The 72089-nt window shown below is 37.9% G+C and overlaps 1 protein-coding gene and 2 pseudogenes across 1 annotated transcript; 1 reads left to right on the forward strand and 2 right to left on the reverse strand.

The window, feature by feature from the left end:
- Nucleotides 1-2017: 2017 nt before the first annotated feature.
- On the forward strand, nucleotides 2018-3075 carry LOC126954404 (40S ribosomal protein S12-like; annotated as a pseudogene).
- A 34084-nt stretch (nucleotides 3076-37159) lies between these two features.
- On the reverse strand, nucleotides 37160-37956 carry LOC126954405 (tubulin beta 8B-like; annotated as a pseudogene).
- Nucleotides 37957-49207: 11251 nt separating this feature from the next.
- On the reverse strand, nucleotides 49208-51081 carry LOC126955111 (coatomer subunit zeta-1-like). Its single transcript, XM_050791336.1, has one exon. The coding sequence runs from the start codon at nucleotides 51059-51061 to the stop codon at nucleotides 50528-50530; it is 534 nt and encodes a 177-aa protein (XP_050647293.1). The 5' UTR covers nucleotides 51062-51081; the 3' UTR covers nucleotides 49208-50527.
- Nucleotides 51082-72089: the final 21008 nt, after the last annotated feature.

Raw genomic sequence — 72089 nt, forward strand, 5'->3', positions numbered from 1 at the left:
AACAAGGAACGAACTCCTCATAGTCACCACAGTCCCTTCAGTGGGTTTTCTGGATTAGTGATAGTGATACCACAGTTATAAAATAGTCTCCATTTTCTGCTCCAGAGAATGATTTTATTTTCATTTTCATTCTTTGTAGAGCTTATTTATGTGTTTTTATAATCTGTTGACTCGGTTTTTTAAAAAACTAATTTTCATTTCATTTTCATGTAAAGGATCAGTGATATTTTTCTTGGTAATCTGCAAATTCCTCCAAAGCAGGTGTCCTCTTCTCTTCTCTTCTCTTCTCTTCTCTTCTCTTCTCTTCTCTTCTCTTCTCTTCTCTTCTCTTCTCTTCTCTCCTCTCCTCTCCTCTCCTCTCTCTCCTCTCCTCTCCTCTCCTCTCCTCCCCTCTCCTTTCCTCTCCCCTCCCTTCCCCTCCCCTCCCCTCCTTTTGTCTCTCCCTTCCTTCTCCTTTCCTTTCCCTTCCCTTCCCTCTTCCTTTCCCCCTTCCCCCTTCCCCCTTCCCCCTTCCCCCTTCCCCCTTCCCCCTTCCCCCTTCCCCCTTCCCCCTTCCCCCTTTCCCTTCCCTTCCCTTCCCTTCCCTTCCCTTCCCTTCCCTTCCCTTCCCTTCCCTTCCCTTCCCTTCCCTTCCTTTCCTTCTTCTTTCATTTCTCTTTAAGACTTTTTACTACCAGTTCAATCATGGATTTTTAGTAGTATGCTAAAGCTGGTTCTTTCTGGCTCTCTAGGGTCAATAGCTAAATATTCAGAAAGTTTTTGAGTTGGTTTTAAACCATTAGTGCCTTAAAATTGTCCCTGGGGGAGTATTTATACCATGGAAATTGGAAATGCTACAAATCAGGACTTTTCTTCCTCAGCCAATTAGCTGTAAACCACTAATCCCGTGTCAAAACATATTATAATAAAATGCTTTTCCTGTGTTATAGTTCATCCTCTAGGAAGTAAATTGTAATTCCAGTTTCCATTTTCTGTCTGTATTGTGTTTAAATATTTAAAAACATAAAATTATTAGGAGATTAAGTACAATTTTTCAAATAATATTGAGTCCATTATATATTTTTTTTCTGATTTCAAAACCTGAGAGTCTTAAAAAATAAAAAGACAAGCCACAAATTGGAAGAACATATTTGCAAGTAATACATCTGGTAAACTATTTCCATCCAGACTACATAAGGGATACCTATAACTCAATAAATGGAAGACAAACTATCCAACTAAAAAATAGGGAAAAGAGCTGGGTGTGGTAGCTCATGCTTGTAATCCCAGCACTTTGGGAGGCTAGGGTGGGAGAATTGCTTGGGCCCAGGAGTTTCAGATCACCCTGGATAACATAGCGAGACCTCATCTCTCTAAAAAAAACCCAAAAAAACAAAAACAAAACAAAACAAATATATATATATATATATAGGCAAAATGTGTTTTTTTTTTTTTTCTCTTTTTCTTTTTTTTTTTTTCTTTTTTTTTTTTTTTTTTATGTATAGACTTTTTTTTTTTTTTTCTGAAACAGAGTCTTACTCTGTTGCCCAGTCTGGAGTGCGGTGGCACAATCTCAGCTCACAGCAACCTGTGCCTCCTAGGTTCAAGCGATTCTCCTGCCTCAGCCTCCAGAGCAGCTGGGATTATAGGCATGTGCCACCACACCTGGCTAATTTTTGTATTTTTTAGTAGAGATGAGGTTTCACTATGTTAGCCAGGCTGATCTGAAATTCCTGAGCTCAGGTGATCCACCCACCTTGGCCTCCCAAAGTGTTGGGATTACAGGCATGGACCACCACACCCAATCTGAATAAACATTTAACAAAGAAAATACAAAATGGCTAATAATCTCATGAAGAAAAGCTTAACACCATTAATCATTAGGGAAATGCAAAATAAAACTACATGCTATTATTACATACCTACTAAAATGGCTATAATAAAAAAGACTGACAATATCAAGTTTTTGCTAAGATGTGTGTAGAAATTGGAAATCTCATACATTGCTGGTCAGGAATGCAAAAACAGTGCAACTTCTATGGAAAACAGTTTGGCAGTTCTTCAAAAAGGTAAATATAGAATCTTTAATCTAGAAATTCCACTCCTAGATATATACCCAAGAGAGTTGGAAACATGTACCCACACAAAATTTGCACATGAATGTTCATAACAGCATTATGTGTAATAGCCAGATGGAAACAATCCAGATGTTCATAAACTAATGAGTGGATACATAAAAAGTGACATATTATCTACACAGTGGAGTACTATTCAGCAATAAAAAGGAATGGCTATTGATACATGATACAACATGAATGAATCCTAAAACATTATGTTAAGTGAAAGAAGCCAGACACAGAAGACTGTCTTGTATAATTTCATTTACAAGAAACCTTAAGAAAAAGGCAAATCTTATAGTGACCAAAAAAAAAAAAAAAAATCAATTGTTGCCTGGACCTGAGAGTAGGAATGTAAGTGATTGCAAATAGGCACCAGGGACTTTTTTGGAGTGATGAAAATATTTTTAAGTGAACAGTGGTTGCTACACGACTCCATAAATTTACAAGAAATCATTGTACACTTATGTTGAACAAATTTAAAGATATGTAAATTATGCCATTCCTTACCCTGCCAACACCTAGTTGCATGAAGTGGAGGCTTGGGTACATTCAAGATTCAGCTTCACAGTAAGCCACTGCCATAGCCGAGGAAGGCATTACTGCTGGAGGTTTAATGGATGTTAATACTGCTTTACAAGAGGTGCTGAAGACTGCCCTCATCCATGATGGCCTAGCATGTGGAATTCTCGAAGCTGCCAAAGCCTTAGACAAGTGCCAAGCCCATCTTTGTGTGCTTGCATCCAACTCTGATGAGCCTGTGTATGTCAAGTTGGTGGAGGCCTTTTGTGCTAAACACCAAATCAACCGACTTAAGGTTGATGACAAGAAACTGGAGGAATAAGTAGGCCTCTGTGAAACTGACAGAGAGGGGAAGTCCTGTAAAGTGGTTAGTGGCAGTTGTGTAGAAGTTAAGGACGCTGGCAAGGAGTGTCAGGCCAAGGATGTCATCAAAGAGTACTTCAAATGCAAGAAATGAACACATAAAACTTTGGTGCATACCAACATGCACACGCACCCAGTCACACACACAAATTATGGCTCTGTAATAAAGCTGTTTCAAACAGCCTGAAAGTCACAAATTCACTTATGTATTTCTCATTAATAAGTAAAAGTAATAAGCCTTCAGGGGTTTAACCTTTTCAGCTTGTTTCATCCGCACTCTTCAAACTTTGATGAGTGACTCAGAAACATTGAATATGCATACTTTTCCAAGGAACAAGATATTTAATCTTTTCCTTGGTTTTAGAATCTAACCTACTGAATGAAAATATTTTAGAGTTATGTTATAATTTGATGACTGCTTATGTGGAAATTAACTATCACAAAGAAAATTGGGAGACATTTCCAGTCATACGCTTGTCAAAGTGAAAAAAGTTTTAATGATATAAAAACATAACTAAATAAAAACACATGGAAATGCATGCACACACACACAAAGTAAGAAATTTATGATTAAGGATGACTTTGGATTTTTAAAATATAATCTTATTCTATGTACTTTATCCAGGTAGATTGTTATTTACCTTTTCACAGTATTTTCAACTGCGGCACATTATAATTTTTTCTGGGCATTGCTTTTATTATTTGATTGTTCTGATAATCAGGAAGTCATTCTTCATGCAATTTGAATTAACTCCTCTCTCCTTACAATCTACCTTGTGATTAAAAATGGGGAAAGATTTGGCTGTGTTCTGAAAATGTGCTGTGGCTGACCCGGCAGCCATAATTTCAAAGTTTATTCTGGCTCTTCAACTCTGTACTGGGAGGCCTTGAGAAGAGTTTGAAGAAGGTTGCAGTGATTTCAATCTTTCTGTGTAAGAAAACTGGACTTTTTAAGAGGCCCCAGGTGTGGTACTCATGCCTATAATTCCAGCCTTTGGGAGGCCAAGGTGAACAGATCATTTGAGGCCAGGAGTTCAAGACCAGCCTGGCCAACATGGTGAAACCCCATCTCTACTAAAAATACAAAAATTAACTGGGCGTGGTGGCAAGTGCCTGTAGTCCCAGGTACTAGGGAGGCTGAGGCACGAGAATTGCTTGAACCTGGGAGGCAGAGGTTGCACTGAGCCAAAATAATGCCACTGCACTCCAGCCTGGGTGACAGAGCCAGACTCTGTCTCAAAAAAAAAAAAAAGAAAGAAAGAAAGAAAAAGAAAATATGACTTTTTTTATTGTATGAGGGATGGAGCCCCGGAGGCAGAACAGCTAGACAACTGAACAGCAGGGCAGGAGTTTGTCGGCCAAGTTACAGAAATGCTTACAAGACTTTGTAGAAACAGCAATTAAAATGTTATTTTATAGATATTTCTGTTTCTCTGAAGTAAATTCTCTCCATCGTCCCCAAACTTCAGCAAAGTCAGCTTTTCTGGAAAGCTTGTGTAAAAAGATGTTCATCAATCTTTCTCACTGTGGTTAAGAGGTAGATGGAGAATGCCAGAACAGGAGATGAGCCTCTTGTGTGGATCTATTCAGGCTAACGAGAGTTAGCAAATGCTAAATGGTCGTTAGTAGAAGCAGAGCCAAAAGTAATCACAGAGACTTAGGCTTCCTGATACTTCTTAGAAATTTGGGACAGAGTTAGACTGCCTGTATATATGGTTTTAAAAGAAAGCATCAAAATGTTCTGTTTGTATTAATACATACCGATTGTTTTTGGAGGTCAGTGAAAGGCTTGAATATACTTCTTCCTTAGGCTGTACTAATACTATAAACCTAACACAAGAAAAACTTTTCTTTATTTTGAGATAGGATCTTGCTCTGTTGCCCAGGCTGGTGTACAGTGGTGCAATCACAGCTCACAGCAGCCTAAACTCTAGGGCTCAAGAGATCCTCCCACCTCAGCCTACCAAGTAGCTGGGACCACAGGTGCACACCAACATGCTTAGCTAATTTTTTTGTTTTGTTGTAGAGATGGGAATCTCCCTACCTTGCCCAGGCTGATCTTGAACTACTGGGCTAAAAGGATCCTCCTGCCTTAGCCTCCTAAAATGTTGGGATTATAGGCGTGAGCCCCCGTGCAAGGCCCAAGAAGAGCTTTTGAAGAAGAGAATTGGCATATGTATGTGTGTTTAAAACTACCCTCTGGTAATATTATTCTTAATCTTACAACAATAAGATTACATTGATGAGGTCAGATTCAAGTTATTTTTTTAGGATATCTGCAGTATAATTTATAAGTTACTTTAACTTCTATTTATTCCCAGACCCGCTTTCCAAGGTTTATCACCCCCACTCTGCTAGCTAATGTTCCTGAAATTCTAGATTTCTAAATAATGTCCTCATATTGCAACTTCTTAATCTGTCATTTGGGACTTAGCTTTTTTTCCCCTGTATTAGTCTGTGTTTAATTTGGGGAAATGCAACCACTCTAGTAATTTAGTACAGGGAATTACCAATTCAGTGCACTGATTACCAAATTGCTGGGAGTAGGGGATGGGGTAGGGAAAAACTGAGTGGGAGGCAAAGGCTATTGCAGGACTATTGGGTTCAGCGGCATACCATGGCGAGTAGGGTTGATACAGAGGTCAGGTGGCTGCTGTTGTCACCTCTGCTAATGCCCCACATCCATGAAGTCCTAAAGAGACATTGGGATGTGAAGTCTGCCTACTGCAAACATTCTTTTTCTTCTTTTCTTTTCTTTGAAGACAGCGTCTTGCTCTGCCACCCAGACTGGAGTGCAATGATGGGATCTCAGCTCACTACAACCTCTGCCTCCTGGGTTCAAGCGATTCTCCTGCTTCAGCCTCCTGAGTAGCTGGGATTACAGGCACCTACCACCACAGCTGGCTAATTTTGTATTTTTAGTAGTAGAGATGGGGTTTCATTATGTTGGCCAAGCTCATCTCAAACTCCTGAGCTCAGGTGATCCACCTACCTCTCAAAGTGCTGGGATTACAGGCGTGAGCCACTGTGCCCGGCCTACTGCAAACATTCTTATCTGTCTAATCTTGTTTACCAGCTGCCTCAGCCACAAGGAAATGGCCTTTGCCTCACTTCTGCCTTCCAAATCTCAAATGAGTGCGTCTTATGACAGAACTTAAATTGCATCCAGAACTGTGGCTGCAGGACCTTTTGGGAAATGTGGTCATTTTTAGCTTCCCAGCCTTCATAATTAAGGGGGTATGCTGAAAGTGTGCAAATGTATATTGAAGGCCAAATGATAATAAGTTTCCTTCCCCTACCCCTGATGTAGTTACACTAGCAGTTTTGGCTAAAGCAATACTCAGTGTTTACATTATCATGACTGAGCAAATGTTATGCAATGTTTAGCCATGCTGTGCACTACGCCACACCTCTTTCGCGTGTAATACTTTTCCCTGCAGTTAACAATCCTCCCCTTTCATTTGCCAAATTTGCTAAGATATTCTTGCCGATTTACCAGATCTTATGATATCTCTGTCACATGCTTCTCAATAATCCTTTCAATGTATTTAAATATGAATTGGGGATGGAGGGGCAAATGTGACAGAGTTGGTGTGTAAGTCTGGCTGCTATTGTTCTGAATGTAGAGTAGAAAAAGCAGCTGAAAGTCTCAGTTTTCAGCATCCAGATTTTCACTTAATCCCTCACTTCCTGTTTTCAGTCTTTCATCCCCCCACACTATGTTTGGTTTCAGGAGTTCAGGGTTTCTCTGAGCGAAAAATTCTGGTCCTTGATGGGTGAAGTGAAGTGGGAAAGGGACCTAGACTTCCAGTTGCTTCATAAACAAACAAACTGTACAGTCTTTCAACTAGGCCCTGGTTTCAGCTTGAGCCTCACTGCTACTTCCCATAGGAACTCTGCTGTCCTAGCCTCAAGCCTCCAGATAACACATTGGCTGGCTTTACTAGTTTCTCACTCTGTGGACCCTGAGGTTACACTGCTAAATTAGTTACTTCTGCTCTATCTTCTTTTCCACTAAATTTGTTGAGATATTTCTCACCTGCTATTGTCCATTTATCTTTTTTTTTCATGTACTTTACTGCCTTTTAACTCTTCTCTTTTTTTTCTCCATTTTTGTGGGATTTGTGAAAACAGAAGAAATAGGTGTTTGATCTGGTTTGGCTGTGTCCCCACCCAAAACTCACCTTGAACTGTAACAGTCTGCACATGTCATGGGAACGAACTGGTGGGATGTAATTGAATCATGGGGGTGGTTTCCCCTGTGCTGTTCTCGTGACAGTGAGTGAGTTCTCACGAGATCTGATGGTTTTATAAGCGTCTGGCATTTCCCCTCCCGGCGCTCATTCTCTCTCTTGCCACCCTCTGAAGAGGTGCCTTCCACCATGATTGTAGGTTTCCTGAGACCTCCCCAGCCATGCAGACCTGTGAGTCAGTTAAACCTCTTTTCTTTATAAATTACTCAGTCTCAGGAAGTTCTTTATAGCAGCATGAGAACGGACTAATACAATGTTCAATTAACTGTGCTAACTAGAATTGTCTGTGCCTTTCCCACCACAACCTGTATTTTCTCCACAAGGTTTTTTTGATTTTCCTGTGGTGATTGTGACATTTTAGAAATGCTTTACTGCATTTTTATATATAAAGAAATTGAGGCTTAGAAAGATTAGCTAATGTATTCAAGATCAAATAGTTAGAAAGTAGCAGAGTCAGAACTGAAAATTTGGTCTCATTAAGTTCCAGGGAAGCATTAGGACCTGGAGAGTGACTGGTATTGTAGACACCCTGAAATATCTATTGAATGAATAAATAATTTTCACAGATTCTCATGCAGTCTTTGTGTGAACTACCCCATCATGTGCACTGGTAATATTCTGCATCTTGATCTGGCTTCCTATTTTACAGGTGTGTTCAGTTTGTGAACATTCTATTCTGGAAGGTTTTTTTTTTTTTTTTTTTTTTTTTTTAATCTCATGAGAGGGCAGGACCTGGAAGATCAGGAAGGGCCAGGACTTGGAAACGGTCATAGGGAAGATATTGAATGGACGACCCTTCAGGAAAATGCTGTGGGAAAATCTGGCCTGCAATCAGATCATGGTATCCAGGAGGAATTGTCATAGGAAAAACAGAAACAAAAAAACAAACAACAAAAAACCCCAAAAAACAGTCCAGTCCAGTATGGAAACACTGTGGAAAAATCTGGCCTGCAATGAGATTATGGTATCCAGAATGAATTGCCATAGAAAAAAATAAAAACAACAAACAAACCTCCAAACAGTCCAGTACAATAGAGCGAATGCATCTGGGAGACTGAAGACGTACCGAGTACAGTCAAGCAGGTGGAATATGGGAAAAGAATATGAAAAGCTAAAATTAAAGTGGATAAAAAGCATACTGTAGATTTTTAGTAGATATTAGGGCCTATATTCTGAAAGGGAAGATAGGAGTCAAGAACTAAAGCGTTGACAGGTTTTCAAGAATAAATTTACGATTTATTTCTTAAATTATCTCCAGTTTTCTCATATCCTTATAAAACTGTGGTGATACAACTAGCTTGGGTGCACTACAGGTTTGACATGTTTTAGTTGGCACATTATAGTTTATAAAAGAAATGACATGAGTATAAAAACAAATGTGATGCACTAAGTAAAAGAGTGCTAAGAGAAAGTACTGTGCTTATTTTTGTGTAATATTTTATTTTTAAACCATTTTAATTTTTAAAAACATAAATTACTCATGATTCTTTCACTTTTTTGAATATATAAAAATGTTTTTATGACATAAAGAGAGTTACTGTCAATGTCCAGTTTGACCGCAAACATTAGTTTACAACTTATAGCTGCATTATTGTTTAAATATTTTTTAGTAGTATGATAAATGGACAGAAAATCAAATTATACTTGCAAAACTGAATGAATTTTCACAAACTGAACACTTCTGTGTCATGAAAGCCAGACCAAGACAAAGAATATTATCAGCATTGCAGAAGCCCTCTTTGTGCACTGAAGCCTCCCACCTTCCCCAAGAAGAGTAACAGTCTTGACTTCTAAACATTGTACATCAGTTTTACCTGTTTTTATATTTTATATTAAGAAAATCATACATTATATACTGTTTTTGTGTTTGACTTCTTTTCACTCATCGTTGTTTATGACAGTTATCCATGTCATTAGGCATAGTAGATCATTTATTCTCATTTATGTATATTATTCCACATTGAGAATATTTTATACTTTATTCTACTGTTGATGGGCTATAAACATGCCAATTATTTTAAAGGAAAAAAATTATTATAAAGAATTGGTCAAATAGGTGTTGGAGGACTGAAAGGGGAAAAGGAAACACTAAGATAATACAAAGACAATTAACTGCAGGAAGCACCTGTCAGACTTGTGGACAAAGGGGAAAGTTAAGATCATTAGAACCTAGAAGTTGAGAGGAGAAGTTCTATGGAGATGGAATCAAGATCTCTGAAGAGGGGTTGTGGCTCAGGGGGTGCTGATGCCTTGGGACCTTGTAAAAGGGGTCCCCAAGGATCCCAGATGGTACAGATTCCTCTGAGGGGGATGAGGAGACTGGCTCTGAGAGTGTGGGAAAAACTGAACACCGCAACCAATTGCCAATGCCGGAGTGAAGAACCATTGTTGTAATGATGCTGACAGAAGCAGAAAGCAAAACAGGAAGGAATCTAGTTCCTTCTCCCTCGGCAAGCCTTCCAGTCTCTCTTTAGCACTTCCCTTGGTAGAACCCAACATAGATTTATCTGGCAAAGTAGAAAAACGTTTGCAGAATTCCAGCCTCGACGTTACAAAGCAGAGTACAGAATGATAGTTTTGGAGCTGAGAAATAATAACTGGAAAACCAGTTATATGTAGTTTCCAGGTATTAGCTCTCACTGATTGTCTTAGTCCCTTTGGGCTGCTATAACAGAATACCGTGGACTGTGTAATTTATAAACAATAGAAATGCATGACTCGCAGTTCTGGAGGCTGGAAAGTCTAAGATCAAGGTGCCAGCAGATTTGATGTCTGGCGAGGGCCTGTTTCTCATAGATGGTGCTTCCTTTGTGTCCTCACATGGTGGAAGGGGCAAACAAGCTCTCACAGGCATCTTTTACAAGGGCATTAATTCCATTTACTGCCCTCCTGACTTAGTGACCTCCCAAAGGCCCTACCTCGTTTTTTTTTTTTTTTTTTTTTTTGAGACGGAGTCTTGCTCTGTTGCCCAGGCTGGAGTGCAGTGGCTGGATCTCAGCTGACTGCAAGCTCCGCCTCCCGGGTTCACGCCATTCTCCTGCCTCAGTCTGCCAAGTAGCTGGGATTACAGGTGCCCACCACCTCGCCCAGCTAATTTTTTTTTTGTATTTTTAGTAGAGACGGGGTTTCACCGTGTTAGCCAGGATGGTCTCGATCTCCTGGCCTCGTGATCCGCCCGTCTCGGCCTCCCAAAGTGCTGGGATTACAGGCTTGAGCCACCGCGCCAGGCCAGGCCCTACCTCTTAATATCAACACATTGTGGATGAGGTTTCAGTATATACATTTTTGAGAGACACAAACATTCAGACATTGGCATCAATAGTGCTACTGTGAATACTCTAGTATATGTTCTTTGCTAAATATATGTTTACAGTTCTCTTGGGTTTATATACAGGAGTGGAACTGTTGAGTCACAGCCTATGTATATATGCAATTTTAGTAGAAATTGCTAAAGAGTTTTAAAAGTTATACCAATTTATACTGTCACCAGCAGTATATGAAAGTCTCAGGTGTGTGGGTGTGCAGTAACACCTCATTGTGATTTTATTTGTATTTCTTTGACAAGTAATGAACTTCAGCCCCCAAAATTAATTGGCCATCTTGATATTCTCTTCTGTAAAATGCCTATTCAGGCCATTTGTTCGTCTTTCTACTGGGGTGTCTGATTTTTTTCTTACTAATTTGTAGGAGTTCCCTATATATTCGGGATATTAGTACTTTGCCAGATACATACATTGTGAGTATCTTATCTCACTCCATGAATTGTATTTTCACTCTTAAAAGTTACTAGTTACTAGTGTCTTTTGAGAGAGAAAAATTATTAATTTTAAGATAATCCAATATTTGAAAAATTTCCTTCATAGTTTTCCTTTACATTCATAACTTGACTGACTGCCTGGTAGAGAGACCTAGCTTTCCCCTCATCTCAGCTTTTGACATGCCTTCCTCGCTAAGCTTAATCATTTCTAGCTTTGATTTAGAGTACGAAATGTGTGATCTTCCTTTCCTTGAACACTTAGAGGCCACTGTAGGTTTTTTAATTGGCCAATTTCAATATTGTTGTGTCTCAGGGAACAGGGAGGCCAGGGGGGGAGAGAGAGAGAGAGACCGCTGGTTGGTGGAGTAGTGGGGACACACACAACATTTACCAATTAAATTTGCTGTCTTATATGGGCATGGTGCAGGGTGTCCCCAGTTACAATAGTAACGTAAAAGATCACTGATCACAGATCGCCATAATAGATATATTAGTAATGAAAAAGCTTGAAATATTGTGAGAGTTTCCAAATGTGACTCAGAGACATGAAGTGAGCACATGCTTTTGGGAAAATGGCACTGATAGACTTGCTATCTGCAGGGTTGCCAGAAGCCTGCAATCTGTAAAAATCACAATATTTGTGAACTGCAAATAAAATGAAGTGTAACAAAACAAAGTAGGCCTGTAGATAATGGCAGTACTTTCCCAAAACTGATGAAACACATCAAAGATAGATATTGCTAAATTGCCTTTCAAAAATTTTGCAACAATGTATTGTTTCATTAATTGTGTATGAACTCATGACATCATTGGGTTTTATCAAATTAAAAAAAGGAATGCTAATCTGATAAGTATGCAATTTTGTCATTTTTATTTCCATTTTTAAAATAAAAAAAAATTTTTTAATGTTTGCCACTTATTTTAATTTCTGTGAATGGTCTGTTTGTGTCCTGTTGCCAACGGTTTAGTTTAGTTAGTTTATCGTCATGCGGAGGGTTTACAATTTTATAAGGTTAGATTTATAAGTTTACGTTTATGGCTTTTGTGGTTTTGGATTATGCTTATGAAGGCATTTTCCCTTTTAAGATTAAAAAATATTTCCTCTTTTTTGTGGACATTTTATTTTTTTTAATGTAAATATTTGATGTTAAACCTAAATTTATTTTGGGGTACGGAGTGAAGCCACTCTTTGGGGAATTGTATAAAGTTGCAAAAGTGCCCTTCACTGCTTTTAAGCAACTCTTTTTCCCTCACCTCCACCCCTGCTCTTCTCTAGGGTATTTTCAAAGTGTAAAGAGCACGTAAATTGGAAGGTGCCCCTAACTCCAGAGTAAAAACAAGATTGTGGTTGCAATGTTGGTCCATTGAGGGGATAATATTCTGTATTTGCTCTTTTGATAGCAACTGTCATAGGTCAAGCTCCTTATGAACTCTATGATTAGAATAAAACAACTTTGGATGCAGGCACAGAGAGTCTTCAGAATTCCTAGTCTGTAGACAAGTTTTCTTGCTCAGCAGCATTGCCAAAGAAAATAGCAGGGAGATGGACAGCTGGGAAATGCAACCAAGTTGTGCATTGGGTCAGGCACAGAAAACCTTCTTTTGGCCTTTTTATTATTTATTCAAGAATAAAATCGTTGTTCAAATAGATTATACTAAAAGGAACCATATTTCAGATTGACCTGTAGACAGGTTTGTATGAACATGTCATAGGGCTAACCACATGAAAGAAATCTTCCTATGAGCTTTCTTATTTCAATATTCATATAAAGAATCAGGCAGGTACATCTAATTTCATAAAATGCTTTTTAAGAAATATTTTCATGAGCATCTGTACCCATAGGATTAAGTAAATACCTAGCTTATCTAAGTGGAAGGTAAGTGAGATGCTATGATAAACAACTAGCTTGTTTCTTATTCAGAATGCTCTTATTTTTTTTCCTGCAGGTGTCCTCTTCTGTGAAGGCTTACTAAAATATACCATTATTGCAGTTTTTATTGTGTGCCCCTTTTGTCCTTCATCTATTATGTAGTTCATAAGAGAATATAACTGAGTCTCAGGTGTCTACATTTTTATAAGATCATGTAACAGACAGGTGTCTTTAGGGACAACCAGCATAATCTCTTCTTTGATTTAGTAATTTCTCTATAGCATCCTTGAATGAGTCTTCAAAACTCTTTTCAGTAACAGTAAAATCACCACCTTAGAAAGTAGCCAATGGTAGTGCTAGACAGTTTTTTTTTTGGGATGGAGTCTCACTCTGTCGCCCAGGCTGGAGTATAGTGGCATGATCTTGGCTCACTGCAACCTCCCCCTCCCAGGTTCAAACGATTCTCATGCCTCAGCCTCCCCAATAGCTGGGACTACAGGTATGCGCCACCATGCCTGGCTAAGTTTTGTATTTTTAGTAGAGATGGGATTTCACCATATTGGTCAGGCTGATCTCAAACTCCTGACCTCAGATGATCCACACACCTCGGCCTCCCGTAATGCTGGGATTACAGGCATAAGCCACGTGCTTGGCCTAGACAGTTTTTATTATAGCACATTTATTTCTTGTTTTGGCATAAATGGACTCAAATTCAGAAAAGAATAAGCTTGGTGGTGAAAGGACATGGGATCACATCATTTAAGGAATGTTTGCAAGAGCCTGAGCATGATTCTTTTGCTAAATACTCAGGAGAAACAGACAGCTTTTTGAGAATATAAAGTGACTAACCTATGTGAAGTAGATTAAGCCAGTGTGTTTGATCCCAAACATGATTTTGACTTACTAAATGAGTTGCTAACAGAGCTGGTTAAGGATAGAATGGCTGCTTTAGTAAGATCCTGACTATAGCAGGAATAAGCAGCAGACCACTTGGTGGAATTACACTGTAGATGATACTCACACATTGATCCAGTTCCAACAATAGATTATGACACTCTATAATATTTGCTTCCTTCTAACTTCCATCTGTTTCTGGCCCCTGAGACTCCTCCTTGCCTGCTGGCCCTAGCTTGGATGCTAAATTAGTTTTCTCGGGATGCTGAAACAAAGTACCACAAAGTGGTTGCTTAAATATGTAAATTTATTGCATCCGGTTCTGAAGGCAGTAAGTCTAAAGTTAAGGTGTTGGCAGGGTTGGTTCCTTCTGAGGGCTGTCAGTGAAGGAACTGTCCAGGACTTTTCTTGGCTTGTAGATGGCTATCTTGATGATCAATGGCTTTCTGTTTGCAAATTTCTACCTTGTATAAGGATATCAGTTATATCGGATTATGGACCACCCCAATGAACTCATTTTGACTTATTACCTCTGGAAAGACTTTATCTCCAAGGCTGGGTATGGTGGGTCACTCCTGTAATCCCAGCACTTTGGGAGGCCAAAGCAGGTGGATCAGCTGAGGTCAGGAGTTCGAGACCAGCCTTATTAATATGGTGAAACCCCGTCTCTACTAAAAATAAAAAAATAAGCCAGGTGTGGTGGTGGTATATGCCTATAATCCCAGCTACTTGGGAGGCTGAGACAGGAGAATCGCTTGCACCCAGGGGGTGAGGAGGTTGCAGTGAGCCAAGATAGCACCATTGCATGCACTCCAGCCTGGGTAACAAGAGTGAAATTCCATCCCCCACCCCCCAAAAAAAAGAAAAAAAAAAAAGACCTTATCACCAAATAAGGTCACATTTTGAAGTACTAGGGGTTAAGACTTTATATGAATTGGGGGGGGGGGACACAATTCAACCCACAAAAGATATATATGGGAAAATTTGACCTGTAGGATAAAGAGACTGGTAGAGCTTATGAATTCTAGGAATTAGCCAGGCCAGTCAATATTTTGCCAAATTTCTATTGTCTTAGAATTAGCAGCTTATCATAAACACTTTACTATGCCCATGGGTTCTGTGGATCAGGAATTTGGAGAAGGCCTAGTTCAACTGGCTCATCTCTGCTCATAGTCTGGGGTCTCAGTTGAGAAGATCTGCAGGCTGGGGGTGACTCAAGGGGTGGGTGCTGGAGTCATCTGGAAGTATCTTCATTCACTTATGTGGTGGTTAATGTTATTTGTCAGCTGGGACATTAGTAGAAGTGTCAATTGAAATACTTACATATGGCCTCTTATCGTTGCCTGGGCTTCCTCAAAGTATGGCAACCTCAGGGGAGCCAGGGCTCCAAAAGTGATTATCTCAGTATTTAAAATGGAAGCTGCATTGTCTTTTCTGACCTTACTGGGAAGTCATGAAATGCCACTTGTGCTGCCTTCTGTTGGTTAAAGGTGAGTCGCAAACCCACCCAGATTTTGAGGAGGGGATATAGGTCTTATATCTCTCTTGATAAGAGAATTTCTGACCATTAAAAAAAACAAAACAAAACAAAACACTATCTCTTTAGAAGGGATTTAGGCTGGGTGCAGTGGTTCATACCTGTAATCCTAGCACTCGGGAGGCCGAGGTGAGAGGATCACTTGAGCCAAGGAGTTCAAGACCAGCCTGGGCAATGTAGCAAGACCCTGTCTCTACAAAAAAATAAAAGAAAAACAAAAAACCAGCCAGGTGTGGTGGTGCGTGCCTGTGGTCCCAGCTACTTGGGAGGCTGAGGTAGGAGGATCACTTGAACCTGGGAAGTCGAGGCTACAGTGACCCGTGATTCCACTACTGCACTCTAGCCTGGGTGACAGAGTGAGACACTATCTCAAAAAGAGACGTACATATTTTGAAAAACAAAATGAAGAAGATTTAAATTATAAAATGTATTGTAAAGGACCTTCTAAAAGATAGACAAGTTTTCCTTGTCCTGCTTTTGGGAAGCAATAGAAAATAGACTGTACATAGAAAAAATAAGGCTTGTAGAGCTTAGTCGGGCTTACTGGACACGCACGGCCACTTCATATACTGGTCATGTGTGTCTTTCCACAACATAGAATAACTTTTGCTTTTAAAGTTAATCTCATACTCTGCAGGATCTGCTGAGGCTTTTAGAAACTACAAAAGCAAAAACTAAAAAAAAAAAAGTTATAATTCTGTTAAGTTTTAAACAGAAAAGTATAAAATAAAGAGGAATAAGTGTAACACATTTGTGTGTGTGTGTGTGTGTGTGTGTGGGAAGGTTCTCATGACTTGTCCAGATAATTGTACTACCTAACTTATTTATTTCATACAAGCCCTGAGCAGACTAGGGATTTTAACTGGCCTTGATATAGTCAACAGATGGCTTTCACTTTCTATGTAATTTCAGCTCTGTTGACTTTATAGCTCTTTTTATATATCTGCTTCAAAACACATTATAACTTGTACAGCAATTTTATCAGACAAGCTGGACTGTGTAGTGAGAAAATTATTCTCTATTCTTTCCCTTTAAACCTGCTTTTGGATTGACTCTTCCTTTCCTGGATGAAATATTTGGCAGGTATAATAGCATTCTGGTTCCTTCAATCACAAGGAGGCCTTGTTTTAGCCAATAAAAATCCCAATCAAGGATAATATCATAATTTAGGATTCTTATCTAATTTAGGGTTCTCTTGTGTTCCAGCTTAGGCCTGACCGGGGAAAACATGCTCTGCTTTTTCATGATATTCGGATTCTGCTTGGTAGGGCTAGACTATGAAGAGTCTGTTTTGTCAGACTAGAGAACTTGGGCCCCATCTCTCTCTCACCAATGCACTGGAGAATAAAGAAACCCAGCTGAGGAGGAGTGAATGAGCAAATTTTGCCTTTCTTCTTCCCAAATCACTGAGGCCAAATTTGGTTGGTGCTTGGAGGAAAAAAAAAAAAAATCAACATAAAATTGGATCAAGATTGAAGTTTTAAAAATCAGATTAGACTAGGCTAGAAATTAATAACTGAAAGTAACCCCCAGCCTATGTAATCTGCTCAAGATATTAAAAAATAGGAAAGAGAGATTGTATAGAGCATGGTTAAAAGGAGAAAAATATGGTTTCATGTTGGTATTCTACTAAGTTTAGATCACTTGAGAAATTTGGTTAAAAGAGGTACCCATTATTTAGCAGGGACAGGGTGTAGGGGAGTGGTATGTGGGAGACTGTGGAACACACCAGGTTAATGCCAGGAAGATGCTTATTTGTATAATTTTGCTTGGAACTTGAAATTCAAATTTGCATTGTAAATTATAATATATAGCAATATGCTTTTTTGAGTTAGGCATTATGGATTTTTAACAAAAATCCAGAGAAGTTACATGACGCTGGGTCCATCTTAGATGATCTTCCCCACTGCTCACTAAGCTCCACCACACTGGACTTGCTCAATTTCTTAATGCGCCAAGCTCTTTGTTGTTCTAGGAACACTGCTATGTTCTGCTTAGAATAACTTCCCCCAAATCTTCTCCTAGCTAACTCCTGTACATCTCTTAGGCCTTAAATTACATATCCTATTTTAGAGAAGTTGTCTCTGATCCCTCAGCGTGAATTGGGTGCTTCCTCGTTATAATCATAGATGATTCTCTTTTCTTTTTTTATCACTGTAATCTGTAATTATATGTGTGTGTGTGTATGTGTGTTTGTTTTTCTCATGTCTTATTCTTTCACTGAACGGTAAGCCTCACAAAGGTAGGACTACGTCTGTCCTCTTAATCACTCTATAAGCAGTATCTACCACAATGCCTGAAAGATAGAGGTTACTTGATGAATCTTTTTTGAATCAATGAGTAAATCAAAGCGTTTGCTAGATTGTACTAAAACATTCGTAGTATTTCTGAAGACATTTTTTTTTTCTTTTTGTCTGGCATTGCCAGGCTACTCATACTGAGAGAGAGAATGAATAATTTACAGAATGAATATCTAGGCAACTTCAATTTAGGTGGTGTGCAGCAGAAATGAAGGGATAGAAGCGAGGCTTGAGACAAAGGATATCAGAAAATTCTCCAAGTAGTCCCAGTGAGTATGAACTGGATCCTAATTGTGGGACAGGCTTCATTTCTTATGCTCCTTGATTTTTCATCTCTGAACTGCTTTAAGGACACAGATGAAATGAGCCATTCTCACTTAGAAAGAGCGATGACTTTGTGGGAATGGGGATTTTTCCATTTTGTTTGAAACGAATTATGTGCAGTGGAATACATGTAGGACTGAATTATGGGACCCTTAAATTTATTCTTCACAGGATTTTGAATCAAACAAATACTGACTGAGAATGTTTTGTAAATAATAATATAGTAATGTACTATGAAATAAGAAGTGGTCTGTGGAAGGAAAGAGAAAGGGCCAAATTTTAAAATCAAAGGTCACCTATTATTTCAGGACAGAGCATGTCTTTATCATTGTCACAAAAAACTATAGTAGAAATAGAAATACGCATCATTGTTATTTAGGATTGCACCTGAACAATGCTAATTTACACAAGGCAGTTATTTTATAAACTTTTGAGGAATGGGGCCTAGGTAGAAATGAAGGTTAGAATAAAGGTAGGTATAAAAGCTTGTAGGGAGGAAGATTTGTTTCTTTCTACCCACAAGTTGGGCCAATTCCCGGATGTCACATCACAAGCCAGATTCCAGAGGAAATGGCTGTTGACCTTTATTTCTTGTTCACTGCCATTGGACAAAAACATGAGTTTAACTTTCAAGTTGCTTTTGGCAGAGGCCTTGGGGTTACTGCTCTACCCCCAGCTCTTTTTTATGTGACACACAGAGCCTTGGCCATCCTTAACAGACGTGTCCTGAGTGCTGTTTCTTGGAATAGCAAGTAATATGGCCAATACCTAATTTTGATGTATGGATTATCTCATTTAATCCTCATTATTATTTATAATGCAGGTATTAGAATTATCTCCTTTTTATGGATAATGACACTGAGGCTTAGAGAAGCTAAGTCACTTGCCGAAGATTATACAGCCATTAAGTAGCAGTGACCAGATCTGAACCCATGCAATAGGATTCTAAACTCTGTACTCCCTCTCTTAATGACTGCCTATCGGGAATTCACTCTCCATGATGGTTGCAGTGCAAACTTGATGGAATGGAAGGCAAATGTTAATTGCTATATGACTTGCCTTACACTTATTTATGTCAGAGTGGAACTGCCAAAGGTCAGGATTGTTTGGAGGTCCATAAAAATTTCATATTGCTTGTCTTCCCTGTGCAAAGTGCTCATTGAATATCCTACCCCCAACCCCCAACCCCTCCTTCTCCATCTCTCATGGGGTAAAGAGGACATACAAACTCTTTCGCAAAAATAGACATTATGGTGAAAATCAACTAGATAAATGAACATCTCCCCCTTATCTTTATAAAGTATGAACATTGAAAGAAAATCAGAGTTTTTTAAAAAGGCAAATTATGCCACTACAATTTGAATAAAGAACTCTTTTGTTTGACAACATAAAGCTTTTGCAGAAGTACTATTTTAATATGTAAAAGATTAAGGACAAATTAAAAGCTAAAACATTCCCCATCAATACTTGAAGTCTAGCAAAAATCATAGGATACAGGTTAAATTTAAGCAATTTTCACAGCAAGGATGGTGTTCAAAGTCATCGCCCAGTAGGAGGGTGGCCCCTATTCCCAAGTTTTGATCCTTGACCATGATTCCTGGTCTGCAGACACCCAAAGCTGCTTCATCTCACTTTATATCTCTCAGAATGCCCTAGAATGTCTCTCCTTGCTTCTCCAGGAATCCCTATTACCAGTCCCTCCTACTCTCCAGCTCTCTCTGACTCTTGATTTTGGATTATATTTAAGATTGCTATTATTGTACTATGTAGGCCCTTACTTAAAATTTTAGACTCTCAAATGTTGCAGTCATACACTTCCTTTTTCCAAATTAGAAACTAAGAAAAATAATAGCAGCTCTCTTCTGTTTCCATCCTTCCCCTCTTTACAAAAAAGAAACTTAAAACTCTCAAAATAAAAATATTCCTTTCCATAAATTGGTTCTTCTTCCTGTTGGAACTGCACTTGATCAATATCTCATGACATACTTAATTCTGCGTCTTTCAGCAGTAAATTTTGGGTAATAATTTTCAGGGACAAGGCAACTCTGCAATATTACCTTATCCATTAACCAATGAATCAGGTAGGAAATTTTGTTTTTCTTCTTTTTCCCTGATAAGTTATTTAAAATACATCTTTTGTAATATTTGGATATAATTTAAGATAGCACATAAAACTTGCAAGGAATTTCCATTTCACCGTGGACAACTTACCCTCAAAGTCATTGTCTCCCTCTAGTTTTACTTTCTATTTAAGTTTCATTTTTTATGGTAGCTAGACATCCATTGTGTGGACTTAATCACTGTACAAAGTGCATAGTGCCCACAATATTTTTAGGGGCCCACAAAAATATATGAATTTTATTTCTAATTCAATAATTAAAGTGTATACCAAAGCAGTCACAAAATACAATTGTGTATGTGCATGTGTGTGTGTGTGCATGTGTGTGTGTGTGTGTATGTGTATTCTTTTCAATGAAGGAAGGGGCTCTGAAGGCAAAAGTGCTTAGAACTCATGAAAGTCATAACACTACGAAAGTGGCTAGCTTTTTTTTTTTTTTTTTTTTTTGAAAACTGCCAGCCATATTCCATATTCTTCAGAGTTTTTATATTGTTTGTGGTTTTGATGATCATGTGAACCATCTAATTGCATAATTTGTGACCAATAAATTATGCAATTTATTGGTCACAAATTAACACTAAAGTGGAGTATAAAATTCTGAGAATATGAGTCTTGAACAATAAATAAGCCTTCAGGTATTGATATGTTATCTTAATTTGGCTTTAGTCATTCCTTATAAGTTTTATTTATTTATTTACTTTTTAATATAAACTTAAAATAAAATCCTATCCCCCTCCCCCACCAACTGAACAAACCCCCATTGTGCCCAAGAGAACTCCAGGAAAACCTTAAAACTGAGTTCCCAGCCATGATGGAATGGAAAGTCAGACATATTTCATTAAACCCTCCCTTTTATGGTTTAGGCAGAACAACTGATCAGCATTAGTGGCAAAATAGAGATCATCAGACTGACAGAACAAACTTTGTGGCAATAAGATACCATATTACACCATGATACAAACAGGACCTAAGGCCATGCCAGGCAAGGATTAGTTCACGCACCCCCTACACTTAAATAATAAAGTAGGTTTTTCTTTTTCTCTGGCAGCTAAACAAGCACTGGCTTCGAGATAAGCAATATTAAAACAATTTGCACCTCTACCAGATTCTGACCCCCACTCCCGGTTCCACCCACTCCCTGTTCCACCAGCCATAGCTATAGCTTTGATTGGATAAGAGACTGATTTCTATAACTTTCTCCTGATCAGAAGATCATGGACCATGGATTGGTTCTGGGCAGTTTATAGAGATTGTGCACTTGTACACCTTCCTGCCCTGAAAGGACCTTTTGATTTATAGAGCCTAATTGTAAATACATTTAAATGTTAAGTCTCCACCCCAAAGTGAACATGGGTCATGTTACATGCGTGTTTGTTCAATATGCATGTGACATTCAATATGTATCAGGACCACCCTCATGAATATTTATAGCTCCCCCTGTGCCTGTAGAATATGTATGTTTATCCAACCTGTTCAGCATAACACTTGCACTCGAAGCAATCCTCCTGTGAAGTGCCTGTCTCTGGTCTTTGCGGGAGGCATGCTGCCCAGTCTACAAGATGGTCACTTTGCAGGCTGTAACCCTGTAGAAGAAATAAAATCTCTACTTTTCTAAATCTACATTTATAAATCCTATTTTTTTTAAGTTAACATAAAACAAGGTTTTTAAATGTAACATTATTGGCTTTGTTTACCTTTATTATTTTCCAAAACTATGGCACCATCTACTGGAAGTTTAAAGAACAGTGCTGCATGCTTAGATTAATGGAAACAGTTCAATCCTACATCCCATGTATTTACAAAATGAAGACAGTTTATGTTACTGCCTCCTCCTCTTGCCAATTCAATGCCTTTTAAAACATCTACTCTGTCCCTTAAAAGTCCGTTTTTACCTCTCCAGCAATGCCATCTACTTCTGTAGTTTCTATTGAACCATAATGTTCAAACTCCAACTCTGATATTTTTTCCTGATGTTTTCCTGGCTTTGTCTTTTCAACTGCTGACTGAACTGGATACCTTTTCAACTCCAGCTGAAAGGTATCAGCTAGATTAAGGATGGCTGCTGTTAAGCTGTCTCTGGCAGCACCTCATCCTCATCAGAAGTCTGTCTTTGTCTCATCTCGCATAGGACAACTCCCTGTTGTACTTTGCCTTTATTTCCAGAAACTGCCTTCTGTGTCCATACCTTCTGCTTTTATAGTTCAGCTCATCTACCCAACTCACATCTTTGTCATCTATGCCTTTCTCTATGGAAATTTTCTGGTGCTAACCTATTTCTGGCTATGGAATGTCTTGACTTTTACTTCTTCCCCTTGCTGGATCATTCCTGACAACAACTCTCGGATGCTGCATTCTCTGAAGGACTTAGATGCTTAGAGCCCTTATATGACAAGCCCTTTGGCTACCAGTAGTTATACTGGCTGCTTATCAGAGTGTCTGGGAACCCTTCTTAAAACTCCAGTTACTCAGATCTCACAGCAATTTGATTTAGTAGCTCTGCTGGAGACCCTGGGAATTTTAATAAATGCCTCAGAAGATTTCTGGTGCAACTGTTTCATTTGGGAACCAACAGCCCACAGGATAAATTATGCTTCACAGAATACAAAACTCTGCATAAAGTGGCCCAAGTCTGTCCTTGCGGTTTCATATTTTGCCATCTGACCTGCCATTTCTTCTGCAGGCACTTTCCTTACTCCTTGTTCTTTCTCTTTTTGCTCCTTCCCAGTTGGAAAATTTCTTCTCATCTTTTTTTTTATGTTTATTTTTTGAGATACAGTTTTGCTCTTGTCGCCCAGGCTGGAGTGTGGCATCATGATCTCAACTCACTGCAAACTCCGCCTCCCAGATTCAAGTAATTCTCATGCCTCAGCCTCCTGAGTAGCTGGGACTACAGGCACCTGCCACCATGCCTGGCTAATTTTGTATTTTTGGTAGAAACAGGGTTTCACCATGTTGGCCAGACTGGTCTCGAACTCCTGACCTCAGGTGATCTGCCCACTTCGGCCTCCCAAAGCACTGGGATTACAGGTATGAGCCATCGTGCCCGGCTTTCTTCTCATCTTTTAAATCACAGGTCAAATATCATCTTCTCTTCAGGGATTCCTTGTACTCTTCTTTTGCTTCCCTTTTCGTTAAGCAAAATTAATATTTCTTTTATCTGTGCCACTACACCTCAATTGTAGCTCATATACATAGTCAGATTCACAGTTTGAATCCAGATGTTTATGTCCTAAAAAACCTAGATAGTAAGTGATCATTAAAACATGGTCCGTGGATCTCCTGCTTCAGAATCATCTAGGGTATGTGATCAATGATAGATTTTCACTGCAGATCTACTGAATTAGACTCTCTGGGGATGAAGTATGCAATTGGTAAAACAAATAGTGCAGGTAAGTCTTCTGTTCATTAAAATTTGAGAACCATGGTTCTATCAACTGTAGAAATTCAGGACATCAGTTGAAGTGACAATTCTTCCATGAACTGCATTAATCAACAGGACATATGTCAGGAGGTCAGAGCCCTCACATCTTTATCAGCAGCAAGGCCAAGGGGTTGGCTTCAGTTATCAGTGTTGAAGTTAGTGTTAGTGGTACCACTGCTTACTTTTTTTTTTTAAACTATCAGTTTTCCTTTTAAACAGTCCTCCTAATTAAAAACAATGCTAGGTAAAAGAAAATATACTTGAGAGCAGCATCTTATTTATGTGTTAAACCATGGTTCTTCTCCTAAAACTTTAACATTCCCTGGCCTTAGAATATATTATAATCCTAAATTTAAGAGGATGATCTATATTGTTATACTGTCATCTTCATTTCCCTCTTATGTACTTGTTGAGATTAGGACCCTTATCTAATTGTTCCTCAGTCTTTTTAACCTGAAGTCTCCAGGTATTTTTAAAAAATAATTTTAACTTTTATTTTAGATTCAGAGGGTATATGTGCAAATTTGTTACATGGTCATATTGTGTGATGCTACGGTTTGGTATATGATTCAATTTGTTACTCAAGAAGAGAGCATAGTACCCAATAGTTTATTTTTCAACCCTTGCCCCCTGCCCTTCCTCCCCACCTCTAGTAGTCCCCAGTGTCTGTTGTTCCCATCTTTATGTCCATGAGTACCCAATGTTCAGCTCCCACTTGTAAGTTAGAACATGCAGTATTTGATTTCTGTTTCTGCATTAATTTGCTTAGGATAATGGCCTCCATTTGCATCCATATTGCTGCAAAGGACATGCTTTCATTCTTTTTAAGGCTGCATAACTTTCCATGGTGTATATGTACCACATTTTCCTCATCTAATCAACTGCTGATGGACATCTAGTTTGATTTCATGTCTTTGCTATTGTGAATAGTGCTGCAATGACATATGAGTGCATAGTGTCTTTTTGGTAGAATGATTTATTTTCTTTGGGGCATATAGCTAGTAATGGGTATTCTGGGTTGAGTGGTTGTTCAGCTCTTAGTTCTTTGAAAAATCTTTAAACTGCTTTCCACAGTGACTGAACTAATTTACATTCCCACCAATAGTGAATAAGCATTCCCTTTACTCCACAGCCTCACTAGTGTCTGCTGTTTTTTGACTTTTTAATAATAAGCATTTTGACTGGTGTGAGATGGTATATCTCATTATGGTTTTGGTTTGCATTTCTCTGATGATCAGTGATGTTGAATATTTTTCTCATATGTTAGTTGGCAGCTTGGATGTCTTCGGTTGAGAAGTATCTGTGCATGTCCTTTGTCCACTTTTTAATAGGACTGTTTGTTTTTTGCTTGTTGAATTGTTTAAGATGCTTACAGATTCTGGATACTAGACCTTTGTCAGATGCATAGTTTGTGAATATTTTGTCCCATTCTGTAGGTTGTCTATTTACTCTGTTGATAGGTTTAATTTAATTTAATTTATTTATTTATGCTGTGCAGAAGCTCTTTGGTTTAATTAGGCTCTACTTGTCAATTTTTGTTTTTGTCACAATTGCTTTTGAGGACTTAGCCAAAAAATCTTTCTCAATGCCAATGTCCAGAATAGTTTTTGCTAAGTTTTCTCCTAGGATTCTTACAGTTTGAGGTCTTACATTTAAATCTTTAATAGATTTTCAGTTAATTTTCATATAGGATGAAAGATATACAGTTTCATTGTTCTGCATATGGCTCTCCAGTTATCCCAGCATCCAGGTGTTTTTCAAAATAATAATCTTGGGAGACTCAAACAGGTAAATGGGATTATATATATTCTTATAGTTCTTTGGTAAACAACAATGTAATCACTGTGCAGTCTCTTTCCTGGACCAGTGGTCCAGGAAAAGAGAATTCATTTTTAAATGGACTCTTAAAACAATGCAAACAATATAACTTTGTCAATTAAACATAGACACATATTTGAAGAAGATGAAAAACAATAAAACTAGCAAAAACCAATTTGAGAATTCAATTAAAGTCTCTAATAGGGATTAAATACCGACTGTGCACCAAGAGAAACACAAAGAACCAGCATGGTCCCTGCTCTAGAGGAATTTATGAACTCTATAGAGAAAAAACATATTCATATATAAACCACCAAACAAAGAGAGCAGAAAATTTTTTTCATGATGCCTACTTTTAAGCCAAACATTATAAAATTGGAGTAAATACTAATAGTTAACTTTCCTTCTTTTATCCATCCTCATTTCATTTCCACTACATCAGGTCAGGTTCCTCAGGTTCCTTGCTTCCTCAGTGATACTCATTACCTCTCAGTTGGACTAGTCTTCTAGTTCGCATTTTATCTTCCAATTCGTTCTCTACACTATTGCCAGATTGCTTTTTCTAAAACTTTGTTTTTTATCATAGAATTCTCTGCTGAAAGCACTGCGTCAGTTTTAGCTTATCACTTATTATAATGTCAAATTTTATTGCCTATCTTGGCATTTAAGATTCTCTACAGTCTCATGACAATGTACTTTTCTAGTGTGTTTCCAGCTCCTCTCTTGTGTGAATCAGATGCTCTAGATACATACCATATGCTCTAGATACATACCATATGCTCACAGCTTCCTCCTCATCCTTCAAGACCCAACAATCCAAAGTCAGCACCATTCTGTCTCCCAACATCATATTATTTTATACTTTTCTGCCTGAGCAGCTTAATTTCCTTTTGTCTGGAAAGCTCTACCCTGCCATCTCCTCATAGCTAACTTCTATTCACCTTTCATTAAGCAGTTCAGGTGTCATCTTCTGACAAATCTTCCCTCCAGCATCTATGCATGGGCGATGTGCTCTTACTGTGTGCCTTCATAACACTGTGCTGCTGAACCTACCACCTAGCATGGAAACTATCTTTTATGGGGTCATCCTCCCCTACTAAATAACAGGAAATAACTTGCAAATAGAGACTTTATTTTATTCATTTTGATATCTTAGTATACAATAGTACTCAATGAGTATGTCTTTTAAAAAATTTTTATTTGTCTAAATATAAGGGGTACAAGTGCAATTTTGTTACATGAATATATTACATAGTGGTAAAGTCTCAACTTTTAATCTACCACCAGAGTAATGTACATTGTACCCATTACGCAAATTATCAAATGATCGTGTCTTTAGCTGATCCGAAGTAAGAGCTTCTCCATGAAGTTCATCCCAAGCCTGAACTTCCTTCACCAAGCTCCAATAACATTAACCTTATGCCTTTTTACCTAATATCCTTTTGATAATTTCTGTGTATTGACTCTTTTTATTGGAAGTGACTGAAAATCCAACTCAAACCAGCTTAAGCAAAAAATAAAATTTATTGGATAATCAATTTGGAAGTCTAAATTATAGAGAGGTCTTCAGGAATAACTGGTTTCAGGAACTCATCCAATGTCAGCAGGACCTGGCTCTTCTCTTTGACTTGGCCTGCCTTCCTCTGGCAGCCCCTAAATGTACCGGCTCCATCCTTTCCCATTCAAGTCCTGTGGAAAGCACATGCCTTCCTCCCCTCTGCCCTATTCCCCCTGCAAAAACTTGAGAATCAGTTCTGATTGGGCCATGTACTTGTCTGGCTCAATAAGGCAGAGATACGAAACATCACTCTTGTTGCTGGTGAAAGATAATGTAGAGGATAATCTTAGAGTTTAAGTGAGTTTAATAATAACTTGAGAATATTGTAGATTAGCCACTGGTTATGACAGTGTTAGACTAGCTCCAGTCTTTCCTGCAGCCTTTCCTTCCCCCACTAAGGGTTTACTTAGCCTGCCCCTGGCCAAGCAAAGCAGAACTCTACGTTCCCACAGACCTAGCTCTTGAGAAAATACATGGAGTTGCATACGTATTTTCCAATGCTGGGCATAGGAATATGCCCAGTATTTTCTTCCCTACTGTAAGAACTAGATACCTCTGTATACCTCCTCTTGAACTGAGTGAGAAAAGAGGAGTGATTACGATGTTTGAACGTCCTTAAAATGTAAGGGGAATATCAAGCTTAAGGAAGGAGTTATTCCCTTCTAATAGAACCCTTCCCTGAACCATTCTCTGTGATCAGAAGATGGGTTGGTCTGCTCTGAGTTACATGGACACCCCCAAAGGTAATGTGGAGTTCACACCACCTGCATTCTGACTGACAAGAAGAACTTGCTTTTAAACAAAATCCACATGCAAATACCATGAGCAGGGGAAAATTGAGCCTACAGGCAGAAGCCACAAACTTCCACTGTACAATTTACACTGGTTGTTTGTCAGGTCAGTACCCTCAGTTTTCTCATTTGTGAAATGGGAAGAATAAAAATATTTGCTCAGGTGTTATGAGGATTTGATGAGATGATGTCTGCAAATAGCAGTCCCATAAAAGCTTGGCGGAAATGGGCCCTTTGACACCAATTTATATATAACTATTATTTGTTGAGAAAAGTACAAAGAATACATTCTCACAATGCATTCTTTATATACAAAACCAAGGAGCTATCAGGCTGGGTATGCTAAGTGGATATTGCTTCCTAATTTCTTATAGATAAAGATGTGGATCGTTGGCTCTGCATGTCCAGGACAAGGCTCAGCCAGGTTAGGGGACATGTCAGTGGGAGTTGACCGGGTCTCTTGTATTCCAAACACAGTCCTTTAAAATTCTAGCATAATTGCTTTGAGTGGTTATAAACGTTGCTTTAGAAAGCTACTTCACCTGAATTTGACATTGAGTATTCTCACAACATTCCTTTTAAGGCCCTAGTGCTTATTCCAGACATCATAAATAATAAAAATGTATAAACACGTGCTGGTATGGTTTGGGTGTTTTGTCCCTTCCAGATCTCATGTTGAAATGTGACCTTCAAATGTTGAGGGTGGGAGGTGTTTGGGTTATAGGGGCAGATCCCTCATGAATGACTTGATACTGCCCGCAAGGTAATGAGTAAGTCCTCACTCTATTAGATCACATGAGATCTGGTTGTTTAAAAAGGGTGGCACCTGCCTCCACTCTTGCTTTCTCTCTTGCTCTATGATATGCTGGCTCCCCATTTGCCTTTTGCCATGACTGGAAGCTTCCTGAGGCCTCACCAAAAGCAGATGCTGGCACTGTGTTTCTTGTATGGCCTGCAGAACCATGAGCCAAAATAATCCTTTTTTCCTTATAAATTACCCAGTCTCAGGTATTATTTTATAGCAATAGAAAATGGACTAACACACATGCCTATATGCTTTTAGAAAGCTGTGCAACCTGGAGCTAGTATTAGATTTTCTGGTAAAATTTGTACTAAACTACTACTACTTAGACCACAGGTTCTAGGTAGTAATGGCTAGGCATCCTATATGCCCATCTGCGTTTATGTAAGAACATGAAGGCAGTCCAAAAATGCAGAGTATCAGGAAGAGAGCTCTGGGATCAACATTCAGGAAGGGCCACATTATTATCTCAGCATTGCTTTCCCTGAAGGATGACCATAATGAAAGAGGAAGGTAATGCAGGACTCTGACCTCATCAGAGGTAATATTGAATAAATGCCAATTACTACTCACAGCTCCTAAGAGGACCTAATGCTGGCTACTATCTCATGCCAGTAGAAGCATAACTGGATTTAACCATCCAAGAGGGCAATTTTATAATATATACCAAAAACTTTAAAGTGTTCATATCCTTGCGACAGAATTCCACCTCCAGGGATTTATCTTAAGGCTACATAGAGGCATTTTTTGTAGTATCACCCAGCCTATGCCTCCTTTCTCTGGACCTGAGGGAAAGACTCTCATGTCAGTGAGCTTGGGTAGGAGAGAAAGCCACTAGGTACAAGGAAGGGAAGAGTTATCAGTGGACAGCACAATGAATTCAGGCTATGACACATCCTCTCTGCTTCAAACAAACAGCAATGCTAGACAAGTTTTATAAGAAGGTATGTGGAAGTACCTGCCGAACTCAAAACAAGGCAAACATTTCCATAGACCACACATAAGACTTGAAAAATTATAGGAGGGAACAGAGATGAAATCAAGAACCTGCAAGACTCCAGATCCCAATGTGGGCATCAAAGGCAAATAGGATTTTGGAGAAGATGCAGACCTCTGCCACTGCCCCACCCCCTGAAACTGAAGAAAGCGCTTTTGTGAAATGTAAGGATCATCCCACATGGACAAAGCACTCGGGTGAGAAAGATGGGGTGGAAGAAGCGAGTATCATTTCTGGTGTTGATAAGTAAGGAATGACTGGGTGCACTTTCAAAGTAAGAAGTAGTTCGCTTCATCACAGACTAAGACCTAGAATAAGAATGTATGTAGGAAAAGGAGGTATAAGCATAAGACACAGAACACATAAGGAAAAAAACCTAGTTGTGTTAGTTATGTGACATTTAGCAGTTTCTTAGTTAGAAGGGTTTGGAGATTGCTATCAGAGCCTACTGCGTATCTGTTATTTATTGCATATAAATATGAATTTTAAATTGCATCTCTCTCTCATACACACAGATACAGGCAGAAAGTGAAAATGAGTGTCTTCTGAGGGAAGGGACAGAGATGGCAATTTCTGGTGATTTTACATCCGGCGTTTCCAGTTCCTCATGAGGCTAATTACCTAAGGTTGTGGGTTTTTTGTAATAACCCCGGATCCTTATATTAAGTTTCACTTTTTAACTTAAGTTCTTTTCTATATATTTGAGTGATTTTTTGTTCTTTAAACAAAGGGAGCCTTGACTAAGCCGAGAAATAATGGGCCTGGACCCAAATTTTATGTATGAGGATGTTTGCTGAGGAACTATGTTTAACAGTGAAAAACTGAAAGGAATGTAAATGCATCATATAGGGAGGGTTAAGTCAGTGCCGGAGTGGTCATATGCTGCAATAGCATGCAGCTATTAAAAGTGTATTATAAAAGAAACATGAAAAGTTTGGGCAAATGTACATAAGGTTATTTAGGAGGGAGGGGGTCTTATGTTTTTCATTGTCATCTCTTCCTCTGAAGTCCTGCTGAGATTCTACTTTCTATTATGTTCTCACTTCTTGCCCTTTCCCTCAGTTTTCTTAAAACACAACTCATATCAACATTCACATAGATGAGAATTCATTAAACATCCAGGGATGTCACAGCAAGGGATTTGCATTATGGGATAGCAGGACACATGGCAAGCAATGTAAGACTAGATGCTAGACATTCTTGTTCTTGAATGCCTCTAGGGAATTCCCAACACTGAGAACTTCTTCCTGGCTTCTCTCTCACTTCTCTCTTTGGCTCTTTCATTTCCCAGAAAGTCTCAAAATCCTTTTACTTATTAGGCAAAACAATTTAATTTTGCCATTCTTCTGCTTACTATACTACGTCCTGGGGACCATCACTTCACAATGAAATAATTTATTAAGGAACAAAAGATAGGGCTCTTCTCTAAGAAAACTGCTATTTCAGTCTTTTAAATAACCTCTCTTTGTTCTCTCTACTATATCTAACTCCTCCGCTGCCCATTAAGACTGATAAAATGTATAATGTATAACAAAAATATGAAACCATGTTCATCTCTGAGTAGTGAATATTCTTTTTCTTCTTTATTATTTTCTATTTTTAAATTTTCTAGAGTGTACATGTAGCTTTTAAAAATCAGAAAAAGGTTATAGAAATTATAATTCTGGTAGTGTATTAATCAGGGTAGGCTAACTGCTGAATAAAAGCTTCAAGATTTTTAGCAGCTTAATAACTAACATACAGTATTCTTTTTTTGCTCACACAATATTTCTACTAGGATATTGTTAGCTTCCTCGATGTGGTGACTCAGGAGCCCAGACTTTTTCTATCTGATGGCTCTGCCACTTACTAGGGTCTTGGATTCCTCTATTGGGTCTTCTAAATCTAGCTAGAAAACAAAGGAAGAAATAAATGGTACAAGATTGGGAGGAGTTATTTTTAGAAGCCAGGCCTTAAAGTGGCATATTTTACTTTTGTTTATTTGTGACTGGAAGATTAACTCTAGTTGTGTGGTCAGGAGGAAGAAAAAAATGAGGCTTAGTGAACAGATACACAGATCATATGTTGGAGGGGAGATATCATGTGCTTTGGATACAACAGGCCTGGATTTAAATCTCAGCTCCTCTAGTAATATAATAGACAACCTGTTACAATTCAAATAATCAACATTGAACAAACACTAATTGGGGATCTATTAGTTCTTGGCATTGTTTTATGTGCAGATAATATAGAGACAAAAAATTCTCTACATGGGAGAAGAGCAACAGTCTAGTAGGGAAGTGCACAGTTCCCTCCTCTCTGAGTGGAAGGACATTGCAATGTGGTGGGGAAAGTGCAGCCATAGATGTCTGGGTCGAGATACCCTGGGAGCGCAGATATGCGAGTGATTAACCCAATGAGAGATGGAAAGAAGGACCCTGAAGAGCTTCTATGAGGGGGTTTCTTATTAACTTGGACTTTAAGGACAAATAGGCACTCATCAGGAAAGTAGTGTTTGAGGGGGGACATTTCCTTTGAAATAATATCATTGCCAAGTCAGGAGAGATGAAAAAGATCATGCTCAGGAAACTCTGAATAAAACAAAAATCACAGGAAAAGCTGTAAACACAAGTCAGCCAGGTCTCAAATAATAAATACTCTGAAACATTCACCTTTGAGCAGATGAGTCGTTTTTCTTCCAGGATCATGGGGATACTAAGCATTCAGGGAAGGAGGAAACACAGCCACAAATGTGGTCAAGGAAGATGGGGAAGAAGACATGTGCCCTTCTTGGATAAGTTACTATAGCCTTCTCTCATAAATTAATAATGTTGGGGCCTTGCCAATAAATGTCATCTTTTTTTTTTTTAAAGTAACAAATTACTTAGGTTTTCTCTGGTATATGAAATGTAAATAGGACTATCCATACAGGCAAGAAAGAGGTTGGGGTGAGTTTGCAAGGTAAGCAGTGCAGGTGGGTGTACCTAAAAGCCTCACAAACTCTTTTTCATGTGAGTAATAGAAACATCCTGTCAATAAACACCAACTTTGAATGGTGCACATATAAAACAAGTGTGTATGCATATATAGATATATATTTCAAATTCAAGTCAAGTTGAATTTCCATGGACTATATTCCATATGTGGTAATTCCATACTTAAAACTTTTCGAGAAGCCACCATACTCGATACTTGGATTTAAGCATCAGGTTAGACTGGGCACGGTGACTCATGCCTGTAATCCCAGCACTTTGGGAGACTGAGGCTCGTGGATTGCTTGAGCCCAGGAGTTTGAGACCATCCTGGGCAACATGGTGAAAGCCTGTCTCTACAAAAAATATAAAAATTAGCTGGGCAAGATGCCACATGCCTGTAGTCCCAGCTAGTTGGGAGACTGAGGTGGGAGGATCCCTTGAGCCCAGGAGGGGGAGGTTGCAGTGAGCTGAGATTGTGCCACTGCACTCCAGCCTGGGTAATGGGGAGAGAGCCTGTCTCCAAAAAAAAAGCACCAGCTGAGCTGGTGAATGCTGCCTGATTTTAATCTTCAAAAGAGGATTCTTGTTTGACATGGGCTGAGTCTCAAAGCAAGCTGAAGTTATTACCTTTGTTGGTAGGTTAGTGATGTATAGCTACCACTAGAAAAGGTTTTTCTGATCTTATTTTGATGTAGGCCTTACCATAATGTGTCTTTCTAGACAAATCCTTGCATACATCATAATTATAAACCACATTCTTTGGCTTATATGCTGACTATGAAAAACACTAACAGCTGCTGCTTCATTTGCTTCTTCCTTAGCTATGCATCTTCTTGTTTTATTAACCACCTACCAACTCCCTAATTCCCGAAACATTTACAACCTGAATATTTTGCTGAGGTACCTCTCCTTTTTTAATAGTAAGCCTTATTGCTAAATGCCAGTAGGAAATTTAGTAAATATTGGTACTCTGAATGTGAGAACTTATACAATTACTTACAAGGACTTAAAAAAGGACTCTCTCTCTTTTCCTTAGTGACATTACTTTTATAAAACATAATTGAATACTTTGTTGAAAGTCCAGCTACATATGTTCAGCCTAATGTTTTCCTTTAGGTTTACATAATTATCAGTTTAGAGCATCTTTCCACATGGTGAAGTCTCTAGAAATAGGAATCCCAGATGAAACCTACCTCAGGAATTTATCTTGTTAAACTCTATTGAAAATTTTTAAGCAAGTTTTTTTTTTCATCCTTTACTTTAGACAAAGCCAAAGCAGACAGTTTGATGAAAGATACATTATAAAAATAGAAGGTTATTAGAAAATACACATTTTTAAAACCACTGTGGAAAAAGCTATAACTGCATCTTCTGGGAAAAAGACAAATGGAAAATCCATGAAAAATTGATTATTAATAGGGTGTCAAAATTCCCCATCAGAAATGGACACTCTGTCATCATTTTTCACAACATATTCCTCATCTTTTCACCAGAGAAATAAATGGTATCCAAGTTCTAGTTTCCATGTGTATTTGGAATTGGGCTGGCTGTGTTTCCTCGTGGTAAAGGAAACCTTTTATGTGGCATCTTAAAGTAGTTATATCCAGGTTGTTGGTCCCTATGCATGTATGAGCTAGTGCATAGTTAAAAGCAAGTCCGTAGGCCAAATTAACACTTGTTAAGTAGGTGATCAATAGATACAAATAATTTCAAAATATTTCTTGAGAAATAATACAGTTTTCTAAGTTTTCTTCTGAAATAGTTCATTAATTGCATTAATGGGCAATATTCTGAAAATTAGATGGTTTCAGAAGAACCTTCAAATAATCTAGGTCTGTTTCCCACAATGTGTAAGAGGTTAAGCATGGCAGACAAACTGGGAGTTGGCTTCCCAATCCTTAAGCCAATGCCTTTTTTTTTTTCTCACTGTGCATGCTTTTTGCCTTTTAGCATTACTAATATGAAGACAAAATTAGGTGTTTTATTTTGCTGAAAGACTCATATTTGTTTTTCTGAATATGTCTTACTCTATTCCTGCTGCTATAACAAAATACCTTAGATAAGGTAATTTTTCAACAACAGAATTTATTGCTCACAGTTCTGGAGACTGGGAAATTCATGATCAAGGTACTGGCAGATTTGGTATCTGGTGAGAGCTCATTCTCTGTTTCATTAGTGGCACTTTATTGCTGTGTCCTCACATGGCAGAAGGGCAAGGCAGCTCCCTTCAACCTCTTTCATAAAAGTACTAATTTTATTCATAAAGGCAAAGGCCTCATGACTTAATCACCTCCTAAATGCTGTACCTCCTAATCACCTCCTAAAGGCTGTACTATCACATTGGGAGTTAATTTCCAACATACAAATTTTAAGGGACACCCACATGCATACCAGAGCAATGGATGAACTACAATATACTTTTAGAAGAGGATTTAAGAGATACAATCAATGAACATATCCATTCATTTATAAATATTTGTCAAACACCAAATATATTCTAGGATCTGTATAATACACTGAGGGTAAAATGCTGTTCTAAAAGAATATGGTGCCTGCTCTCTGAAAGCTTAAAGAGTAATGGGAATAAAAGTTAATAAATGAATCACGTTAACATATGTATAATTAAAATTACAACAATTCTCTGAACAGTTCATTGCAAGTGTTTGACAATGGAAGTTGATCAGGCTTGGGCAGTCAGGATAATTTCCCCAAGGTTTGATACGTGCCCTGATATCCAAAAGAAGAGTTGGATTTAACTAGGTGAAGAGAGGTAGCATGAGGGTGAGGTAGGGAAAATAAGACGTGAAATGTAAGCCCTGTGTGTGTTAGAGAAACTGGTCAGGTATTGTGGGATCAGAAGGTGTCTTTCGTTGCATTGTTTTAAGGTGAACAAAGTTGAGCATGCTTATAATGTGAAAAACAGACCCAGTAAGGGGAAGAGGTTGAACACACAGGAGAGGGCAGTTGGGGAAGCTCTCGAAGGAGAGGGAAGGGGAAGTTGTGGGAGGCCTGAGATGATGAGAAAAGTAGAGAATCAATGGGGAAGAGACATACCTCTTACTCTGAGCATAGACGAGAAAAAGAAGATGGTTGCGACTTCACTAAGTATTCAGTGGTATCTAAGGCAAGACCATCTGCTGAGAAGGAGGAGATCAGGGTTAGATTGGGAGCTTACAGTGAACGGTAAGTGAGTACATAAGAAAGAAGGACAAAGACCAATTAAAAAATTGAGAAATTGTTTATTAGTGCCTATGAAATCAAACACATGCTCTAGAGAATTAAACTTGTTAGAGAGAAATGATATGCCAAGTGGTAAACCGTAGTGTCCCGGATGGCAGGGAAGGACTTGAGGCCAGGAAGGATCAATGGATGAGGCAAGGGCTGGCAAGGTAAGAACTTGTCAGAGAGTAGTATTTTGGGGTTAATGTTAGAGTTGAAGACAAGGTTCAAAGCAGGGCGATGGGAGGGATTTACTAAAGTGTATTGAATCCACTGGAATTGACGAGGTTAGACAGTTACTGAAGCATGCTGAAGCCCCTGGAATTGAGGACTCCAGAGCTCTTTGAAGGTAGAAGTTTTTTAAAGCATTTTTTTTTCACAAAAAGATAAAGTAACATAAAGGCCGAGAACCACATAGTTGTACAATAATTAGATTATGCATTAATAATAGTTCTTCAAAGTAGCAGATGGCAAAAACTTCCCTTTCATTTTTATTTGTTTTCTTATATTGAAATAGCCAAATGAAACAACTTGTGTATTGTATGTTGCATCCATGTATTAAAATTTAAACTATTAACATCATGGGAGGGAATGATGGAATAATAAACAGACTGTGAAATAAAATTGAATGTTTGCACAGTGATTTATGCCACATAAAACTAATATATTTGTTATTTTTCTAGAATCCTTATTGCTATAACCTGAGCCAGTGACCAAAACACACTGCAGCATGAAATATGCTTAATGAAACTGTGATAATCTCAATGTTGACATCAACAAAACAATAAATTCAAATAATATACTTATGAATCAGGAGCATAGTAAAATATGCTCGGTATAAAATGTGCTAACATAATGCTGTTGAAAGAAGAAAGAGGAGGTAAAGTCCAGGGTGATATAATCTAACAGAATATTCAGTGTAATGTGCTTAGATGAAAAGAGGAGGGAAACAATGGAAGAAAATAGTTATCTCTTCTCCTTACCAGTCTGTGTTCTGGGAAAGAAAAGCTGAGGCTCCTCATTAAGTTGTAACCCGACTGGTTTACTATTCTTTTACTTGGTGATCTTCAGAAGATTTTGGCCAATATAAGTTGATAACTTCCCACAATAAAATATACTATATTTCCCTTTTTTCTTCATTGGACACTTTTAAAAACATGTATTTATATTAGTTTTCTTTTCTACCAAATCCAGTTAAAAGCAAAGAGCAGTAATCATATCTGAATGAGCACAAATGTACTTGCGAGTTGCTTTCCTCTGTGGCAACACTGTTGCTTGGGAAGGTGTCAATGCTTTTATTATCGTTGCTGTTATTTTATCTTACTAATGATTTAATCACCCTCTTCAAAAAGTGTGAATTTCTTAGAGGATTTTCTTTGCCTAACTACTGTGCTTGGTGATGCAAAACTTTCATAACTTAGATAACTTTTTCTTTTTTGCTATGAAAATGCTTTAATGCAGGTGAACACACAGCAAGTGCACACACAGAAAGACATGGCTTTCATAGAACACACTGGGAGTAAATCAAGAATTCATGTCACTTCTATCTAACAGAAGGCTCTACTAGGCCACCTCCTCCTGGGCCCACTCCTCAAACTCTCCCTCCTCCTGGTACTGTTGGTACTTGAACATCAGGTTGTTGCTGTTGCTCTTGGCCTCAGTGGATTCCACCTCATCCATGTCCTCACTGAATCACCAGGGCAAGAAGGCCTTGTGCCTGAACATGGCAGTGAACTGCTTTGAAATGCATCTGAACAGCTCCTGGATGGCCATGTTGTTGCCAGTGAAGGCAGCAGACATTTTTAGCCCTGGGGGTGGGATGTCACAGAAAGCTGTTTTCACATTGTGGGGGATCCAGTCAGCAAGGTAGCTGCTGTTCTAGTTTTGGCTGTTAAGCATTTGCTCATCCACCTCCCTCCAGGACATGTGACCCCTGAAAATGGCAGCTGCCATTAGGTAGCAGCTTTGCAGGGGTCGCACAGGCAGTCAGCATACTCTTGGCATCAAACGTCTGCTGGGTGAGCTCAACCACCATCAAGACCCAGTACTGCTGGCTGCCCCAGCTGGTCAGCAGGATAAAGCCAGGCGTGAAGTGCAGGCGGGTAAATGGGACCATGTTTATGGCCAGTTTCCCAAGGTCAGCATTCAGCTGGCCTGGGAAGTGCAGGCAGGTGGTGACCCCACTCATGGTGGCAGACACCAGGTGGTTCAGGTCACCATAGTTGGGTGTGGGTAACTTTAGGAGTCTGAAGCAGATGTCAGAGAGAGCTTCATTATCAACGCAAAAGGTCTCGCTTGTGTTTTCTATGAGCTGGTGGACTGAGAGTGGCGTCGTAGGGCTCCACCGTGTCGGACACCATGTATATGAAGAAACTGCCAGCCACCTTTACGCTAGGTGCACAGAATAAATCAACTTTTCTTCTTCAGAGAAGAGTCACTTGAGTGCCCCACTAGGTTCTGAAACATATGGTAAGTAGGTCCCCATGACCCTGGAGGAAGAGTATAACAAAATGTTTGTCACTTCAGAGTTTCTTCTCTTCAGATCCCACTGTCTGCTGACAGCAGCCTTAGGGTGTGAGAACAGTGCAGTCACACAGGATCCCCAGCTCAGAAGGGCCCCATAATGGGGCTTAATGCTCAGCATTTTCTGTCATGACATTCCTTGTAGTTTTATTTTAGAATCTGTATTTTCGTCAGTGAGGTCCGATGGAACAATGGAGCATGAGCCAGTTACATGGAGCCTCAGCTCCCTCCTGGTCGCCCCTCCTCCCACTTCCCCAGGATGGGTTCATGGCTGCCTGCTTCCTATGCCCTCACACCCTGGCCTCACCCTGCCTCTTCCTCTCTGCTTGCACCCCATTAACTGATGTGCCTGCTTGAGGTGGTCACCTCAAGAGTATTGGGGCTGAGATGGGCAACATTCTTCCATTGCCTTTTTCTCTAATGGGAGCTTGCACACAGATATGGGAGGTTCAGGGTCGATGTGTGCCCCACAGCATCTCCGGGCAGGGCAAGGTGGTGGCTGTCCCTGCCCCAGGCTGGCAACTCCACAGTACATTTGGTGAGTGAGTTGGCAGGAAAGTCTTTGGCCCACCTCATCCAGACACTGAATGCATGGCATGGAGGTTCCTGTTCCGCGGTGGTTGCCTATTCACTATGGGTTGCGACAGTGGGGCCATGGAACTGTGGGAAAAGGAGAGTGACCTTTCTACCCTGAGTAGGGCAGAGCCTGTTAGTTTGGTGGATGCAGAGAGGTCATGGGCTACATGTAGGGTCACAGGCAGGGCCCCTGGGTACCTGTGAAGGTCTGTACTTGCCCTGCAAGTATTCCCATGCCTGAGGGAGCACAACTTTAAATAGCAAATAAAAATCACCATGACACGAGAAGAGAGAGAGACACTGTGGAAGAAAGGAAAAAATGTAATATGTAGTACTTTTACTGACACTCTTTTCCTGACTTTTGAACAAAAGGTCCTGAATTTCCATTTGCATTGGGCTTTGCAAATTATGTGGCTGGTCTTGTCTGCAGAGCTTGTCACTGGGTGGTTGGGGGTCAGTAAGTCTTTTCGGAGGAAAGGTCCTGGAGACTTCTCTGATGGACAAAAGTATCCTTGACTCACATGTAGTGGCAGGTAAGGACCACAGACCTACATAGGAAAACCTGTGAGAAAAGGTGGACCCTGGATTTTTGCTCTTGGACAGCCATCAGGGCCTAGAACAGGCACCATACATTCAATTGGCTGTGGCAGGTAACAGCCAGCATCAGGGAATGTGGAGTGGAGGGCACTGCAGCGAAGTGCTTGCCTTGAGCAATCTGATATGGAGGAGGTGAGAGATGCTACCGCGATTCAGTTCCAGATGGTGTTGCTGTGCCAGATAGGAGCTCAGTATTGCAGTAAGAGAAACTAGAGATCCAGTTTGTTTGTGTGAAAAATTTTTATAAATTAAAATAATTTTTTTTTAATGAGACAGTCTGGCTCTGTCACCCAGGCTGGGGTGCAGTGGTGTGATCTCAGCTCACTGCCACCTCACTCCTGCCTCAGCGTCCCGAGTAGCTGGGATCACAGGCACACGCCACCACGCCCAACTAAGTTTTTGTATTTTTAGTAGAGAGGAGGTTTCACCATGTTGGTCAGCCTGTTCTCAAACTCCTGACCTCAAGTGATCTTCCCACCATGGCTTCCCAGAGTACTGGGATTACAGGCATGAGCCACTGTGCCCGGCCTGTGTGAAAATTTTTACATGAAATTTCAAACACAGTATGGATAAACAAAACATATCAAGGAGACATATTTGAACTGGTGCCCCTTTGCTTGCAGGTCATGGGGTGAGTTGGTTCTGGCATAATATATTACTAGGGCTGTATAAACCCTTCTAGACTCAGCCACTGTAGCCTGATATTCATGCTTTGAGAAGAAAACTGGACATCTGAGTAGGAGATTAAAGACCCCTAATTTACACTCAAGTGTGCAGTTATACAAGGTCTGGGTCTGGAAAGGATTTTGCTGGGGATAGACATGCCACCGCCATTAGATTGTGAATGTATATTAGGTTTCAACAGCGACATCTGGTGGCAATGAAAGAAACAACAGCTGTGCTGAGCCAAGGAAGCTTTTCTCCATCAGCCAGGCGTTTAGAGTGAGTAAGCTACTGGACTCAGAATGGGAAAGGGTAGGTCTCAAGAGACAGATAATGGATTTTCTATTAATACAGGCAAGTGGGGGAAAGAGTGATTCCATGGAAATATACAAGATACGACCAAACATGCATTCCAAGCCAGTTATATGGGCCATTCTAGTTACATTGCCACTGAATTGTTTTGATTGAATGTCACAGATGTTAAAATATCAAACTTTCATTTAAGTTTTCCTCTTATTTATGGAAATTCAATAGGACTCTCTCAGAAAGGCTTAATATTAGTATCAATTTTTGGTAAATGTTTTATGACTTTATAGCCAGATATTGACTAGTAATAATATAATTTAATGTATCTTACACTTGATCTTAGCCAAAAGGCTATATGTGTTCAATATATAATAAGCAATACATAATTACTGAGTCTGGCACAGTGCTGCCTTGTGAAGAAGGGGCTTGCTTCCCCTTCAGCTTCCGCCATGATTATAAGTTTCTGGAGACCTCCGTAGCCATGTGGAACTGTGAGTCAATTAAACCTCTTTCCTTTATAAATTACTCAGTCTCAGATATTTCTTTATAGCAGTGTGAAAATAGACTAATACACATAGGTATGGTAGACTTTTTAGAGAAAGATTCATAGTACATGAAGTAATAGATATTATTACTACTAGTTCTACTAGTACTGATCATGTGCTGAAATTTTATTGTCGATGCTCTCTGCACATCCAACCACACACAAACACATATTTATTTCATTTATTCCTCACAAAAACCCAATGCTGTATGTACTATTATTATGTTCTTTTTAAAGATAAGGAGACTGAAGCACAAATAAGTTAATTACTTTACCAAAAATCACATAGCTTATTGATAATGTAACCAGAATATAAAACAATATTTGGTTCTAGAATGACAGTTCATAACTATTATACTATATCACCTTCCAAGATTGAAACTAAAATTTTCAATTATGGAAAAAAAATACATCTCTCCAATAAACATATTACCAAAGTTATCCTTTTCAGGAAAATTAAATAAGTATAGAGTAGTAATCCCAATTGTACAAACTTCAGAAATGTTTATTTGAGCTGTAATAGAATGCCTCCATTTTAAGAAGAATTATTAGGTATACTTTTTTGCAATTACTTTTCCAGAATATTTAAAGTAATTTGATTTACAAGAAACTTTTATGAATGTACTCATTACTTATTGTCAAGAAATGGTGAAATTAAGTAAAAGTTTTCCTCTTGACATTCCTTTTTTTTTTTTTTTTTTTTTTTTTTCGCTATGTAGCCCAGGCTGGAGTAGTGGCCGGATCTCAGCTCACTGCAAGCTCCGCCTCCCGGGTTATTCTCCGGCCTCAGCCTGTCTGGGACTAAGAAAGTTTTTTGGTAGTAGAAATTAAGTTAGCCAGGATGGTCTCGATCTCCTGACCTCGTGTTTTCCCAAAGTGCTGGGATTACAGGCTTGAGCCACCGCGCCCGGCCGACATTCCTTATTTTTGCTTTCTTTGTTCTACTTTATTCTATTTTCCTTTTTGACCCTTTGAGTATTAAATAATAAAAGAAGAAAGAGAAGGAGGAGGAGGAGGAGAAAGAGAAGGGAAAAGTAACAGGAAAGTGGGTGGGCAAAGAATACAAGTTGGATATACTGCACATAATTTTTAAGTGTATATTTTTTCAAATAAAACTATCTGGTTTTCTGCTTTTTTTCCCACAGTCCACAGAACTGTTGATTTAGTTACAAATTAATTTGTCATTGTTTTTACTTTTTAGGGAAGTGTATAATTACCTTTTTATTATTTGTAAATTTTTGAGGTTAGTGTTTCTCATTTGTAGCCAATCCTTATTTCTCTGATTTTATTTCAATTTTAAACAATCCTTTTGGCAACAATACACATCTTTTAAGATACCTATTTGAAATATAAGAATATGTTTATGATACCAACACATGTATGTAGTATACTAAAAATCATTACCTTAAATATACATTGATTTATCTCATTTCCAAAGAAATGAAATTTCATGTTAATTTCACTACTTTAATTTCTTTTTGGAAACAATATATAGATGCCAGTTTACTATCTCCACCTTTTTCTCTCTTAAAAATTGTTTATTATAAAATATAAGACACATTCAGAATTGCACTTAAAGCATAAATACACAGCTTAATAAACTGTTTTAAAGCAAATAACCACAGTCCACATTTTAAAAAGTGCTGCTCCAGCTTTCCCAAAGCCCATTTGGGGCTCTCCCAAAGCTCTTTCTTGATTACCAACCTCACTAAAGGTACTCACTGGCTTGACTTTTTCTTTCTTTTTTTTTTTTTTTTTTATTATACTTTAAGTTCTAGGGTACATGTGCATAACGTGCAGGTTTGTTACATATGTATACTTGTGCCCTGTTGGTGTGCTGTACCAGTCAACTCGTCATTTACATCAGGTATAACTCCCAGTGCAATCCCTCCCCCCACCTCCCCATAATAGGCCCCGGTGTGTGACGTTCCCCTTCCCGAGTCCAGGTGATCTCATTGTTCAGTTCCCACCTATGAGTGAGAACATGTGATGTTTGGTTTTCTGTTCTTGCGATAGTTTGCTGAGAATGATGGTTTCCAGCTGCATCCATGTGGCTTGATTTTTTCAATAGTATTTTTAAAAATTGACATATACCTTGCACAGTATAAAATTCACCAGTTTAAGGTGTACACTTTATGGTTTTTAGTAGAGTCACCAAGTTGCGCAACTATTACCACTAGTTAATTCTAGAACTTTTCCATCCCCTCCTTCCCCCAGATCCTGTATTTATTAGCAGTTTGTCCCAAATTCTCTCTTTCCATAATTTCCTTTCTGTGTCAGGATTTGCCCATCTGGATATTTCTTTTAAGTTGAATCACATGTGGTCTTTTGTGTCTGGTTTCTTTCACTTAGCATTATATTTTCAAGATTCATCCATGTTGTAGCATATGTCAATACTTTATTCCTTTTTATAGCTGAGTAAGTATTTCATGTTATGAATATACTACATTTTGTTTAACCATTGATCAGTTGATGGATGTTTAGGTTTTTTGCACTATTTGGGTATTATGAATAATAGTGCTATGAACAATTGTTTACAAGTTTTTGTTTGATCACATTTTCAGTTTTCTCAGGTACATTCTTGGGAGTAGAATTGCTGGGTCATGGTAATTATGTTTCACATTTTGAGTAACTGCTCAAGTATTTTCCACACTGGTTGCATCATTTTGCATTCCTTCCAGAAATTTATGAAAGTTACAATTTCTCCACCTCCACACTGACATTCATTATTAATATGTTTTTTAAAAAATATATAGCCATTTTAGTGAATGTGAAGTGGTACTCATTGTGGTTCTGATATGCATTTCCCTAATGACTAAAAATGTTGAGTATTTCTTTTCATGTGGTTATTGACCATTTGTATATCTTCCTTGGAAAAATGTCTATTAGAATCCTTTCACCATTTTAAAATTGAGTTGTCTTTATTGTTGAGTTGTAAAAGTTCTTTGTATATTATGGACACTAGACCTTTATCAGATATATAATTTGCAGCTATTTTCTTCCATTCTGTGTATTGCCTTTTCACTTTCTTGACACACAAAAGTTTTTAACTTTTTCAAAATCCAATTTATCGTTTTTTTTCTTTGGTTGTGTGCTTATTTTTAATTTTTTTGATATTACAGTGTAATTTTAATACAAGCTAAATACAAACACAATTGTTAGATATTCGGTTATGTATCCTGTGAAACAACATGCCAAGATCAACCTTGAGATATTTATAAAAACTAAAATTTATAAAATGTCTTCCTTAATTAACTCTAGGGACCCCATATATGAATGCAAAAATCAGAACTTATCAATAATCACATCAAATGCTGAGCGCTGATTGAGCAGCAAAAAACCATTTCTAATTTTAAGATTTAATAGCTCCAGCATGCTATTTCCTATATATACTGTCTTTGTATTCTGCATGGAGTTCTAAGGTAAAGATTGTTCTGCTTTTGTTAATTGCCAGAAATGATGTCCTGTGTGGCTGCTTTGTCGTGGATCTTTCATTCTTCTTTCCTGATGGATCCTTAGTTTCTTTGGGAGGGGGTTTATGTATTGGTTTTCATGGGATTGAGTTATAAAAGGCTGAATAGGAATTTCCTCCGTAAAAACCTCTATGTTTTCCTTCGGCATAACCATAGCTCTTTGGAGCGGGATGAGTTTTATTTTTTGCATTTTCCAACCATTCCTTAAACCCTTTTCTTGCTATTTCACTTTGCTGTTGCTTTTCTTTCTCCTTTTCACATTCTTTAGCATTTTACAACTATTCTTAATATTTTTCTTTGCTTTTCCTTGCAAATATTCTTTCTCTAAGTCCTTCATATCTTCATTATTTTTCGGGCCTTTTCTCTTTCTTCTTTTTCTGAACTCACTCCTTATGTTTTTCTTAGTAATTTATCTTTCATTTACTACAGGTATGCACCACCATGCCCAGCTAATTTTTTTGTGTTTTTGTATTTTTAGTAGAGACAGGGTTTCGCCATGTTGGCCAGGCTGGTCTTGAACTCCTGACCTCAGGTGATCTGCTCGCCTCAGCCTCCCAAAGTCCTGTAATTACAGGTATGAGCCACCATGCCCAACTTGACATATCAAATTTGATGTACAAAAGACATTTCTGCAACGATGTCTAGAATATGGTTAAAAAATCACTCTTAGACCTCACAAAATAAGTCATGTCTAGATTAGGTGGCCGTTGTCCATTTTGTCTGCCCTTTTAACATACTCTTTAATTGTTGAATAACCCAAACAAGTAGGCATAAGAATCAAAGTAAAATCTGTCATAGTCTCAACTTCAATAAATCCCCTCAGACTTGTTTCTGATCCATCAGCTATAACATTTCTCAATCATTAGTTCCTCTAAATTGCTCTGCCTTCTACATGAATATAGCTGCCATATTCATCTATAGATTATGCTTCTATTTCAGCCTGCTTATCCTCAGCTTTATGCTTTTCAGATATCCAGAAAGGGATCTCTACATCATAAACTTTGGTGAAAATATGACTCAACCTCCGCTGAGTATGGTGGCTCATGCCTCTAATCCCAGTACTTTGGGAGGCCGAGGTGGGTGGGTCACCTGAGGTCAGGAGTTCCAGACCAGTCTGGCCAACATGGTGAAACCCCATCTCTACAAAAAATACAAAACTTAGCCGGGCATGGTGGCGGGTGCCTATAATCCCAGCTACTCAGGAGTCTGAGATAGGAGAATCGCTTGAACCCAGGAGGTGGAGGTTGCAGGGAGCCGAGACCACATCACCACACTCCAACCTGGGCAACACAGTGAGAATCCGTTTCAAACAAATATGTGACTCAACCTCATAACCTACCCAAGCCAAGCTCCCTGAGAATATAATCTGATTGAGTCAGGTCTCCAGAATCCTACGCAAAGGAATAGACAGTTATTTACCCCCAACATGAAGAGATCAGATAGATAAAAGAGAAAAGAGGAAAATAAAGGACAGAAAAAAAGAAGATACCTGACAACAGAACCTTGGGCAACATCCACATTTTAAGGCAGGCACAGAATAAGAAGCAATGAAAGGAGATGAGTAGTAGCATCAGAAACACTAAGTGGAGCATAAGAAGGCAACCCAAATATTAATAACAGAATAATTATCCAATTAATTGTGGCATATTTTTCAAATGTAAATGCCATAGAACAGTAACAACCAATATATACTTAGCTCTCCACAACACCCTAAATGTATCTTAAAATACAATGTCGAGAACAAAGTCAGATGGTGTGTTTTTTAGGTATGATGTAAAAAGCATAATCAATTGGCTGGGCAGGCCAGATGTGGGTGGCAGGGCAGTGGGGAACTGCTTCTCCACCTCCCCACATCTACTTCCCAGCTGATTGCAGGCCCAGGTCTCAGCCTTTCTCAGGAGGCTGCAGTGAACAGATCACCTGAGGTCAGGAGTTCAAGACCAGCCTGGCCAACATGGCAAAACCCTGTCTCTACTAAAAAAAAAAAAAAAAAAATTAGCTGGGCATGGTGGGTGCATGCCTGTAGTCCCAGCTACTCGGGAGGCTGAGGCAGGAGAATCACTCGAACCCAGGAGACGGAGGTTGCAGTATGCTGAGATTACGCCAGTGCACTCCAACCTGGGCAGCAGAGTGAGACTCCATCTCAAAAAAAAAAAAATTGATATGTCAGAAATTGAAATGATCTTCCCTTTCCAATTACTTTTCTTGGGAAAGCATACATAGTGCCACAACCGTTCTCCATATCACAAAGTCCAGAATCTCTGAACCATCTTTGATTCAATCTTCTTGCTTATCATCTATTTTTTATCAATTGTCAAGTCCCATTGGTTTCCTTTCCAAATATTACTCTTAGACATTCTTTCATAGTTTGGTCTCTCATTTGGACCATTGTAATGACTTTCTTACAGACCTCCCCATGTATAATCTCTGACCCTTCCAATCCATCTTTCACATTGTCACAGAAGAGCACATTGTACCAGTGTACTGTACAGCAGAGAATCTACTAGCTGTATGTCACTATTTAAATGTAAATAAATTACAATTAAATACAATAAAAAATTTGGTTCCTCAGTTATACTAGCCATATTTTAAGTACTCATGTGGCTAATTAGCGACTATATTGGACAGTGCAAATATAGGACATTGCTATCTTTCCAGAAAGTTCTATTCTGTTTAGAATATAGGCAGATAATAATGTCTTTATTGTTTTAATAATTTATCTTTCTCTCTAGCTTGTATCAGAAAGTGCAAGTTTCTTGATGTGGAATTTAAAGCCCAAATTATTTTCTAGCATCGACTTCTTTTTTTTTGAGACAAAGTCTTGCTCTGCCACCCAGGCTGGAGTGCAGCTGGGCAAACTTAGCTCACTGCAACCTCTGCTTCCCGGGTTCAAGTGATTCTCCTGCGTCAGCTTCCCGAGTAGCTGAGACCACAGATGTGTGCCACCATACCCAGCTAATTTTTGTATTCTTAGTAGAGACAGGGCTTCACCATGTTGGCCAGGCTGGTCTTGAACCCTTGACCTCAGGTTACCAGCCTCTAGTAGCCATCATTCTACTCTCTATCGCCATTAGTTCAATTGTTTTAACTTTTAGCTCCCACAAATTAGTGAGACCATGCAAAGTTTGTCTTTTTGGGCCTGGCTTATTTCACTTAACATAATGTCCTGTTCCATCCATGTTGCTGAAAATGACATGATCTTATTCTTTTTAATGGCTGAACAGTGCTCCATTGTGGATATGTACCACATTTCGTTTGTCCATTTGTCTGTTGGTGGACACTTAGGTTGCTTCCAAATCTTGTCTACTGGCAATTTCTGTATGTTGAACCAGCCTTACATCCCTGGGATAAATACTATTTGGGCATGATGAATGATCTTTTTAATGTGTTGTTGAATTTGGTTTGCCAGTATTTTGTTGAGGATTTTTGCATCAATGTTCATCTGGGATATTGGCCTGTAGTTTGTTTTTTTGTTTTTTTTTTTTCGTTTTTTGTTTTTTTGATGTGTCTTTGTCTGGTTTTGCTATCAGGGTAATATTGGCTGCATAGAATGAGTTTGGAAGTATTCCTTCCTCCTCTATTTTTTTGGAATAATTTGAATACAATTTGTATTAGTTCTTCTTTCAATGTGTGGAAAAATTCAGCAGTGAAGCCATCAGGCCCAGGTTTTTCTTTGCTGGGAGACTCTTTATTATGGCTTTGATCTCATTACTTACTAGTGGCTAATGCAGGTTTTGAATTTCTTCATGGTTTAATCTTGATAGATTGTATGTATCTAGGAATTTATCAATTTCTTCTAGGTTTTACAGTTTATGAGTAACTAGTATATATTATGATCAATGATCATAGCAGCCACTAATGTTCCTTGGAATTTCTGTGGTATCAGTTGTAGTTTCTCATTTTTTCATCTCTGATTTTATTTATTTGGATCATCTCTCTTTTTTTCCTGGTCTGTCTAAAGGTTTGTTGATTGTTTTCATTTTTTCAAAAAACCGACTATTTGTTTCGTTGATTTTTTTTTTGCCTCAATTTCATTTATTTCTGCTCTGATATTTATTATTTTTGACCAATTTTGAGTTAGCCCTCCCTCCCCCTCCCCCTCCCCCCCCTCCCCCTCCCTCCCTCCCTCCCCCCCCCCCCCCCTCCCCCCCTCCCCCTCTCCCCCTCCCTGCCTCCCTGCCTCCCTCCCTGCCTCCCTTGGCCTTTCCCTCCCTCCATCTTTCCCTCCCTCCGTCTTTCCCTCCCTCCGTCTTTCTCTCCCTCTTTTCTTCCTTCCTTTTCGGTAAAGGTGATTTTCTCTGGTGGTATGTTTTGGTTTCTTGATTTTTATTTTATGTCTACCTGATATATATTTTTTTTTATTTGAAGATATCATGAGGCTAGCAAATGATATCTTATGACCCATTATTTTTAAACTGATGACAGCACTGATTGCAAAAACAAACAAGCAGACAAAAAACCAATAAAACTCTGCATTTTTAACTTCATCTTCCTACTTTTTAATTATTTTGTTATTTCTATTTATATATTATTATGCTGTCTATGTCTTGAAAAGCTGTCATAGTTATGATTTTTGATTGGTTCATCTTTTAGTCTTTCTACTCAAGATAAGAGTAGTTTACACACCACAATTATAGTGTTATAATATTCTGTATTTGTCTGTGTACCTACTATTGCCAATGAGTTTTGTACCTTCAGTTGATTTCTTATTACTAATTAATATCCTTTTCTTTTAGGTTAAAGAACTCCCTTTAGCATTTCTTGTAGGACAGGTCTGGTGTTGATGAAATCTGTCAGATTCTCTTTATCTAGGAAAGTCTTTATTTCTCCTTCATGTTTGAAAGATATTTTTACTGGATATACTGTTCAAGGTAAATGTTTCTTTCCTTCAGCATTTTATTTTATTTTATTTTTATTTTTTTCAGTTTTGAAAAAATGTTTTATTCCTGTTTGCACAGAGCAGTTTATGAAGGTGGCTATCTCCTGACTCCATGCATCTTTTACACAAAGATGCCCCCTCAAATATGCCCAGTTATCTGCCCCACTTCAGTGTTGGAGAACTGGCAGTTAGTAAGTGGGGCAGAATGCTTAAGTCTCAGGAAGGTTTGTAAAGACATTTTTGTGGGGAGGAAGTTCTGGGTCAAGGGGAAAGATTAGACCCAAGAGTGAGTATTCCATTCTCCATCTTCCTGGGGAAATCCAAATCCCAAAGGTTTTATGAAGAAAAGCACCTCTCTCAGCGACCTAGAGACAGGGAAAGCACAGACGCACTGCTTGGGTGTAAGGCTGAAGCAGAGAGAGGGTGGGCTGCAGCGACTGCAGACCCAAGGCAGAGGAGTAAATGCATGTCGGGGAGTTGAGGGGACAGAGACAGCCTAGACGCCCAAGTCATAAGTTCTACTCCTTCCCCAGTTCTGAGTAGAAAGTTTTCTTCCCAAGACTAGAATGGAGGTTTAGTTTTAGGAACTGGCTTTGCTTCAGGACATGAAGAAGACAAACCAGGCAAAGATCCCACAGGTAGTAAGGGTGGAAAGTTAAGGTAGCTAACTAAGAGACGGGCACTCACCACGGCAGTTTTGAAGCTATATGTTAGATAGGGGTAGAGAATGCATTTTATGTGCCCTATTCAATACAATTTAAATCACTGTTTCTTCCATGTTGTCCCTTCCCTATGAACTATTCCCAATACCTTTTCCAAGGCAGAGGACAGGGCAGTAAGAAGGAATAGAAGAAAACACTGAGGACAGTAAGTGGGGCTAGGGCTTAGATTGGATAAATCCCTATCCATCCCCACCCCCACTTGTTCTTTAGTAAAGAATTCTCTTTCTCCCTCCCCTTGCTGGGGTATCGGAATGAGGTCCAGGTAAAGGCAAAGGCAGGAAAACATTCAGCACATTCTTTCTCCTACTTTAATCTGAAGTGTAGCTACAACAAAGGGCACAGAATTTACAAAAATGTCAGGGCAGGGGAGTATGTGAGCATAATCCAGTCTAGAAAGAAAGAGGGTGCTTCCCCTGCCCTATTATCTAAATACGCTGGGAGCTTTACTCCTAGAACTGCAAGAAGAATGAAAAAGAATAGGAAGGGTGTAGGGGAGGTTGGGGGGACAAGCACAAACAGAATGGAGATTTAAGGATCTCTGTGATCCCCGAGATGACCCTGAGAACATCAATTGGGGAACTAGATGAAAATTCACAGCAGACATGCGAATTTTTTGAAGAGGATGAAGAGCCAGGAATAGTGGGGTCTTCACCGAAGGAGTGACCACTTGATCTGTTCTTTGGCTGACTGCAGCACCTGAGACACGGTCTGCTCTGTAAGGGGGACATCTTCACCCCTTAATGCCACCCAGTGTACCACCTGCTGGGGATCACTCTCGAGGATCACCCCTCCATCTACAATTTCATCCACAGCCAAGAACAGCCCCTCCATGTTCTCCAGCAGTGCTCGCTTTTCTACATTTTTCCTCAGCATCTGGCTCAATGAGTCCAAGAGGCAGTTCAGAACTGCCATAAGCATCAGCTCATTTTCATAGGAGCTGCCAATCACATAGAAATAGAGATCTATACTGCTTTTGTATACCACTGTCAGGCCTTCCAAGAGGGCAATTCCACTGTCAATCCGATGGGTCTTATTGAAAATGTTCTTCTCAAAGGCCTTTTGCTCCTTGACACTGGGGTAGGTGTCGTCATAGTACTTGGCAAAAAGTCGATCTCCATCATTGTCCAGAATCAGGATGGCTTTGACAGTATACACGGAAGGTTCCAAAATCAGCGCCTCCATCTTGTCCCGCAGCTGGTGCCGACATCTCCTTCAGCATTTTAAATACGTCAGGCTGTGACTAGAAATGTTGTCCAGGTGCTAAGACCTGGAATGGGGTCCTCAAAGCTTTGCCTGGTGCCCCATTTAAGTGTTGCTGAGCTGGTATGCAAGTTGCAAGACAAAGTTCTCTTAACTCTCTCCTCTCTCTCCAGGAGCTGTGAGCTTCATTACCTGTGGTTGGGGGAGGGATGACAAAAGCACTCCCTTGGCCCCCTTGGCTAGTGTCTCACTAGGTCACATGCTCCCAAGTACACTGTCTCTGAGCCTGGAATAGCCCCAAGACTAGCCCATGAATTGCAGTCCTTGTGGCCTAAACTGCCTTTCAAGTTTACTTAGAACCCAAGAGCACTTTAGCTCTATGGTGGTGGGGCCAGCTGGAACTCAGGTTCTGACCACTGGGCTGGACAATTCCCCTCTGGCTAGGGCTGGTCTAAATGCTCCCTCTGTGGGTGCTGGCTGATTTCTGGCTCCTGTTGCTTTCCACTGTGACAGGGCTGTGCTGAGTTTTAATGCAAAGTCCCGTGATCACTGTGCTCTCCCTCCCCGAAATGCACAGATTCTCTCTCCACATTACACAGCTGCGAGGGGTGGGGAGGATGTTGTAAGTGATTCAAGACTGTCTTTCCTACCCTCTTCAGTGCCTCTTTCCTTGATATCATGTTAAACCAGTTACTGTGATCACTCACCTGATTTTTGGTTCTTATAAAGGTACTTTCTCGTGTGGATAGTTGTTCAATTTCGTGTTCCTGTGAGGGTGGGGGGCAGTGGTGGGCAATTGCTGGAGGCTTCTATTCGGCCATCTTGCTCTGCCTCCCAGATATGTGCATATTTTGGGAGAAAGGGTTTGCTTTTATTAGATTTGCAAAGGTTTTTGTGAACATAGAGTAAAAAAAAATCACATTTTAAAAATATTCACAATTTTTATTAATTCAATACATATCTATGAGAACATAATATGGGGCAGACACAGTTTTGAGGCTGGGGTACGATTGCGGAATCAGATAAAGATTCTTCTTCATCAACCTTACATCCTGGTAAGAGTAACATTTCACAAGAAACGTCATGGACATCAGTAAGAGAAAACACAATGAAGCCAAAATACGCAGATTCTAATTTCAGAGATACATGTTACCCAAGTATATACAATGGAAGAGACAGTCTTGGGGTTCTTATTTATGTAGTGTGGAATATCTGAACAGTGGACCACTTTACACTGGATTCCTCACACGTTGTAGACATAACTATGGTGTTTTGAATGATTTGGTTTCCTTATTCTCAATGGTCTTCCGGATTTGAGAGTCTTTGAATACTCTGAGACAATGATGGCACATGTTGGTACAGGTCGGTCCTAGTGCGATTGGGGCCTGATCTTCAAGAAAGCCCCTTCTCCATTGAGTTCTATTATTTGCTCTCTTCTTTGGCTAGAGTTCTGCTAGTCTAGGTCATCATTAGCTGCCACTGGATGGAGCTATAGCTTCAGGCAAATAATCTTTCTATTGATTCCAGCAGTAATTTCCCTGACATTTAGCCCTCAATTTGCTTAGCTGTAATAAGTAAAGATTGTTCAGTTCCTGCAATTTTGGGGTTGTAGTATTTTATTACTTACTTGGCTGTATTCCCTGAGTTCTTTTACAGATTCTTAAGATATATTTTTTAAAATTAGGTATGTTAATTTTGTTTTGGCAATTTTATGACACCCTGAAATAGAAAAATCCTGGAGTGTTGGAAACCAATACTGGTAATTACTGGAGTAGGTGTATTAAATGCTGCTGACATGTGTTTTCTGCAACTCAATAAGTAATGACATGACTTAAACTTACCTTACACTGGGGTACCATTCAGTGGTTTCCTGTTGTCTTGAGAGAAATTGCAGAAATTGTAAATTGAAATATTTCTCAAGTTTCACCAGTTTTTATACACTGAAAACTATATCCAGAAAAATTAGTGTTATTTTCAACATCATATCAGAAAAGTTTTAGTTTTTTTGAATTTGTATCTATCTTCTATTATCTGCCTTTCTATTCATAATCTGTTTTACTACTAGTACTGTGTAATCACTCTCTACTAATAGAAAATATTTTATGAAAAAATATTATCTCTCAAATCACCTACTAAATTATTACTTTTTGAATGGCCAATATTGCTCTAGAATCAGACTCTTAACCAAAGGCCAGTATAACACTAAGACCTATGCATGGTGAATTGTCATTATTATTTCATTTATGCCATCAATAATGAAAGACTTGAGTCATTTAAATATAACCTTTCTTACCTGTATTCTTGTCCTCTATAGGTTCATTGCTCTTCTCCGTAAGCAAGAACGATGTCTCAGATCAGATGTACACTTAAAGATGGACTAGCCAATAGAAATCCATATTTTTATATTCATCTGGTTGAACTGAACTGTAAATTCTGTGACCTTGTATTAGAAATGATTACTTCCATTCTATAAAGACATTTTAAAATTTCTAGGCATCCTTTACTTCTCCTTTAATAAATTAGTGATGAATTTCTAATAAAACAGTTCAATTAAAACATTTACTCCTTTATATATAATGTTTATTACTTTGTGATTTAAAGACTTATAAAATAACAAAATCGCTTCATGGAACAAGGCATACAAGTCCACTACTTCTTCAAATTGCTGATTTTTCTAGTTGCTTGCTTTTATTATAGGAGATGAAAAGAAACTTTCTGGGTTAAACATTGCTAAGACACATTAATTATAATGAAACAGAAAATTCCAATTTTAAAAGCACAATTAGAAAATTTAAAAGATGTATCTAAAATATTTATTTGGCTATAATATTAGTTCCCTGGATTGCAGGGTAAAATAACAACACATCTGCGCAACAGACTAATTCTCTTTTGACTGATTTACTCTTTAGATGCCACAGGTAACGTTTGTTGAAAAGACAATAGAATACATGCACAGAACCTGGGTTTTTTGTTGGACATGCCTGACAATGAACTCTGACTCCACCTCTTAGTTAATTACTCTAACACTAGACAAGAAAGAGCTGAAAAATCTGGAATACCAGCCCAAGAAATTTGTACATAACAGGAAATGCCTAAGTAGGCATCACTGGTAGATTCTTGAGACAAGATGTCATATGATTAGAATATGTTTCTGTTTGTTCCTCCTTCAGGGATTAAAGCAGAAGCATTTGACTGGCTGGGAACAAGTCATAGGTCTATGCCCAGGCTGCCACAGGGCAGAGAAACCAGTGATTTATCTCCTTTTGCTCTTGTAATAAAAGTGAGGACTCTACATCTAGTCAATAATATGTATCTTGGGGAACTACCCTGAAGATAAAAGCAGTTGGTATGCTGGCCATTAAAATGATGAGTTAGTTTTTACTTCCTTATGTTCAAGTTTTGTGGCTGATTCATACGCTCCTGTAACATTGTCCAGCATATGTGATCATTTACATACATCCATTCACTCTTTCATTAATTAATTTATTCATTCATAACTGAATGCCTGATTTATATATACCAAGCACAGTAAGCACAATTCACAGCTCTCAGGGAGCTTAATTTTATGTTGGAGAAATAAATGACAAACAAATGAACACAAAACAAAATAATTTTAGGGAGATATAAATGATAAGAGAACAACAAAATAGGTAGAGATAGAGAGTGATGGGGAGATGGTCAGAGAATGCCTTTCTGATGTGTGACTTTAACTAAACATTTTAAACAATATTTATTGAACCAATGGATGGGCTGGAGGATTGACTACAGAGGAAAGAGAACCATAAGGAAATTGTAATAATCTAGGCAAGGAATCCTGAGGCTTTGTGCTTTCTGAGTATGATGTGCTGGTGCTTCTCCGTTTGTCCCTAAAGGTCTGTTCTTTGCCCTTTTGAATTCTGTGGGTCACATCACTTGAGTTCCATTGTCTCTGGCTTTCAGCTGGGCTTGGTCAATGGAAACAAAACCAGAAGACTGAAGGGTAGGAGAAGAAAGAGGCTGGAGTATTTATTCCTCATGGACTATCACCTACACTCTGGGCCTTGGTTTTGGCAGTGGCTGCCTTCCTTCTTCTTGCAGTCACAGCATCAGTGAGGTGGGCTCTCACCCTGGGATCCAACTCTCTTTGGGTTTCAGTAACACAACTGCCTAATCTTGCTCCTTCAGGCCTGTAGGTGGTAACCGCTTCCTGTGGTTGTGACTTCCTGCATGTTCATTATTCCTTACACCTCTGTAGATATTTTTTTCATCCATCTCTTAGCAGTTAATCCTTTAGGTGTACATCTGTTTTTTGGAACTGTGACTAACACAGATAAGCAGATGGAAAATGAGAGGTAGATGGGAGAGACAGTGCAGTGGTAGCTGTAGGGTTTGGCATCTGGCTTGGTGTGATGGGGTAGGAAAGGGGGAGATGGAGAAAGAATGGCATAGCAAAAGGTGGAGAATCATGTAACTCCAGAGAAATGTTTGAACATTAAATAAAAAACTCATTCTAGACCCTGAAAAATGCATCTTCAATAGAGTTGTGAGGATAGAAGCTAAACCACTTCTCTTCCAAACTGCTTTCTTAGACTGTTGCTGCTTAAACAGATTCTCAACTTTTTGAGTATTTATGATTTAGAGTCAGTGTTAGAGAGGTTAATACTCCCTATTCACCAGTGTTCAGCATATGTTGGTTTTCTTGCCTAAGACGGAGTGATAGCAACTTGATTATTTGGACCTTATAAGGATCTCAGGCTTCTTTGTCATACCCATTGTATTCAGACAGTGCTTAGCAAACAATTCTAAGCAGTTTTTGTTTGAGTGTAGCAGATGTGCAGTGAGTCTTATATCCACTGCATCTCAGACCTGCCTCCTTGCGGTGTGATGAGATGGGTAATTATAGTAGCCATTGTAATTATTTATGTAAATATCTATTTCCCAACTAGATTATGAAGTTATTTTTCTCAGACAGGATTTCACTCTGTCACCCAGGCTGGAGTGCAGTGGCATGATCATAGCTCACTGCAACCTCAAACCTCTGGACTCCAGCGATCCTTCCACCTCGGCCTCCTGAGTAGCTGTGGTTACAGGAACTTGCCATCATGGCCGGCTAATTTTTTTATCTTTTATTTTAGAGATGGGATCTCACCACGTTGCCCAGGCTGGTTTTGAATTCCTGGCCTCAAGCATTCCTCCCTCCTCTGCCTCCTAAAGTACTGGGATTACAGACATGAGCCACCACACCAGGGCAATTATGGAATTTTTGAAGACCAGGATAGTATCTTATTCATCCTCAAATATACAATGCCTCGAATTCTCAGTGTCTCTCATACTCAACTGCATTTGAGTGTTGTCCATCTTATGCTGTCTCCATCTTCCTGAGCCAATGTTCTTTGGCAGGATTATGCTTCAGCTGTTGATACTGGGACGACTGACTTTGATCTGCTGTTTTCTCTCTGGGTTTATTTGTGCACAACATATATTAGGGATTCAGCAGTCCTTATTATAATAACAAAGAAACAATGATAGAGAGGCTGCAAGTGTTTTTTCTTCCCTATGGCTATAAATATTAATAAACAGTCACTAAACTGAAAGTGATTCCAAAGAAGGGGGTTATGTTTTTCCCTCCATTGACTATTTAATTTGAAAGTTAAGAAATGAATTCTGGGCCAGGCACGGTGGCTCATGCCTGTAATCCTAGCACTTTGAAAGGCTGAGGTGGGCAGATCAGTGGAGGTCAGGAGTTTGAGACCAGCATGGCCAACATGGCGAAACTCCATCTCTACCAAAAATACAAACATTAGCCAGGCTTGATGGTGCACACTTGTAGTCCCAGCTACTTGGGAGACTGAGGCAGGAGAATCACTTGAACCTAGGAGGCGGAGTTTGCAGTGAGCTGAGATCATGCCACTGCACTCTAGCCTGGGTGACACAGCATGACCCTGTCTCAAAAACAAGAAAAAAGAAAAGAGAAATGAATTCTTAAAATTTTGTTCAGTAATACAGAATTTCAAGATGGCAATGCCATAATAGTTGATATTAAGGGCTATAATTGATACTATAGTTTAATCTGAAAGAGGCCTTTTAGGAGTTAAGTATGGAATGCTTTCCTTTAAGGATGCTACTTCATAAAGATTCAAAGGATTAAGATTCAAAGATTCAAAACGCCTAGATAAGTTATCTATGACTCATACTTTGAAATGTTTCCCATTAGGAAAAAAATTGATTTTGTGGGACTTGGCCATCCCTTCCAGGTTGTATTCTGTGTCTTTAGAAGCTGCTAGGACTCCATTCTATTTTCTTTATGTGTAACTTTGTACTAGCAAACTTAAATATTTATCTACACTTTTTTCAAATGGCTAATATTCACTAAAGTGACATTTTAAAACAAAGAAAAATGGAGAATAATTGCTCCTTAGTTTTTGCTGGTCCTAAATAGCAAAAATGTATTATTAAGTATGAGTGGGGGAAAAGCATAAATCAAAACAAACAAACAATCAAGCAAACAAAAAAAACCTTGACAAAAGCAAGAGAAATAGAATGGAGAACTGACACCTTCATTTAGAAGCAACTGTAACCTTGTAGCACCCAATGCTCTCTAATGCCATCAGCCAATTAGGAGCTGCCCTGAAGCCAACGCTTGAGAAAATGCAGTGGAATTGGTTTAGTTGTGTTAATGGCCTGCAGGTAGCTTAGTTCAAGAAGGTGGAACTTGACTACTTAATTTGGTGTGGTAACTAGGTCCCCAATTGATTTTTCTAAATTTGTCTATTTTTAACTGGAGGCTTTTTGTGCCAGTCTAAAAAAATCAAACAAGATTTAAATAAAATTCTTAAATATGCAAAAAACTGTGTTTTCTTCCTCCCCCATTAAAAAAAAACCTCCCACTAAAATTAATTTAACTTTATATCTCTGCCTTCTTTGGAAATGCATTTTCCCCAATGTTTCTGTATTTAATTCTTTCATAGCATGCAGTTTATCATTACCTTTGCTTCTAAAAAGTCACTTATATTTTTCTTAAGATATTGAGACTTACCAGATCATGAAGATTCATAGAAAGCTTTTAAAGTCCTGGCTTTAGTTTTGGGAAATCTGTTTTTTTTCCATTTCTCATTAACAGATTGATAAAGCAGATATCCTGTGATAACTATGGTGGGAAATTAAAAACATTTTTATAGTTGTTTGAAATTTGCACAGATTATCTTTTAAAAATTTTAACCACCATAGTGTCATCTAGTGGACCAATTACATAGCTGTAGGGATCAAACCTATTAAATGTGATAAACAATATAATTCCTTCTGTCATTTTGGTTGTGATAAAGACCTTAAGGTGCCTTCAATACTAGTGTAAAATTAATTTTTATATTCTACTGTCCTACTGAAAAAATGATATTCAATAGTTAATTTTAGGAGTCAATCCAAAGGTTAACCTAATAAATCTGAGGTTATTGTAATAAATAATTCAAACCAAGATGAGCCAGTAGAAACAGATGGTGCTTCTGGAAGAACCTGAAAATTTTCCACTCTTAAATAAACATAAACCTGCTTGGAGCTGTGCAACTCCATGAACTTCTGTGCAGGCCTGTAAATCTATGAGGTTACTTTTTCTGTGATCTTGAGTCACATTCTTTTAATTTGATGCTTCTCAAGGTATGGAAAGCAAAGGCTAACTCAAAACACAAGAGAACAAGTTCTGGTTATTCTCACTTTGTATTGCTATCTTTCCTCCTCCTGCGATTGCTTCCTGCTCCTCAGTTTTACGTGTCAGAATGTGTATTCCAGTAAGAGGACAAAAGGCATTTTAGCAAGCTTTTATTATACCTAAGCCTGGATTTAAGTCCCTCGATAACTGAATAGGCATATAATCCCATGGATTTCTTAAGGTAGTGAGTTGAGTCTAGATGAATTACAACATTTTTTTTTTTTCCTGAGCCTTTTCAAATGATTAGCAACACTTCTGCGGACAATTGTGTTTGAAGGGTTACAACTGGCTTTGATGAATAATCTGAAGCAGACAGCAAATAAATATGCAAGAAAAGAAAGAAAATGAAAATGAAAGAAGAGAAAAGAAGAAAGTGAATGCATGTGATAGCACCCTGTTTTTGATCATATATTCATGCTGATAGGTTGAATTCTTTTGACCAAAAAAAGATGTTGATAAAGCTGTAAATTGAAGACGCGGTTGAAGATGAGCTTGTGAAGAGTATCTTGTTTTCAATGAGAGATAAGTCATTGACCCATAAAAAATGTGTTAGAAGTAAATACAAGATATGTAGTTGTCATCTAATTTATTGGTTTGATTTTATTTCTTTCAATTTTTATTGTTAATTTTTTGTAACTGTCCATCTTTTACTTATCTGTAATTGAACATATCATTTCATAAGGAAATGCAATTACTCACACAAATACATTGTCTGAATATTTCTGTACTACCAAGTTGCTGACAATAAAAAATATAAGGATTCACCAAATGCTGTCCAGAATGTGGAGAAACTGGATCATTTGCACACTACTAGTGGGAACGTAAAATGTACAGCAACTTTTGAAAACAATTTGGCAGTTTCCTGAAAACACTAAATATGCAACTACTACATGACCCAGCGATTGTGCTCCTGGGCATTTATCCCAGAGAAATAAAATCTTATGTTCCCAAAAAATCTTTCCATGACTTTATCATAGCTTTATTCGTAATGGCCAAAACTGGAAACAACCTAGATGTCCTTCAACAGGTGAGTGGTTGAACTGTGGTACATCTATACCATGGATTATTTCTCAGAGATAAAAAGGAACAGACTACTGATGATATACACAGCAGCTTGGATGAATCTCCAGAGAATTATGCTGAGTGAAAAAAGCCAATCCTAAAAGGTTGCATACAGTATGACTCCATAAAAAATAACATTCTTGAAATGACAAAATTATAGAAATGAAGAATAGATTAGTGGTAGATTTAGAAGGGTGAAGGGCAAAGGGAAAGTGGGTGTGGCCACGAAAGGGCAACATGAGGGATCCCTGTGATAGAAGTAATCTGTATCTTGGTTATATCAGTGTCATGATCTTGGCTGTGATAGTACCATAGTTTTCCAAAATATTACCATTGGAGAAAATGGGTAAGCTGTATATGATATCTTTGCTTTCTTTTCTTTTTCTTTTTTAAAAATTTTTTTTGAGATGGAGTCTTGCTCTGTTGCCCAGGCTGGAGTGCAGTGGTGTGATCTCTGCTCACTGCAACTTCTGCCACCCGGGTTCAAGCGATTCTCGTACCTCAGCCTCCCAGGTAGCTGGGACTACAGGCATGCACCACCACACTCGACTTATTTTTTTGTATTTTTAATAGAGACGGGATTTCGCCATGTTGGCCGGGCTGGTCTCGAACTCCTGATCTCAGGTGATCTGCCGGCCTCGGCCTCCTGAAGTGCTGGGATTACAGACGTGAGCCACCATGTCTGGCCGAGATCTCTGTTTTTTTAAACTGCATGTAATCTATAATTATCTGAAAATAAAAGTTTAATTAAAAATATATAGTAGGGTTTACATAAGATAGCTCAATGCTGAATTGATGAATGTGAACTCAAAATACATTCTAAAATATCCTATTTGAATTAAGTCTAATAACTTAAAAGTTTGGATCATACCATACATAATTCTTACTATGAATTTATTTTTGATTTTTATGAGTACATAGTAGGTATATATATTTAAGGGGTACATGAGATATTTTGAGGCATGTAATGCATAATAATTACATCAGGTTAAATGGAGTATTCATGACCCCAAGCATTTATCATTTCCTTGTGTTTCATCTTTAGCATTAAAAATGAATTTTATCATACCACTGCAATATTCCTGTTGTGAAAATGATTGTATTGCTATTAGTAAAGGGAAAGAAATAAAAGAAAATATTCCCTAGTGTAAATAATATAATTCATTAAGAATACAGATGTTGGTAAAGTGACTTTATCTTGTGTTTTCATCACTGCTGTTTAATAATAGAGTTTTAAACTATATAAATAAACTACATAAATAATATAGTTTCAATAAATTCTGATGAAACAGAACTGTTCTCTAACTTTTAGTGAAAGTTTGCAGAACAACCTTTTAATATGTTGACTGATTTCTAATCACCTTGCCTTTGTAAGTGGCATTACCATGTAGAAGGTTCGTACCTATCTTTTGTGATTAAAGTTATAGGAGGAGTGATTTTCTATATCCATGGATATTTCATATGTTGAAAGAGCTGAGGAGTTCAAATGAGCAGTGTGTCTACACCAAATCCAAATAGATAACTGAAAAGTGAAATATTCAACCAACTCTGAATTAGTTGACCATGCCATTCCATGTATCTAAGGAAATTGATTTTATTTTACCAAATAGTAGACTGGATATTTAAGTTGTCATAAAGTAAACACAAGTCTCCATGAGTTTTTAATCTCAGAATGAAAAAAGGATCAAAATATCTTACTGGGTGACTCAAAGATGCTGTAGTGTCTACATGTTTAGTGGTGTCCTAGATGGTTGAACACATCATTCTGACCATAGAGAATTTGATAGTCATATTTTATTACTACTCTATAAGGTCAGCTTAATTTCACATGGGGTATTAGCTGATATAAGAAAAATTTGTTTTAATAGTACATTGGGATCTTAAAAATTAAAAAGAAATATATTATACTTCCACATGTTAAGGAAAATTCTAAGGCATGTGAAGAGATTCAACATTGGGGTGGATTAATTAGATAATCTGGATTAAAAAAAACTTCTGCTGAATTCACTCATTTATTGACAATTCTTCCTAACTGGCTCCACCCTTAGCTGATGGACAGATACTTGATCTATCTTAAAATGTCTAATCTCTTCTTGATTTATTGGCATAAACTCCTTGACAGGTGTTTTTGTTTGTTTGTTTTGAACCATGACTTCAGGAAAAGTTGCACCCTTGGAGCAGTGGTGACTATTGCACTCAGTGCTGTTTTCCTTGTGCTTTGTATTTCATCACAAATAGCGTTTCTATGATTCAGATTAGAAGAGGGGATATCTATTCAGATATTTCTGTTCTATATGTTTACAAGACTTATAAGATTAAATGAGTTAATATATGTAAATTGGAATAGTGAATGACACATACTAGGTGCTATAAGTCTTTGCCATTATTATCATGATATTTGCTATTATTACTATTACTTCCTTGTCTCGATTGTTTGGCAAGTATTCTGCAAAGCTAACCCTATAATGACAATATTTTTTCCTCATCTCAAGCACATCATTGCAATCTCAAATAGCTATACATAAGTATTTTGAATTTTAGTTTCAGTTCTAATATAGAAAGTAATTTAAAAATACTTTTAAACTGTAAAATATAACATGTGTATAGAATAGTCCACAAAACAAAAATATAGCTTAATGAGGCTGGGCACAGTGGCTCACACCTGTAATCCCAGCACTTTGGGAGGCCGAGGAGGGTGGATCCCGAGGTCAGGACTTGGAGACCAGCCTGGCTAACGTGGTGAAACCCCGTTTCTACTAAAAATACAAAAAAATTAACCAGGCATGGTGGCGGATGCCTCTAACCCCAGCTACTCGGCAGTCTGAGGCAGAGAATTGCTTGAATCTGGGAGGCGTAGGTTGCGGTGAGCTGAAATCGCGCCACTGCCCTCCAGCCTGGGCGACAGAGTGAGACTCAGTCTCAAAAAAAAAAAAGAAAAGAAAAGAAAAAAAAAATATATATATTAATGATTTGTTACAAACTAACCACCCACAGAACCCACTCAAGTCTAGATATAGTATTGTCACCCTCTCGGAAGTGCCCTTCCACACTTCCTCTCAGTCATTGCCCCCTGTATGCCTCCTAAAGTTAACTAATATCCTGACTAATATTGTAATCATATCTTTGCTTTTTTTTTTTTTTTTTTTTTAGAAGGGATCTCACTCTGTCACCCAGGCTGGAGTGCAATGTCGAGATCTTGGCTCACTGCAACCTCTACCTCCCGGGTTCAAGCGATTCTTCTGCCTCAGACTCCTGAATAGCTGGATTTACAGGAACGCACCACCAAACCGGGCTAATTTTGTGTTTTTTGTAGAGACGCAGTTTCACCATGGTGGCCAGGCTGGACCTGACCGGGCGTGGTAGCTCATAGGTGGCCGGGCGTGGTGGCTCACATCTGTAATCTCAGAACTTCGGGAGGCCGAGGCGGGTGGATTCTTTGAGCTCCGGAGTTCAAGACAAGCCTGGGCAACATGACGAAAACCCGTCTCTAAAAAGAAAATAAAAAATTTGAGATTTTCATTGTATGAACATACTGTAATTTATCATTTTCCATTTACTGGTTGACGTTTGTGTTGTTTCCGGTTTTTTTGATATCATGAATAATGTTGACAGAAACACTCTTGAACACGTCTCTTGAACCACATGTGCATACATTATTGTTAGTTATGTAAGTGGAAATAGTGGGTCAAAAAGCATACATATCTTCCATTTTAAAAGATAGTTATATTGTTTTTCATATTATTTCTACTGACATTACTCCTGTTATTAGTGGTAGAGTTCCCACTGTTCCACATTCTTTCAAATACTAATAGTATTCGACTTTTTCATTCTGGCCTTTCTCATTGGTTACCGTAGTATCTCACGATGGCTTCAATTTCAATTCCCTGTTTACTAATGACATTGAACACCTTTCATATTTTCCAGCCATTTAGATATCCTCTATTGTGAAGCAATTGTTTTAAGTCTGCTGCCCACATGACTGTTGCACTGACTTTCTCTCTTTGCTTTGTTGTGAACCTGAGACTCTTATGGTGTCTTTTAAAGAAAAGGAAGTTTTGAGCTTTAATATAGTCCAATAAACCAACTCTTTCTTTCATAATCTTTCATGTAGACTAAATTTAATGTAGTCTGATTTATCAACTCTTTCTTTCATGGTTTTTCTGTTTTGTTTAAGAAGTCTTTCCCTCCCCCAAGGTCAAATATATTTTCTAATATAGTCTTTTAGAAGTTATATAATTTGCCTTTCATATTTTTGTATATGGTGTGAGGTAAAGGCCAAGTTTTATTTTTTTTTTCACATGGGCACCCAATTGTCTCAGCACCAGTTGTTGAGATAATAATCCTTTCCGTGCTGTTTAGCAGTGCCATCTTTGTTAAAAATCAGCTGTCCATACTTGAATGTCTCTTGAATCTCTGTTCTATTCCGAAGGTATATTTATCATTCTTGTGTCAATACCATATTGTTTTAATAAGTGTAGTTTTATATAAATCTTGATATCAGGATAATTTTGGCCTCCATTATTTCCATATAAATTTAGCATCAGCTTGTTGAATTCCACAAAACAAAACAAAATAGAGCAAAAGACTGCTAGAATTTTTATTGGGATTTCATTGAATCTGTAAACAGTTTGGGGTACACTGATTAATTTCTAATGTAAAAATTTTTCTGCACATTTTAAAATCCACTTTACCTTATTAGCCAGAGAAGATACTGTAGATGTCAGTCTTTCAAAATTTATTAAAACTTGCTTTATGGTCCTGAAGAAAGAAGAAGTAAAATCTAATACTACTAGTATTTGAAAGAATGTGGAACAGTGGTAACTCTAATTTTTATGAGGGAATTATATGTGCTCAGAAAGGATGTGAATAATATGTGCTTTAAAATGAATTATATGGCCTGAAAAGAAAATGTTTTGTGTCTGTGAGTTAGGTCAAATTTTATTAATCATATGTTCAAATTATCTAAGTTCTTACTGATATTTTGTCTGTTTGTATTAACATTTACTGAAAGATCTGTTAGAATTTTCCACTATGGTTGTAGATTTGTCTATTTTTTCTTGGAGTACTATAAATTTTTAATTTAATATTGTGTGGCTATGTGATAATGTGTTTATACATTTAGAAGTAAATTTCCCTGGTAAATTGAACTTTTGTCCTTAAGAAATAGACTATTTCATCTCTAGCAATGCTTTTTTCTTTCATATCTATTGTGTTTTAGATTGATATAATTACACTATTTTTTTGGTTTCATGGCATAACATTTATCATTCTTTTACTTTCAACTTTATGTATTTGCTTTAGGTGTGTCTATTATAGCATAGAATTTAAAAATTCTATTATAATATTTTAATCTAAATTGAAACATTTAAGTCTGCTTTTAAATTTAATGTAAACACTAATTTGTTTAGATTTAAATACAAATATGCCACGCAAGCACTAACCAAAAGAAAGCTAGCGCCCCTTGTGGCTAACCCTTCTCCTTCTAGCTCTACAGTACTAGCAAAATCACTGTTCAGCTTCTTAGCCTTTCTGCTACCCCTCCGGGATTTTTCAAATCTCCCAGGGAATGAGTAGCTTCAAATGTAATGCTCATCTCCTTGGTTCCCAATCCTTCTCAGATCCTGGTCTCATAATTCTTCACTAATTTTTTTTTAACCTTTTGTGCTTTGGAGAATATATTTTAAAAAATATTTTGTTCAGTCTTTCTAGCTGAGCGTTTGTCCAAATTAACTAGTTTGCCGTTACTAGATTCCTGCAATCATGTTTTCTAAAAAGTCTTATGTAGAATGTGCTTAATTTAGTCATTGGAAACTATCTGTATATGAAAACAGAAATGATGCAAAATTGAAATTGGTTTTCAGAATGTAGGTAATCATGAAATACTGCAATTCTTTTGGGATGATCCTATTGTAATCATAGTGCTATAGTAGCCCTAATCAGAGATCCAAAATAGTGTATACTAGGTCAGCAATACATTTCCAGGTTACAATATGATGACAGATACAGAAATCAATGTCATAATATAATCTCAGAAGCCTAAGGAAAATCCGAGGTGCATTGTACTTATTCTTAGGATAGAACCAACTATAATCCCTTATAAATGAAATGTATACTGTGATGTCATGTGTTTCTTTGTGTGAATTATTACAAGTGGTTCTTTTGTGAGGAAGTGGTGCTTTAATTCAAAACTCCATTTGCCTTACCTGATTATTCTTTTAAAATTGTCTGTACACCAAACCTCTGTGACATGCAGTTTACCTATATAACAAACCTGCACATGTACCCTGGACTTAACGGAAGTTAAACAAATAAAAAACTAAAATTTACATTATGAATTTCCCCAGAAGTTTAGTTTGTATGGATGTTTCATATAATTTAAGTAAGAGACCAATAAATGTTTTGAATTGGATTTATCTATTGCACTTTCCTTTGATATTTAGCAAAATTTACATAGTTTTTTTCCCTTTCCTCTCTAGGGTATATTTTTGTTAATATATAGCTTTAAGTTAAATATTAACAATCTTACTCTAAAAAACAGTATTCAACTTATGCTTGGATATTTCCAAAATAGAATAATTGTTTAAAATATTTAGAGTAACAAAAATATAGGCTGAATGTATATATTTTACATTTTCTTAAAATACCCAACAGTAACTATTATGATTAGATACCTGACGCTATTCTAGACAGGTTTATCAAGAACCTCCAGAGTGAAAACCTGCCATAGTCATCTGCTTTACCTGTGATAGGTGCTTATGCTATCAACATTACTTTAAGGGTTCTAGTGAAGGCTGCCTTTTCCATTGATGAGAACAATTCAAAGTTTCTTTTCAGCATGGGCTTTGGAGTCAGGTCAATCTGGGTTTCAATTTGGGTCTGTCACATGCCAGCTTGACTCTAGGTTCCCTAATATTTTTAAAGTTTGTTTCATTATTTGTTAAAATGGAGACAAATGGGGAGTCTAGAAAAAGAAAACACTGAGAGAGGATAACCTTCACAAATTTCAGAACGTCGGTGTGAGACAACCTGGGGCGTATGTTTCTGCTGCTATAAGATTTATATGTAGATATGTATAACTGAGTTTTGGGTTTACCTTGCATTTTACTTGGATTAAAGATTTGAACACATTAATGTATGCTCTTTTTGCCCTCTTAACAAAACACTTTTATATAATTTTATTACTAATTAAATTTTATATGGAATAGTTTGGGTAAAGGGGATTTATACAGAAAAAAAATCTGAGATGGCTACTGGTCTAGACCAGGTTGTCTGCAGACTACATCTTGTGGGCCAAATCTTCCTGCAAGCTGTGTTTATAAAGTTTTATTGGAACACAACAACTCCCATGCATTAAACATTATCTCGGGCTGTTTCTGTGCTTTTGTGACAGAGTCGAGTAGTTGTGATAGAGACCATATGCCCTGTAAAGCTTAAAATATTTACTATCTGGTCCTTTGGAGAAAAGGTTTGCCATGCCTGGTCTAGAGGATAAAAATAGAGGAAAATCAAGCGAGGCCTGGTGGTGGGCTCTTTCAGCAGTCCCCTATTGGGTTATTCCTTCTAATGTCTTTCCTTTCTTCTTCCTTTCTTGCGCAAAAAGGAAGTGCTAAACAAGATTGAACTCTTCTGTCCCGTGAGTCTCCATTTTCTTAGAAAGGAGAATCTGACCAGTCATTAATAACACCTTACTATGAGTTAATTTGTGTGTGCCACACCTTTCTTATGAACAATTTTGTTTTTAAAAGGAATTGATACAACGCTAATTTGTCAGTTTGTAACACAAATAAAAAATAAAAATAAACCCAGGAATGAAAATGTGTTGAGGGAAGTTTATTCAGTAGGATAAGTCTTTTAATATTAGAACTTCAGACTTTTTGGAAACTGGGTAGGAACAATGTTTAAGATGTCAACAAGACTTTCTTGGTGTGCTCAGGTTAGGCAGACTGTCACTTCACTTTAGTGGTCAGGTTTGTTTCCAGAACATTGCCATTTTTTGGTGTGTATATATCTATGTCTTAAATATATAATATCTGTTTTTCTTTCTATTCTTTCTTTATTTCAGCTCATGCCCCTAGTTATGCATTCCTCAATACTTTATTTCCATGTGTCTGAAGAACAGGCTTAAAGGTGCCTTTAGTTATAGATATTTGTTTTATAACCAAATAACTATACACTATAGTGGCCAATAATATATTTAATGTGGTTATGATAATTTTATATTACCATGATTATCTTATCATCAGTGTTTATTCAGATCTCAAATGGGCATTCATTCGAAACATAGATGTACATTATTAAGCAATGTGATAATATGTTTAGTTAACATGTTTAGTACTTAACCATGTACCAGTACTTGCTGCTGCAAAAACTCTCTCTCTCTCTGTATGTGTGTGTGTGTATATATATATATATACATACACATATATGTGTATATATATGTATAAAATGTTCATTTTAACTCACTCAATAGCATTGCGGTAGGTCCTATTTTTATCAGTCTCTTATTTTATAAATGAGAAAATTGAGATACAGAGAGGTTAAGTAACTTACTCAATACTACAGAGCTGGTAAGCAGAGGAGTCAGTATTAAATCGTAGGCAGTGTGACTCTAAAGTTCCTGTTGTTAGGCATTGTGCTGTATTGCCACAGACACATATGCCAAACATTAATATTTGCTTATAAAAAATATTCAAAAGGTAATAAAATATTCTTTTGAATAATTAGTTCTACAAATGAATCTAAAATAAAATTTAATTGACATATGACGTAAAATTGGTAGAAATAATTTGTTTCATAAAGAGTATTGTATTTATAAAATAAATCCTGGTCTCCTTTCCCCAACTAGTTTTCTGTTTGTTTATTTTTGCCAATTTGTACTATTCTTGTATTTTTTGATTTATGCATGCACCATCTTTTAATAAAATCAGAAAAGGGAAACTAATGAAAGTCAATATACCTTTGCCAAGGCTAAAATTAATTGTTCTGGGGTGTTTTCTGTTGAATGACATTTAGGGATTTACTGCTGCCCTCCTGGCTGCTTCCTTGTCTCTCAGTGAGCCTCGTAAGTTGGAAATCTGCACGGGTACCCCAGGGTCATACACTGAATCATATACTGAGCTTTTCTCAGTATTACCTTTCAGACAAAATGATTACCGAGTGTTTTGTAAGGACATAACATGGTGTAGTGGAAAGAACATTGGACTGGACATCTCAAGTCCTGGGTTGAAAATCTGATTCCACTGATGACTAGCTGTATCATTGGGCAAATTACTAAACATCTAAGTTTCAGTCAACTTATTGGAACATGGGGATGATAATATCTATATTGTATGATTGTTTCTGAGGTAGTAAGTGAACATGTGTTCTTAGATGTTAATTAATCTTTAAATTGCACTTTTTTCTCCTTTTGAGATCTTGATGAGGCTAGCACATACATATCAAATGGATTTGTGTTTGCAAAGTGCAAACTGTATAACTCGTCATTTTTCTTGCATTACTTCACTTAAATACATAAGTCTTACTTGGCAGTATCATGCTATACCTGTCAAAAATGATAGTAATGAGAAAAACATAACCATGTTTAAGAGCAGTTTTGTTCAGGGTAACACTTAGACTTCAGGTTCTGTAACAGCTAGATGGGAACCTGTTACAAATATATTTTCTTTGTTCCTCATCAAAAATGAAGAAACCAGTGACTGCATCAAGATAAAAATGTGTAATGCTGTCTTTATTTCCTTTGGAATTTGTATGACACAAATGGGAGATATTTTTGATAAATAACATGTTGGGTAGTTTTTGTATCCAAAGAGATAAGGCTTTTTAAAAGACTTCTAAGTTCTTAATTTTCATCACAGTGTCATGAGGTAGTCAGAAAAACATAATGTTCCTTTGTGTAATTAAATTAATAAAGCAGAAAATCTTTTTTTCAAACAGATTCTGAATGACTATACAGCTGCTCTCTGTGCTGTTTATGTTCGTGGATATTTGGCTTGGTGAATAGCAGGAGGTTAGGAATGATTTCACTTTCAGCTCCAATTATGAAGACATAGAAAGAAAATCAGTGTCGAATCACTGCATATTCATTCCTAATCAGGAAGGTGGCAAAAAAAAAAAAAAAAAAAAAAAAAAAAAAAAAAAAGCAGGAAAGAAAGGAGAAAAAAAAATCACTGTATATTCACAGGCCAAAGATGTCATAAAATATTTGGAAGTGATATTTTCTTTGAAACTGGCAAGCCCTGACATGCACCAGTGAACTCTTGGAGTAATAGATACAAATATACTATACATATATATACAGTAGCCAAAGACCTAAGAAAGGAGTTTTTCTAGTCTGTCAGATAGTCCCCTTAGAGCTTGGATGCTTCATGGAGCTTCTCTTGTTAATTCCTACTGAAGTGCCATAGGAAAAATCATAATGTCTGGTTGTTGATGTAGCAATGCAACTTTACTTCAGGAAATCTTTGTTTTTTGATAGAAATAGATATTTGTCACTAATAATTTTTCTAATGGCTTAATGTACCAGTTGCAAAGTGTTGCAAAGCTAAACTGGCCATATACAGTGCCTTTCAGGGAGGGCTATGGTTGTGTTTGCAGCTAAAATCTCTACAATTAGCAGGTGTATCCCAGAAATGTTAAAACATTAACCTTATGATCTTTTGCTGAGAGTAATAGTAATTCGTAACCATATCTTTTTCAGGAATTTGTTTGCATCCAAAAATGGGGAAAAGGGTTATATGCTGTTGAACCCCAATTAGTCATTACATTCCTTTAATCAGGAGATGAAGAAGTCTGAAATGCCTCCTCTTAGAATTAGCCGAAATAATGAGAGTCTAAAAGATAAAGTTTAGAGCTGTAATCTTTGCCTTAAGGATGGCTCCACATAAAATGAGATCATCTTGGCTCATGCTGGACTTTGTAATTCAATTCCCAGTCTTGGATATTTCAGATATTCTTTGTGTACTCTCTATTTTTATAGTACGATTTTTTCCTAGTGTATATTGCTTTGGCAGGTATTCCTGCCAGGCAGTTTTTTTGCCTTTCCATAAATTTAAAGGGCCCCATATAACAGTTTAACACATTCAATAAACAGACTTTATATGGAAATAATTTTATGACTTGTAGCAAGTTAAAGTTTATCTTAAAAAGTTCTGTTTTAGGTTTGCAAGGCAAACGAATCATTAGGTGATTTAAGAGCCTATGGTAATGATAATTTAAATAAAAACTCTAACGTAAACCTTCTGCTCCAATATTCATTCACGTTTCCGTCAAGCTAAGAGGAAAATCTGGATGATGTACTAGGGCAGTGTTTAATAAGACAAAATATGTCTTTATAAAATTATTTTGCTTACATTTGTAAAAGTGACAGCTTAAGAAGATACTCCTATAACTCTGACAAAAGAATAGAGGTGCAGTAGGTCAAACAGCTTTTAATGGGCCATGCCATCCTCTGAGTTTGCTTTCGTAACTTACAGGTTCACATTTGTTTGGGTCCACCTTTTTTGTATAACTTCTTCTTAAGTTTATTTATATAATTTGTTCCTACCAGTGCCCTGGGTCATTTATTACACCTATTAACTTCTCTCTCTGAAGAGATTCTGCCAGAATTCTTTAACAACCATCTTTGAGTCTGTTTCTTCTCTTTTTAAATTTGAGATCAAGGATTTTGCTGGCACAGTGCGTGTTGAGCCTGCTTTGCTGCTGTCCTGATTATCTTTTGCTGTGGACAGAGGTACATGTAATTCACCATACGGATACAGTTTGTGTGTGGAAAACACTTTAGAAATGTAAAACTCACACAATTTTTTTGATCTCACATTCAACGCTAGCTGGACAGTCTCTTAGTATTACATTAAGATATTTCAATGACTTCTCTTCTAAGGATAGTTTTCCATTTTTTATACTTTACATTTTGCCCATGGATTGAGATGAACATTCTCTTTGTATCATACTTTTGTTTTTCTCTGGAAAACATAGGCTGGGAAACCTTCACTCTAACCAATCTTTGGCCAGGTGCACCAGAAGCTTAATTATTAGAATCTCTGTTTGTTCAAGTCCCTCTCTTTTCTAACATAATCTCAAAGTTATTTAATCATGTTAATTAGAATGGTTTTGTTAAAAAGTAATTTATAGCAGAACACAACTATGCAATAGACTCTGTTAAATGCTGGAGACAATTTTGAAATTACATCTACATGACACCAAATTAGTTGGTTTAAAAGGCAACGTTCTTTAATATTAAGCAACAATTGAAAATTATTTCACTAACTG

The sequence above is a fragment of the Macaca thibetana genome, chromosome 5, assembly GCF_024542745.1.
Source record: "Macaca thibetana thibetana isolate TM-01 chromosome 5, ASM2454274v1, whole genome shotgun sequence".
Lineage (NCBI taxonomy): Eukaryota > Metazoa > Chordata > Mammalia > Primates > Cercopithecidae > Macaca > Macaca thibetana.

Excerpts from the sequence above, each read along its gene's own strand:
- LOC126955111 (XM_050791336.1), bottom strand. The coding sequence starts at position 51,061 with ATGGAGGCGCTGATTTTGGAACCTTCCGTGTATACTGTCAAAGCCATC.